At 45.8% G+C, this 72,089-nt stretch overlaps 2 protein-coding genes and 1 long non-coding RNA gene across 3 annotated transcripts; 1 reads left to right on the forward strand and 2 right to left on the reverse strand.

The window, feature by feature from the left end:
* Window positions 1-13,217: 13,217 nt before the first annotated feature.
* On the forward strand, window positions 13,218-14,939 carry LOC146425443 (uncharacterized). The gene is made up of 2 exons (XR_014846469.1): window positions 13,218-13,377; window positions 14,503-14,939. It is a non-coding gene; the product is annotated as an uncharacterized LOC146425443 (long non-coding RNA).
* Window positions 14,940-25,987: 11,048 nt separating this feature from the next.
* LOC146425444 (uncharacterized) lies at window positions 25,988-33,420 on the reverse strand. The gene is made up of 2 exons (XM_085041729.1): window positions 32,257-33,420; window positions 25,988-26,034 (listed from the first exon to the last, which is right to left on the reverse strand). Exon 1 carries the CDS (start codon window positions 33,397-33,399, stop codon window positions 32,293-32,295), a length of 1,107 nt encoding a protein of 368 aa, XP_084897855.1. The 5' UTR covers window positions 33,400-33,420; the 3' UTR covers window positions 25,988-26,034; window positions 32,257-32,292.
* Window positions 33,421-61,640: 28,220 nt separating this feature from the next.
* On the reverse strand, window positions 61,641-63,933 carry LOC146425445 (uncharacterized). Its single transcript, XM_085041462.1, has one exon. It carries the CDS (start codon window positions 62,958-62,960, stop codon window positions 61,641-61,643), a length of 1,320 nt encoding a protein of 439 aa, XP_084897588.1. The 5' UTR covers window positions 62,961-63,933.
* Window positions 63,934-72,089: the final 8,156 nt, after the last annotated feature.

Genomic DNA, 72,089 nt, shown 5'->3' on the forward strand with positions numbered 1-72,089 from the left:
GTTTAGGTCAGAGTCCCCCTTTAAAATATTAAAAAGCGGGGAAAGTTGTGCATTGGTCAGTCCCAAATATGGACGTAACCAGTTGATGATGCCTAGCAACTTTTGGGCATCATTTAGAGTCTTAATAGTGTCTGAGAACTGCACCTCTTGATGCTGTATGGTTCGATCCAAAATTTTGACTCCCAAATATTTCCAAGGAGGCTGTTGTTGAACCTTTTCCGGAGCAACTTGCAACCCATAGGAGTGCAAGGCATCGAGCAGTCGAGGCTGTAACCTCCGCAACTCATCCTGGGTGGCTGCTGCCACCAGGATATCATCCATATAATGGTAGCAGAGTGCCTCAGGAAACTGCTCACGGATTCCGGACAAGGCCTGCGCGACATACCATTGACAGATAGTCGGGCTATTTTTCATGCCCTGAGGTAACACTTTCCATTGAAATTGCTTTACAGGCTCCGCATTGTTAATTGCAAGCACAGTAAAGGCAAATTTTGGTCTGTCATTGGGGTGCAAAGGGATTGTAAAAAAGCAATCCTTCAAATCAATGATCAAGATTTCCCACTCTGTGGGAATCATTGTGGGTGAAGGCATGCCAGGCTGTAAACTCCCCATACTTTCCATCACTGCATTGACTTTTCGGAGATCTTACAACAGTCTCCATTTCCCCGATTTTTTCTTAATCACGAAAACTGGGGTATTCCAGGGACTGGTAGAAGGCTCAATGTGTCCCTGTTTCAGTTGCCCCTGAACCAGCTGACAAAGGGCGACTAATTTGTCTTTTGGATGGGGCCACTGTGGTTCCCATATCGGTGTTTTCGTCAGCCATCGTAAAGACAGCGTGGAATATGGTGCGCCCTTGCACACAGTGACCCCTATCAAAAATTTGTCTTGATCCACACCCCCCAAGCTGCCAACACATCCCGTCCCCAGAGTTTAATTGAAACTGAAGTAACAAAAGGCCGAATGGAGGCCGTGTGTCCCTCTGGATCCTTCACCAACACAGGTCGCTTACTCAATCGACTCTGTGTTGTTCCCCCCAACCCCGCGATATTCAGTCCCACTGGGCACAAAGGCCACGTGGGAGGCCACGAAGCAGCAGAAAGGATCGTCGCATCAGCACCTGTATCGATCAAACCTCGGAATCGAACTCGATGTGGACGTGCTTTCGGCATGATGAGGGTACATGTCATCTGTGGTGACTCATTGGAGATAGATGCAGCCCAGTAGACCTGTGGAAGTCCTGGCAGTTCAGTGCCGTCACCTCCGCCAGCTTGCTGGTCTACCCTGGGAACAGAAGACTTACAAGGCAACAAGTGAGCAAGATGAGTGTGCGCAGGAATGGTGACAGGAGGATCAGGAGTGGAAACTGTAGCATGAAGTTGGCCCTCAAAACCAGCATTTATGAACTCTGGAAGAACCAGGATTCCTTGGCTAGTGGCCTCAGGCCCTGCCATAAGCAGTGCACCGGTCCCCTGATCCAGGGAACCCTCCACCTCCAAGGGAACCCTGTGGGCATCGTCAGATTCTAAGACGACTGTTGCTGCGGTGTAGGCGTTGACTCGCGCTGAGCCTTTGGTGCCTCCTCCACATTGACCAGGTAAGCCTGGGCCATCACCCTGTTCTGGGGGAACTGATGTGATGGGGGGCAAATCCCCGTTTTTGCACACCTCTTCACGTTTCCCGACAGGGGTCGACCATCTACATGGTACTGTGACCTGCAGCAGTCTGAAGTGTGACCTGGCCTACCACACCTCTTGCACTGAGGAGTCTCGGTCCCTGAATTTCCCTTCTTCTCGGAATTATCTTTCTGTTTAGATTTGACCCGTTTCCGTTTGTTCCCAGATTTGGGCTGTTTTTTATCCTGATCAGTGGGTCCCTGATCTGAGGACAAAAACGCAGCCAAGGTGACTTTTCCCTGATTTTCTGACTGCACCCTGGTGCAAGCTCGCATCATCTCCTGCACAGAAGGATCCCCCGGTAGGGCATTGATGATCCTTCTACATTTGTCATTGGCATTGTCTCTTGCCAAATGTTTCATCAGGATCTGTCTCGTGGACGAATCATCAACCTGCTTTTCCAAAGCTGCTGCCAGCTTCTCAAGAAATGACATGTAAAGTTCAGATTGCCCCTGCCGTATCTGCATATACCGTGTTTGCGGGGCTACTACCTCAATAGTTTTCAAAATGGCTCCCATACCGAGCTGTTGGGCTTGCTCCAAGATCCGAGGATCCCAGGCAGCCTGAATGTTGGGGTTAGTATAAGGTCCCTTACCCATGAGGACATCAGCCCCAACCATGCGCCTAGGGTCCTCGGCAGGCAAGGACACATTTTTCCTCACCTGATCCTCAACCATCGCTTTCCAATTTTCCTCAAAGGCGCTGTATTGCATGGGGTGAAACAGCACCTGAGCCAGGTACATGATATCAAAAGGAGCAAGCAAATCACTATTTATCACTCTAAGAACTTGCATCATCACGGGAGAAGACAAGCTAAATGTTGCCAGTTTGGTTGCCAAGTCGTTTGTGACGCGCCATGCGATGGTGGAGTGGCTGTTCCTTGTGTCCATGGCATCTGGGCCAGGCACATACACAGGAAAAGCCTGAACGCCCCCTTGTGGGAAGCCATCACCATCCGAACCTGCCACAGCAGATTCGCACCCCTCCCTCTGTTTGGGCAACCCAATCTTTCCTATAAGTTCCCAGTCCCCCGCCTCCAGCGCACCCTGCTTGACTGTTTCCCAGAACTGCATGGAGTCACGCGGGCGAAAAATCCCCATGCCATTGCGGCGTCTCCAAGGATTAGCCAGGACCCAATGCCCTTTCTTTTCGTCACCCGCGCGAGCCTCCGCCCAGGAGGAAGAATGCCATCCTCATCACTGTCTGAGTCATCCGAGCAGGGCTTGCAACCAGCACTCCCCATCACAAAGGATGGAGACTGGCCAGAGGCAGCGTCTGCGCTAAGAAACTGCGCGGCGATCGGGATGGGGGAGGGGCAGGAAGACGGCGGCGACACCAGCGCTCCGCTAGGCGTGCTTGCCAAGCCCGCCGGCACAGCGCCAGCACGCTGCGCCAGGGCTTCAGTTGTCACAGAACCCGGCAGAGGAACCGGCATCTGCCCAGGGCCAAAGCGTCCCCGCGCCGCTTGCACCAGACTGGCCGCCGGGCCGCCAGGAAGTCCAGACCCCATCCGGGGACCCTGGGGATGGACTCCCGGGCCAGCCCCACACGGACCGTGGGGCTTGCAGGAGCAGACCTCCATCCGCTGCCGAATTTCAGCCACTTCGGCCAGTAAATCATGGAAAAACGAGAGCGGAGGAAAGATCGCTGCGTCCGCTGAGCCGCAGGGGAGCCGGGCTTGCCCCGCACCCGCGGGAACGCCAATCAAAGCCTCCGCAGCGGAAACACTGCCCGCCGGCAGCTTCCCGTCCGGCCCCACGACCGCCCCGGGGAGCGACCCCGACCGCGAGACACCAGCCGCAGCCAGCTGCTGAGCCGGCGCCCGCTCGCACGGCCCCGACGTCACGGAATCAGCCGCACCTGCGGCCACCACAACCTGGGGCCGTGCCGGCGCCGTGCTGGCCGTACTCGGCAAAACGCCGGCTTCTCCCGAGCCAGCCGCCGCCTGCGCGGAAACCCCTGCACCGGTCGAAACCACTGGCAGATCCGGAACCGGAACCTCCGCAGCCGCAAGCGGCTGGCAGGCAGCCAGAGCGAGCAGCTGTGACTCCCGGCCCTCCGCAGCACTCCCCACCCCCACCCCGCCAGCCCCCGCCGCGCACCCCGGCTGCCCATGGGGGAGGGGCAGCCCAGCGCCATTCCGCAGGGGAGGGGGGGTTCTGAGGCTGCGCACTCCGCGGCGGCAGAGGCGGGGGGACCTGCGCGGCGTCCGCGTCAGAGCCGACCCGCGGCCCTCCATTCCTCAACAACCCGGCTAGCTGCTCTGTCGGGTGGACATAAGTGCGCTTAGGTAGATCAGCTGGAGAAACATACTGAGGCCTCGTGGTTACATCCACCACCAGGGACGGGACATCAGAATCCGTCTGGGTCGGCGTGTCCTTCACGCTCTGCCCCACGGCCGAGAGCAAGGGTCCCACGTCAGTAGAAGCCCATAGCTGCGAGTCACAGAACGCCTGCCCTTCCAAAGCGTCCCAAATGTCTCTCCAAACCCCATGGAAGCGGACCGTAGACCTGTCTCCCCGCATCCACTCCATGGCCAGAGCGCGGCCGACCACAAACCAAAACTCACAGTCCAGCGCCACATCCCAAACAGCCCGGGACACGTGGCCCGCGACCCAGTCCAACAAAGCCCGAGCGACCCGTGGCGACTGATCGGACGCAGGGCCATCCTCAGAGACCTCCAGAAAGGCCCGCAAGAGCCCATCCGCAGGAACAGGGGGGTCCATGTCTGTATCAGAATCAACCATGCCTCAGGGCAGGCAGAAGGGGGATCCGGGCCCGGGGGCAAGACTGCTGCGTACCTGCAACTGCGCGCAGTACACGTCGGTGGTCACCAGATGTTGCTGTTGAGCCGCTAGCAGAGTAAAGAGCACCCCAGTTAGTGTAGCAAGAAAAAAAAACTTTATTATTTTGATTTATATATATATATAGACTTTTCAGAGGTTGCCCAGATTGGTCAGTCAGAACCCTCCCCCTAGGCCTAATTGGCCAGGCCTGAACTGTCCAAGTCTCGAGACACTGTTTGAAAAACATCCAGACTTTATCTTTGTTTATAAAACACAGCAAAATGTTCTCACGAGAAAGACCTGTGCTAGCCACACTGCTGGGCTGGTCCTCCTTGAAAGCACATTAATAATGGTTTTAAAACCATTTTTTTTCAGAGGTACATATTTGAATTTAAGAAATGTTCAATACAAAGCAATTTTCACTGACTCAGCTGCTCAGCACTTTTGAAAACCAGGCTGCTAAATAAGGACATAAGAACCTATCTTTGAGCATCCATTTTTAAATAAGTTGGGCAGCATTTGGCCAATGAAGAGCAATGTTGAATCATAATATTTTTCCATGCATGAGCACAGATGCACAAATAATGCAATGTACCAATACAGTACTATAGGTCTGATCACATTCAATAAGGATTTGAACCAGATTCATGAATAGTACAGTTTATTGAAGCAACAGGAAAGCAGGTTCAGGATTGCTGGTGATAAATGCACTAACTACAGAGTGTTAATATGTGTCATAACAGAAAGTATAGTACAAGAGATCTAATAGCTATATATATATATATTAGAATATTCTCAGGTATGCTCCAATGCAGTTGAAGGCATAAAAGTCACCAAAAGTCATCCTTTCAGGAGAGGAGAGACACAGTTCATCAGCCAATTCAGAGCAGGCAGATGTGTTTTCTCCCTCTAGCCCTTTCTGACCTGAAGCCCCCATTTTGTACTATACATTTTGCCCCTTCCTAATGGGATTTGGTGACTTAGGTAATACAAGCATTATATGCCTGTCATGGTTTGACCCTGGCCAAATGCAAGGCACCTATGACATCTGCTCTCTCCACTCTCCCCTGTCACAGCTGAGCAGAGGAGAGGAAAAAGTTAACACACAAAGGGTTCATGAGTTGAGATAAGGAACCCAGAGAAGACACACTGAGGGCAAAACAAGGTGAAACTTAAGTTGCAAAGTGATTTATTGCTAACACAGAGTCAGAGGAGGGTAATGAGAAGTAAAATAGGCCCTTTAAGACCGTTTCTCCGCTCACCCCCCTTCTTCCTTCCCACCAGCAGCACAGGGGAACAGGGTATGGGGGTTTGGTCAGTCCATCATCAAGATCTTCTTCTGCTGCTCAGGGTGAGGAGTTGTCCTCTGCGTTGCCGTGGGGTCCCTCCCACAGGAGACAGTTCCCTGCGAACTCTTCCAACATGGTTCCAAATCTCACGAGCAGCAGTCCGCTCAAACCTGCTGCAACGTGAGCATCCTTCCATGGACAGACAGTCCTCCCAAACTGCCGTGGCATGGGCTCCCTTGTCCATGGGGTGCAGACATCTGAGGCGAGGCTGTTCCATCTTGGGAGCAGGGCCTCTCTCTCCACTGGGACTCCCACTGGACCACAGCCTCCTCCAGGCATCCACCTGCTCCAGTGCGGACACCTCCCCATGGGCTGCGAGTGGATCTCTGCATCCCCTATGGGCCCCATGGGCTGCAGGGGGACAGCCTGCTTCCCCATGGTCCTCACCATGGCCAGCAGAGGATTCTCGGCTCTGGCGCCTGGAGCACCTCCTCCCCCTTCTTCTCCACTGATCTTGGTGTCTCCATGTTTTTTTCCCTCACATATTCTTACCTCCTCCCCCTCCTCTGGCTAAAAAGAAGTGCATGCTCACATTGTTTTGATTTCTTCTTCAATATGTTATCACAGAGGCATAACCAACATCTCTAATTGGCCCAGGCTTGGCCAGCAGCATGTCCATCATCTTCAGAGCCATCAGGAATTGGCTCTGCTGGACATGGTGAAAACTTCCAGGACCGCCACACAGAACACACAGGAGCCATCTTTGTGCCAACCCCCCCCCAAGAACTGGTATCTATATCTATATCATCTATATCTATATCTATATCTAAAAGTAAAAAACTGTTATTCCTTTTCATATATTTTTTTGCCTGGAAGCCCTGTATTTTCAAGGTTACAATCATTTGGAGGGAGGGTTTGTCTTTCCATTCCATGAAAGTTCCTACCTTCCTTGGCTGACTTTTGTCTTTTAAACCAAGACATTTACCTACACTGTTCACTCTGGGCCTGATCCAAAACTCACTAAAGTTAATTGGCATATTGCCATTGATGTCACTGGACTTTGGATCAGAACCAAGGCTATTTCGGTCTTTACTTAGATCTTGCTCTGGCAAAACTCCCATTGACTTTGATTAAGGAAGCAGGATCTCACTGTGATCTTTCCTATATGAAAGCTGCTGTCATGCTCATGATGACACATGAACAAACCATGAATGGTATGTCTGCTTGTAAAGACTGCAGTATTGAGTGCAAGTAATACTGAAGAGAAAGAGGAAAAGACTTGTCAGTACTATTTCAAGACATACAGCAACATGAATTTTTAAATAACATTTGATCTTATAAAAACATTCTATCATCTTTCTATTGTGCATTCTCACAGCCATGTAAAAATCTGCAGTAAAATTATTGTTGGCAGTTTCTTTGAGTAAAAACTCAATATTTGTGGTTTAGAATAGCTTTATAATTTGCTGTGAAAAAGAAAGATAATGTAAGATCTCTTTCAGAACAATCATTTATTATGTATAATTTGGCCTTTCCAGATAGGTGGATTGGAACACGTCCTAAATTACAAAAGGTTTAAAATTTCTTATACATCCTTAAAAAGTTCATTTTCTATAGATTTGTAATAAAATCTTGGATTTTATTTAGAATTAAGACATATATCTCTGATGGTCTTCATGCATATAAACATCTCCACACTTATAATTTATTAGTTTTAAAGGGTAAACTCAGGTAGTAGAATTCCATTAATTTCTCTTCTGTCTGTGTGTCTTAGGTTACATGGAAGGTGTAACCAAAAAGTATGTATTCTATCACCATCTTCATAAACTGTTAAGAACAGGTGGGGAAATGTTCTTTATCTTCAGCATGACTCAGCCCTGATAACACCCTCGGGGGGGCTATCTCCGCTAATGAGCCATAAAGGTCTCTGGGAATGACTCATAAGATTACATCATCCCGTTGTGAGATGCCCCATCCAGAGAGAAGGAACTGAACATCCCTACCTGTGTATAAGTTGAGGCTTTGGAACACTGGATGACTTCCTCCACTGGATTCCCAGAGGAGAAGATCTCGAGAACCACCACTGGACCTCCAGGGATAGACTAGACCTTTCTTCAGGATCGCCACTTCAACAAGACCACATCCATCACTCTAACAGGACCACAGTCACCATTTAACTGGACTGCTACCACCACCATGACCAACAAGGTGGCAAGTTGTATTCTGACTTTGTCAGTTTAAGCCGTTGTTTCTGTATTATTGCCTTTATTTTAATTTTCCCTATTAAATTGTAGTTCTGACTTGAAATCTTTTGCAACATATTTGTGTGGGGGTAATTTCCTCCACTGGTTTGCTTCCAAACTAGCACACTGTGATGTGCTCTGAGAAAACTATAGAGTCCTTTCTCTTCCATCCAATCACCACCAAGGCATCATGGTTAACAAGGTACCTATGGCTAATGGGCTAAAACAATAAAGCACATCAGCACACTACAACACCAAGCCCCTGGACAGATGTCATGAACAGCAACACCTTTGCCAGTTTAAGTCTTTGTAACAAGAACCCTCTTTTTGTTTGTGTTTGTACAGCAAGGGGCACTGAATGACTGGGATTTTATGGTAGTATATTAAAATAGAATATAATATTAATAATAAAAATAATACTAACGCTAATTAAAGACAGATGGTGCAGACATTATACAGCACACATAAGCATTCTAAAATATGTTCTCATTCCTAATACTGCATGCTTCCCTACTCTGTTCTGGAGAAACAGTATTAATTCCTCCAGCATGAATACATGGGACTCTCTAGTAAGGAGATGATTTTGCAAAAATGGTAGGATTGTATAATCATCTCTGTGGTGACATAAAGTGAGAACATAGCTTCAAGGCATTCAGAATAATAATGGGCCTAGGCAAGCGCATATTTTGAAATGTATTGATTCTGTATGAAAATATTCTAGGAAACTACTGTCAGTCAGGAGACACATTCAACCATAAACTACTTCACAACAGGCAGCTACTCAGTCTGAAAATTAATATATTCAGGGAAATATGCATCAGATTAGTCTTTAAGAAAAAGGAAATACTGCAGTGAGCCTTGTCTTCTTTGAGTATTGCATATGCTACTATACAGACTGACTTATTCACAAATCTTAAGACATGATACCATCAAGAAATATTAAAATAGAATCATACAACAGAATCATAGAATCTTTTATGTTGGAAAAGACCCATAAATCCAACTGTGAATATAACACTGCCAAATCCACCACTAAATCATGTTCCTAAGAGCCACATCTGTGTCTTTTAAATACATCCAGGGATGGTGACTCAACCACTTCCCTGAGCAGCCTGTTCCAATGCTTGACAACCCTTTTGGGGTGAAGAATTTTTTCCTAATATCCAAAATATATCATATAAGAAAGACATAAAGATAGAGATTATCCAAAGGAGGGCCACGAAAATGGTGAAGGGGCTAGAGGGAAAGACATATGAGGAGTGACTGATGTCATTTGGTCTGTTAAGCTTGGAGAAGAGGAGATTGATGGGAGACCTCATCACAGTCTACAACTTCCTTGCGATGGGAAGCAGAGGGGCAGGAACCTATCTCTTCTCTCCAGTGACCAGTGACAGGACTCAAGTGAGTTGGAGGAAGCTGTGTCAGGGAAGGTTCAGACTGGATATCAGAAAAAGGTTCTTCACCCAGAGGGTGGTTGGGCACTGGAACAGACTCCCCAGGGAATTGATCATAGCATCAAGCCTGCGAGAATTCAAGTGTTTGCACAATACTATCAGACACATGGTGTGATTTCTGGGGCTGTCCTGCGCAGGGCCAGGATTTGGACTCGCTGATCCTTGTGGGTCCCTTCCAGCTCAGGATATTCTATGATTCTAAACCTCCCCATGCCCAACAAAAGATTTATACACTCACTTACGTTGACTATTGCTATGCTTTTTTCTTTAACTTGGTATGTTTTAGCTCAAATTTCTACATATTTGACTGCAATGAATGAGTCACAGACCTCCCTTTAGCAGGTGCAAATAGAAATTGCTTTATTGCGAAAACCAGGGGGTTTTAAGCTATAAGCCTGTTATTAGTTTACATTCTTTTGAAGCACAACAAATGTTTCAACCTACCACCATAAACCACAAGGTGAACACATGCTGGTTATATAACTTGTTTTCTTGGGTTATATAACTAGTTTTTTCCTTTATATTAGCTGAATCATTCCCAGAGTGCTTTTCTGGTAAGCCAAAGTAACAGGAGTGAGCAAGGATTTTACAGGGGTGACAAGGCCCTCATTTTGTAAGGTTTTTCTTATCCACAACATCTGCCCCTTCTTTGTTTTTTGTGCAAAGGGTTCACATACCCTAATGCCAAAAAATCTGCGCCTGTAAAGCCATTATCTTATCAAGACTATTACTGATCATCTGCTGGACACAGGATAAGATACATGGAATACAGATCACAATCAATAAAGACCCATCAAAAACTGCCATGCCACTGACAAAGAGACCCACAGTATGGGAAACCAAAAGGATGGTGTCCAATGTCCCCAGGAAGAAAGCTGCTTCTTCTGCACTTGGAAATAAATGGCTACTTTTCCAGAGCTCATATGGCCAGAGCTCGGGGGTCGTGCTGTTTAGGCAGGAGGGAGTCCATTAGCTGGAAATGCTGACTTTGACATTACTGAATATCTTTCTGGAAGCATGGGGCAGGGAATAACTGAAGAAGGTCAGCAGGGACACAACAATATGATGGTGGGTGCAGTGGGACACAAGGTCTCTGTTGGCAGGCTGCCTCCGTAAGCTTCCAGGCACAGCCATGTTCCTGTCAGCCCTACCCTTGCTCCTGCCTTGGCTAGGAGGGCTGGATCGTGATTAGGTAATTTTTCCTCTCACTGGGCCTCATCTCCTCAGAGGCGATCGATGTTTGTCCAGATGAGTCGCAAAATTCTTATGGTACTATTGCTAGCTAGGTAGGCCAGGAAGGTGTTCTCTGGGGCTGGTGCCACTCTTGCACTGTGCATCAGGATGTCAGTTCTTTGTTGTAGTTGCTTCAACATCCCTCATGTTATCTCTGGGTTCACCTGTGTGCTGATGGCTGGTGTTGTGTGGTGCCTCTTTGCCGCTATTGAGAGTCTCTTTAGTTGGGGTATTGGGTCGTTGGACTCCTCTTTCCAACTCATGGTATGGTTCTACCAGATGAGCAGGCATCCGCTTTGGCATGCTGACAATAGAACACATGCATACCCTCTTCCCCAGGTCAATAAATAATCTGGGCCTTGCCATTGCACACCCAATTGTGTATCCTTACATAAAACTTGGAAATTGGTTCTGCACACGCAAACCTTCAGAGAAGTATCACTCTGTCTGGGATCAAGATTGATGATCTGTATTCAAGAAATTTAGTGTAAATATTGCATTATCTAATTGTTCTTGAGGAGCCATTGATGCCTGATGGGTTTTTTGTCCTTTTTCATTATACTTTTATACCCTTTTTATATCCTTTTTACCCTTTCCCATTCCTGTACTTTTTACTCCCTGTATTTTAGCCCCACATGTTTATAACCCTTGTACTCTAGCCTTGTTCAGAATTCTTTGGAGAAGACTAAACAATCTCCACAATCTCAAGAACATGAGGCACCAACCTTGAAAGAGCCCCATCACTGGGACATGTTTTTGTAAACTAAGTTGTAACCTTTTTGGGGGGAGGTAATTTGAATAAGGGGGCAATTACTTCATTTGTTAGGCTTCTCATTGGGGAATTTTAGATAGATATGCTAATCGATGAAGTCCATAAATTGTATACGCGTGATATCATCGGTCTCTTTTCGTCGTGGTGCACCTGGGATCCTATTAAACCAAGGTAATACCCTTTTTCCTATACTGCGGTGTCTGCATCTTAATTTTTACCAGCATTTTAGGCATCACCATACTCCCCCTTTTTGTTTTTGGCAACATGCACTTCTCTCAGTATGAACATGAAAACAACACAAAAGTAAAAAATACATGGAATAAAACAAAAAGCTCACTACATGCTCAGCTCTAGTAATGAACAAAATTAAGCAAGATAATCCATGCAAGCATTGGTACATGAAAGAAAGGATAATGATTTAGGAAGATAGATTATCAATTGCCTAAACATTCTACTACCACCCAGAGTCTGCAACCACTGGGGAGCCCCATTTCACAGGCAGGACCTGGAGAACCTTTTCCAGGCAAGGTCTCCAAGTTTACCCCGAAAGGGGATCCAGCTTTCACAAACCCAAATCAGCAAGTCAAAGTGACTGGATCACATTTTTAGTGCAGAAACATCTGGGTCTGATGGCATACTTCCCATCCAGCCAGGGTCAGGGCTTGGCCAGAGCCTAGGCCTTGACTGGGAGGGTTTCCCTAAAACTTCCTACAAACAAGGCTCTATTAATATTGTCACTGAATCTGCGGGAAAAACAAAAACCCTCCAACAAAATTTTTAATGTTAGAGAGTCAAGGCATTACTTTATTATCTGGCCAGGATGTTGTTCTGGCCAGGATGTACCACAGAAATCATCTAATCCACACATAGCCCTGGTGTGCAGGGAGAATCATTCCATGATACATGGCTTTTACTAGATTTTTCAGATATTTTATCAGTAAAAATACATAGGAAAGTATTGGGTCAGTGTTCATTGGTTTAAAGTTGAGCAAACCCCCAGTATTCAGTTTCCCATTGGATCTGAATCTCCTTGCCTCTGATGTTAATTAGATTTTTCATTCTTCAGTTTTTCTTATCAGTCCTTTCTGGGCCAGGATGTCTTCATTCTTGCTGGAGGTGTTCTGGGATTTTAGATAGCCACTGATGTCCTGCTGATGGTCTGCTGATTGCCTTTATCTTTGGGTTACTCCCAGTCTGTTGATATGCTGAGTCTACCAGACCTCCCCTGGTAGAACAATACCCTGGAAGAAACCTAAAATTCCTTTTTTCCGGGGTAAAGATAAGCAGAACTTTTTGACTAAAGTTATACAAAATTTTTACACTGGTATCTTTTCTGACAATATCAATTGGGAAAGTTTATTAAAATGATACATTTATTGCAGATAACTACGTAAGATTATGTGAAAGATTCTAAAGCAGCCACCTTTGTCATTGTCTTGGGGATATCTTTTTATCCCATCCCATCCCATCCCATCCCATCCCATCCCATCCCATCCCATCCCATCTTTGGGGTTTTTTTGTTCTTTTTGTTTTATGTCTGATATGGTTGCACACCCCCTTCCCCTGCCCCGGCTCCAGAATCTCGTGATACTTGGGAGCCAGCCCAGCATTTCCTGCGAGAGTTGGTGGGCAGAGAGGGAGAGCTTTGCCTTTTCTGGCCACGCGGGCGATTCGGGCAGCCAGGCAGCAGGGACTCTCCGAGCAGAGATACTGTTGCACATCGAGTTTGCCCTTTTATTTTGTTTTTGTTTCTTTCTCCTTCAGCACTGTGACTGGGCTTGCTGGCTCTTTTTCTTTGCCTCTCTGCTGTTTGGGAATCCAGAGCCAGTGCGTATCGCGCGGGGAGCCGGGACCAGCGTACCCCGTCCCCTGCCGGGAGCTGCAGCGCCTCTGCACAGCCTAATCTAGGGACCAGACGCTGCCGGTGATCTACCCAGGGAAGAGATTCCTCGCTCAACCCCGCCGTTTTTCTGCTACTGCTCCGGGTTTTTTGCTACATTGTAACCCAATGCCCCATGCCTGCTGGGAGGCCTGCGGCTCCTGCTAAAGCTGCGGAGTTCCTGCTACCTCTTGCTTGCTACCCCGGGGGAGCCAGCCCTGCTGTTCCAGCTTGCTGCTCTGAGGTCCCTGCTACAGCCCGCCTCGTCATCCAGCCCGTCTGCCATTCTTTGCTTGAGGGAGATGGCTGAGCTCACGCCACAGCGTCCCCTGCAGCCACGGGGAATCATCACACCTGCCCTGCCTGGCCGGGAGCCAACAGCGCCCCCGTCGGCTGTGATCGTAACTACACCAAAGGGGAGGACGTGACAGCCCAGGGAAGGCTATTACTGGGTTTCTGGTTTGTCGTTACTTGTTTGCCTTGTTATAAATACTAATAAAGAACTGTTATTCCTTTTCCCATATCTTTGCCTGAAAGCCCCTTAATTTCAAAATTACAATAATTCAGAGGGAAAGGAAATCATATTCTCTATTCCAAGGGAAGTTCCCTCCTTCCTTGGTAGAAACCTGTCTTTCAAACCAAAACAGTCATTCATTTTTAGCTAAGTAATCAATGGTACCATGAACAAACTGCAAACAATCAAAGGAATGCATATGTGTAACATAAAATAATATCTCATGGCTGATTTGCTTTATAAAAGCTCTGTGTATTCACGTTATGACATTAACAACATAATCCGAATCGTTGATCCAGCAAGAGTAACTGTTCTAAAAAACCTGAGATTATATTTTTCCACACATCTATGCATATATGAAAATAAAGCAAAATAAAAGCAAGGAAGAAAGCACTAAGCATCTTACATTTAATAATATCCATAATTTGGAATTGTTACTCATTCTTTTGTGCTACCTATAGAAGATGAAACTGCAAAGATTGTTATGAATAGTTATGTTAATTAACCAGTGTAGAACATTTATACTCATAGAATTTGTGAGGAAACTATGGATCCAATAAACAGCATCTTCACATATGTTTACGCGATTTATTATCTTATGTTTTCAAGCAGTTGTTTACCAATTCTCTATCATAATTGTCTTAATTGTGTCCTAGGTTGCAATATAGATGTATTTATTATTCTATTACCACAAGCTGTGTGGCACTGGTTGTCATCTCCCGCTATGACTCACCCCTGATAACAGGTGATGGGCCATCAAGAACCCACCGCATGACTCATCGAATTATCTCATCCTATTGTGACATGCTCCGCCCAGGAGGGAGGAGCCAAGCATTCCCACCTGGATATAACCTGGGCTCTTGAATGGCACAAGGCAGCCCTGTCTACTGGATTCCCAGAGGACAAGAGCTAACACTGGACCTTCAGGAGGAGACCACACCTTCCACAGGGTCACTGCTTCAACCTAACTACTTCACTTTGACTGCTACCACCACCCTGACTAACAGGGTGTCAGGTTGTATCTGACTCTGTCAGTGTTTTTTCTTGTATTATTGCACTTATTTTTAATTTTCCTATTAAATTATAATGCTGACTTGCGATCTCCCACTGGTTTGTTTTTGAACTAATACAATTGATTCTATCTTATCTCTATAAAAAATAACTTTATATTTTTTAATTTAAATGAGGATATTTGGACAGAACTTAAACTTCACTTAAATTCAACATCACTTAAATTTAACAGAAATTAAACCTAACAGAACTGAAAATTAACAGGACTTTAAATTAATAAACCTTAAAATAAACAACACTTAAATTTAACAAAATGTCCTAGGTTGCAATATAGATGTAGTTAAGTATTCTATTACCACCAGCTGTGGGCCGTTAGCTGCTATCACCTGCTAATGACCCACTCCGGATGACAGGCAATGGGCCATCAGGGACCCACCGTGTGACTCATGGACTTATCTCATCCCATTGTGGGATGCTCTGCCCAGGAGGGAGGAGCCAGGTGTTCCCACCTGGATATAACCTGGCCTTGGAACTGCCTGAGCTAGCCCTGTCTACTGGGTTCCCAGAGGACCAGAGCTACCACTGGATCTTCAGCTGGAGACTAGACCTTCACAGGATCACCGCTTCAACTGGACTACTTCAGTTGGACTGCTACTACCACCCTAACAGGGTGTTAGGTTGTATCTGACTTTGTCAGTGCTTTTTTCCTTGTATTATTTCACTTATTTTTAATTTCAATCTTGACTTGTGATCTCCCACTGGTTTGTTTTCAAACCAATACATATTTTGGCGCCCAACGTGGGGCACGACCTGGGGAAACTCAGAAATCCTATCACCATGATGCTCAGCTTATCTATATGGGTACTGTATCTCGCTCTCTATATTTTTCCTCAAATGGGAAACTATCTGCCCGTCGTATTGCTCCTGTTACGATCAGGGCATGGCATGAAAATTGCTCTATTGGTTTATTATGCCTATTGCATGGTAACCTGTGAGGCAATGAATGCCACTCATTATATATACTCGACTTTGTCTGCCTGGCCTAACCTGAGCTGCTACGTCTGGGACCTCCTCAGCAATCGCACCCACCCTCTGGGGCTAGGAGGGGAGAGCGGTTTCTTCCAGCATTTCAGGCCAGGCACAGCCGTCTTTGACAATATTGAGTTCTCTCTGGATGCTAAAGATGGCATAATCTTCCTGTCAGTTCTGTTTTCTTTTTTCTCTGCGACCAGCACCGTGTACCTCATGCTGAAGAACAGAACAATACTTTGTCTTCTTGAGGAGGAGAAACGAAGCAAATCAGCAGGCAAGAGGAAAAGAACCAAAGGAGCAGTCGACGTCTCAACACAGACCATCGCCAAATCAGAACAGTTGAAGCCTGTAGCAGTTGCCCCCGTCCAGAAAAAGAAATCAAAGAGCAAATCAGTCCGCATTGCGACTGATGAGGATGCGGCAGGACCATCTCACCAAGCAGAAGAGACAGAGCCGGAGATCATCACTCGCTCTCTATCCCTGGGGGAGCTGCGTGACCTACGGAGGGAATTCACCCGGCAGGCGAACGAGTCCATCTTGACCTGGCTGCTCCGCATCTGGGATGCTGCCGCTAATGACACCATTCTGGACGGAAGTGAGGCCAGGCAACTGGGATCCCTGTCCCAGGATGTGGTTATTGACCAGGGGATTGGGAAAACCCAGGAAACTCTCAGCCTCTGGCGGAGATTGCTGGCGAGTGTACGGGACAGATACCTGTGCAAAGAAGACCTCCAGATGCACCAAAGAAAATGGAACACAATAGAACAAGGTATCCGATGCCTGAGGGAATTGGCCGTGCTAGAGATCATTTTCTCGGACAACGAGAGATTCCCCAAGAGCCCAGATAATGTCCGGTGCACTTCACAAATGTGGCTAAGATTCGCATGGCTCGGACCAGAGATATACTCTCGTTACCTGGCCACACTGCAGTGGAGGGAAGGCAAAGACAACGTGGGCGTGTTAACAAACAAACTGAGAATTTACGAGGACACTGTCACCGCTCCACTACGCACCAAGGTCTCATCAGTGGAAACAAACCTGGCCGAGCAAGTCCGGAGCTTGATTGAAGAGACCCTCCAGAAACTAAGGAAAGAGTTCAAAGAAGGATTTTTCCATGTCACACCGAAACCAACCAGAGTCTCTGCCATCAGGAGCAGACGTCCCCCAGCCAAGGAAAGAAGACAAACTCCGCGACGTGACCTCTGGTTTTTCCTGCAGGAGCATGGGGAAGACATGAGAAAGTGGGATAGGAAACCCACCTCCTCCTTAGCAGCCCGGGTACGTGAATTGAAAAAAGAAACATCCACTTCAGGAAGCTCATCTAGGTACAACACTGCCCCAGTCTCTTGTGGACAGAACTCCAGACAGAATGGAAGTGATAATATGACTGATCCTCTTGAAGGAACCTCAGGAACACATTTACAGGAGAAGAACACCATGCACCAAAAACAGGATTAGAGGAGCCCTGCCTCTAGCCAGGTAGAGGAAAGGGACAATCGGATCTATTGGACTGTGTGGATCCGATGGCCTGGCACGTCTGACCCACAAAGATACACGGCTTTGGTTGATACCGGCGCTCAGTGCACCCTGATGCCATCCAGGTATGTGGGGACCGAATCCATTTCTATTTCTGGGGTGACAGGAGGATCCCAGCAGCTGACTGTACTGGAAGCTGAAGTGAGTTTAACTGGGAATGAGTGGCAGAAACCCCCCATTGTGACTGGTCCAGACGCCCCATGCATCCTCGGCATAGATTATCTCAGGAGTGGATATTTCAAGGACCCGAAGGGACATCGCTGGGCTTTTGGGATAGCAGCCGTAGAGACAGAAGACATAAGACAACTGAATAGCCTGCCTGGTCTCTCAGATAACCCGTCTGCTGTAGGACTACTGAGAATTGAAGAACAGCGGGTACCAATTGCTACAGAAACAGTGCACCGCCGGCAATACCGCACTGACAGAGACTCTGTGGCCCCCATCCATAAGATGATTCGGGAACTGGAGAGCCAAGGGGTGGTCAGCAAGGCTCACTCACCGTTTAACAGCCCTATATGGCCGGTGCGTAAGTCCAGTGAAGAATGGAGACTGACAGTGGATTACCGTGGCCTGAATGAAGTCACACCACCACTGAGTGCTGCTGTACCGGACATGTTGGAACTTCAGTATGAGCTGGAATCCAAGGCAGCAAAGTGGTATGCGACCATTGATATTGCCAATGCCTTTTTCTCCATTCCTCTGGCCGCAGAGTGCAGGCCTCAGTTTGCTTTCACCTGGAGAGGTGTGCAGTACACGTGGAACCGACTGCCCCAGGGGTGGAAGCACAGTCCCACCATCTGCCATGGACTGATCCAGGCTGCACTGGAAAAGGATGAGGCTCCAGAACATCTGCAGTATATTGATGACATCATTGTGTGGGGGGACACAGCAACGGAAGTATTTGGGAAAGGAGAGAAAATCATCGGAATTCTCCTGGAAGCCGGTTTCGCCATCAAGAAGAGCAAAGTCAAGGGACCTGCCCGAGAGATCCAGTTCCTGGGAGTAAAGTGGCAAGACGGACGGCGTCAGATTCCTTCTGAGGTCATCAATAAGATCATCGCGATGTCTCCACCAACCAACAAGAAGGAGACACAAGCCTTCCTAGGCGCCATAGGCTTTTGGTGAATGCACATCCCTGAGTACAGCCAGATCGTGAGTCCTCTCTACCTCATAACCCGCAAGAAGAACGATTTCCACTGGGGCCCTGAACAGCAGCAAGCCTTCACCCAGATCAAACAGGAGATTGCTCATGCGGTAGCCCTTGGCCCAGTCAGGACAGGACCAGAGGTAAAGAATGTGCTTTACTCTGCAGCCGGGAGCCATGGTCTGTCCTGGAGCCTTTAGCAGAAGGTGCCTGGTGAGACCCGAGGTCGACCACTGGGATTCTGGAGTCGAAGTTACAGAGGGTCTGAAGTCAACTACACTCCCACCGAGAAAGAAATCTTGGCAGCTTACGAAGGAGTCCAAGCCGCCTCAGAGGTGATCGGCACAGAAGCACAACTTCTCCTTGCACCCCGACTGCCAGTGCTGGGGTGGATGTTCAAGGGAAGGGTTCCCTCTACCCACCATGCCACTGATGCCACGTGGAGCAAATGGATTGCCCTCATCACACAGCGCGCCCGTATTGGAAACCCGAATCGCCCTGGGATTCTGGAAATCATAACAAACTGGCCTGAAGGTGAGACTTTTAAATTATCTTCAGAAGAAGCAGAGGAGCAAGTAGCACGTGCCGAGGAAGCACCCCCATATAACGAGCTGCCGGAGAGTGAAAGACGCTATGCCCTCTTCACCGATGGGTCCTGCCGAATTGTAGGCGCAGATCAGAAATGGAAAGCTGCAGTATGGAGCCCCACACGACAAGCTGTACAGGCTACCGAGGGACAAGGTGGATCGAGTCAGGTCGCAGAGCTTAAAGCCATCCAACTGGCTTTGGATATTGCCGAACGAGAGAAATGGCCAAGGCTCTACACTGACTCCTGGATGGTAGCCAACGCGCTATGGGGATGGTTAGATCGCTGGAGAAAGGCTAACTGGCAGCGCAGAGGAAAACCCATCTGGGCCGCTGAGATTTGGCAGGACATCGCCGCCTGGGCAGAAAAGCTGACCGTGAAAGTTCGACACGTGGATGCACATGTACCTAAGAGTCGGGCTAATGAAGAGCATCATAACAACGAGCAGGTGGACCGAGCTGCCAAGGTGGAAGTGTCACAGGTGGATCTGGACTGGCAGCACAAAGGAGAATTATTTCTAGCTCGTTGGGCCCATGATGCCTCTGGTCATCAAGGGAGAGATGCGACATACAGGTGGGCTCGTGCCCGAGGGGTGGACTTGACCATGGACAACATCTCACAGGTCATCCACAGCTGTGAGACTTGCGCTGCAATCAAACAGGCCAAGCGGGTGAAGCCTCTGTGGTATGGTGGACGATGGTCAAAGTACAGGTATGGGAACTATGGCAAGTTGAATACATCACACTTCCCCAAACCCGCCAAGGAAAGCGCTACGTGTTGACCATGGCGGAAGCAACCACGGGATGGTTAGAGACCTACCCTGTGCCTCATGCTACTGCCCAGAACACCATCTTGGGTCTGGAAAAGCAAGTCCTGTGGAGACATGGTACCCCTGAGAGAATCGAGTCTGACAATGGAACCCATTTCAAGAATGGCCTCATAAGCACCTGGGCTAGAGAACACGGAATTGAATGGATATACCACATCCCCTATCATGCACCAGCTGCCGGGAAAGTTGAACGGTGCAACGGACTACTTAAGACAACTTTGAAGGCACTTGGCAGGGGAACCTTCAAAAATTGGGAACTGAACTTAGCAAAGGCCACCTGGATGGTTAACACAAGAGGTTCTATCAATCGAGCCGGTCCTGCCGAGTCCGAACCTTTACACAGAGTGGAGATAAAGTCCCTGTGGTACACGTAAGAGGTGTTTTAGGAAAGACTGTTTGGATTAGTCCCACCTCAGGCAAAGGCAAACCCATCCGTGGAGTGGTTTTTGCCCAAGGACCTGGTTATACTTGGTGGGTGATGAAGGCAGATGGGGAAACCCGTTGTGTACCACAAGGAGACCTTATCTTAAGTGAGAACTCTGTAGATGGTAATAGAATAAGGGGTGGATAATGTCCTAGGTTGCAATATAGATGTAGTTAAGTATTCTATTACCACCAGCTGTGGGCCGTTAGCTGCTATCACCTGCTAATGACCCACTCCGGATGACAGGCAATGGGCCATCCGTTAGCTGTTACCAGCTGCTAATGACCCACCCTGCATGACATGCAATGGGCCATCAGGGACCCACCGTGTGACTCATGGACTTATCCCATTGTGGGATGCTCTGCCCAGGAGGGAGGAACCAGGTGTTCCCACCTGGATATAACCTGGCCTTGGAACTGCCTGAGCTAGCCCTGTCTACTGGGTTCCCAGAGGACGAGAGCTACCACTGGATCTTCAGCTGGAGACTAGACCTTCACAGGATCACCGCTTCAACTGGACTACTTCAGTTGGACTGCTACTACCACCCTAACAGGGTGTTAGGTTGTATCTGACTTTGTCAGTGCTTTTTCCTTGTATTATTTAACTTATTTTTAATTTCAATCTTGACTTGTGATCTCCCACTGGTTTGTTTTCAAACCAACACACAAAACTATATTCAAAGTTTAGAGTGTATCTTTAAAAGTTTCAGATAGAACAGAATTTAACTCATTTTGACTCCATCGTTACAAGAAAGCTACTGAAAATTTGCTAACAACAGTTAAACATCGATGAACAATATGCAAGCAAATAACTGAGTCATAAATGAAATAGCAGCAACACGGATGTCTAGAGGGTTGAATTTCTGCAGGATTTACTGCAAAGATTATAAAGGTGTGGCAAATACATCACGATTGTACATAAAACAGTTTTGAGAATAACCTATGGTAACTATAAACATTATTGAAAATGCCTGTTTTACAGTCAATAGTTTTCTAATATAAGCATAAGTTTGCCAGGATTTTTCAAAATGCAGCCTTACTCAAAAAATTATAACATTGTATGTCTTGACAAATTACCTTTAAAACCTGCTCAGTTTAGAGATGGTAAGACATCTTCTGATTATCATTACAATAGATTTGAAATAGAAATGCTTAGGAACAAAACATCAGGGACATAATCATATAATACTGCCATGATTTTAGCACATGTAACTTTGTGAGTTCAGTGGGTAGATAAGACTGAGGCATGTATATAAGCAGCCACACAGGCACAGTTACAGCTAATTTCGAAGGAGTGTGCTACTGTTTACGGCATTGTTTTCATTCTGCCATAAGAATAAGGAATGGTAGAAACTCAGTTACTGAGCGGAGAACACAATATTCACTGGGCAAGTCTATTTTATGAGATGGTGTCACTTTTCTGGCCCATCACTGTATTGAAACTGATTTTATATCAAGCTCAATTTCAATCTTTAAGTGTTAAGGAAGAACAAATACACTGGAAGCACTGAACAGCTGGACCCGTTTGAAATGCTGGCACACGATTCTTCGTAGGAAAACATTCAGATTTGAATTGTCTGATTAAAGCTGTACAAACAAAGTAGTAATGCTGGCACTATTCTGTCTCTTTTTTACAGTAGAGAATTATGAGCTAATTATATATAATTCCCGAATAGATTCTGCAGATAGCAATGGGTGGCTAAACCTAGCATAGGCCTCATCAAACTAATTACTCCCAGTAACTTTTGTAAATCATTGAACATTTTGACATCAGGCTTTAAAATTAAGTGCTGTGACTTTACATTTTGTTGAGTCAATATTCACCCTAAACATTCCAAGGAGGGATCTACTGAATTTTATCAAAGGCCACCTGCAACCCATGCTGAGTAAGATTAAGACACTGAGTAGGATAATGATAAACCATGCTCTGAGGAGATAGCCTGAAAATCATGCGATAAATGCTACTTTGCTGATTCCTTATGAAATCACAAAAAATAGGTGTATTCCAGGGACTAATAGAAGGAATTATGTGTGCTGCCTGCAATTATTTTTGTACTATTTGGTTCGTCTTAAGTAGCTTAGGCATCTCAAGGTCACACAGCTGGAGTCTCAGCCATCCTCTAAATATTTTGTTGGATGGGTGCCAACATGCTCAGCTCTTTAAATTAACTCTGCTACATACAGAAAACAGAAATTGTACCTATTTGTAGGCTTGCGACTCCAATGATGCTAGTAATCTGCACGCAGAGAAAAAAAATCATTAATTCTGGGACAGCCTTAGAAAAAATATGGTTCCTGTAAAAGATAGTCATTCAATTTTAAGTTATATAGTGGGTTTTCCCTTCAGACATCTGGATTAAAAAGTATTGTAATCTGTAACCTCATAGAAGAGACAGAGCATACAAAATATAGGCTCTCTAGGAGAAATATACTGTCCGAGTGAAATTCAGCAAGAATGGAAAGCCTGTGGAACCACTTAGGGGAGACAGCAATAGTGAGAAGAGTATAAGGGGAAAGGGAGCTGAGGTTTGTCCACAATAAAAGCTTTAAATAAGGTAGATTGTTGTTGCCATGTATATACCAATTCTGTATGTTTGATATAAAATACATTGGAAAAGCTCAAACTGACTTACAATGCCCAACATAAGCAGTCTTTGTGGAAATGAGTATCAGAGGCATACTTAATATAAAACACTTGCAAAACTACTCAACAACATAAGCAATAAACATTTTGTTTTGAGTTTTTAGCCCACTACTGTTTCTCTACTTCTCCAATGTAACCAAATTACAGACAGCCCAACAATTCTTACCAAGGGAATTTCACCCAAGTTAATGAAGGATGTGCTGTTGCTTTAAGCACAGATAGTAATTCATTCGGTTCCCCTGCTCAACTTTCTTAGTAACCAATTAGTTATTACTATTGTCATCACTCTTTTATCCTACTGCAATGGGTTCTGTTTGGGAAAACTGGAAACAAATTTAAAATACAACTCAGTTGCACCAATTAAGAAGGTACTTTGAAAAGACATTCACTATAGAGCCGTGAAGTCCTGGAGGGGTGTTGTGATAAAAGCTGCAGTTTCCCCACCCATTCCTTCCTTAATGTGTTTACCCATGGCCTATTGTCCTACTTCCCCCACCCATTTCTTCCTTAATGTGTAGCCTTCTGCCATTGTTCTGCCTTTCCCCACCCCACGTGGTCCTGGCCACTCCCTTGGGTTTTCCCTATTGGTTCCTGTACCCTAACTCCGCCCCTGTACTGCCCCTGTGCCCAGAGATCATTGGCTATGTACTTTCCTCACCTCCTCTTTCCCTAGAAAACTCTTCACCCTCTGCCATGTTGTTGTCTATGCATGTGGGCGTCTATGCACGTCTATGCACCACATGTGTCTGTGCATGTGAGGTCTTCGCCCATGAGGCATCTGTGCCTCTGGGAGGTCTTTGGCCTCTGGTGCAGCCATGTGAATAAAATCTTCCATGGACACTCTGCACAGACCCTCCTCGCCTCCTTTACCATCGCTGCGTTGTGGAACAGCAGACGAAACCAGAGCTAGCCTTATGGCTCCCCAGCCAGTGAGAGTGCAGTGACCAAGAGAATTTGGTGCACTGAGGCGCTGAACCGGGCTGGGCAGAGATGCTCTCGGATAAGGTCTGCTGCTATAATATTCTTCTAAACCGCAACAGAGGGGGCACCCCCGGGGGCAGGTGTCCAAGTCTGTTGGCCCCAAGCAGCTGGCAGGACCTGCCCACCCATGCCGTTACTGCCTTCCGCAGCTCGGTGATACACAGTGAGAACAAAGCAGCAGGGGAAGGGGTGGGGGGTGGGGGGGGTGGCGTGGGAGCAGGAGGGGGGAGAAAGTGGGGGGGAAGAGGCGGTGCTGCTGCTGCTGTACCCGGGCGGTGCTCCTTCTGGGCAGCTTTTCCTGCCTTCCTGGGGAGTAACATCCCGGGCAGCAGCTCTGCTGGAGTTTAGCACAGATGGGATGACTCTGTCCGTGCTGCAGAACACGCGGGGCGCTGGGAGTCGCACCCAGTGCACTGATGCAGACAGTGAGTGCTGAGCTCGGGAGGGGCCCTGGGCTCTTGCCGCTCCCTGGATGTGTTTAATTTCAACGCTGCACCACTGTTTGTTTTAAGGGAGTTCAAGCTTGGGGAGGAAGGGGGGGTGGGGGGGGAAGTGGTGGTGCCGGTGTAACCCAGTGCCATTGAAGAGCCCTGACCCACCAAGCAGCCCCCGGGAGGAGGGATCTTAACATCAAGGCTTCTCTCATTGTGAAAATAGTTAAAAGGTTCTCTAACCAATAATAAATTTGCTCCAATGTGAAGAGTCTGTTGCAGTACTTTTAAACTGCACTGACACCTCCGGGACACCTCCCGGTCCCATGATACTCACAGTCTGACCTAATCTTACAGGCTGAGCCAGCAAGTTAAACTCCGCCAGACTGTGGTTTGCCAAAATGATCCCCTGTCGTCGTCGTGGTCTGAGGGTCCTCTATGCTGTCCTACTGCTCACCAGGCATCCGATTTAAAAGTCCCATTAGGAGGGAAATCTTCTACATGCATGGACAAGGCAATCAGCCTAGCAGTTGAAATACCTCTATCCTGTCGATGCAAAAACCACTGTTTGGGCTTTCCTCCCATTATGCTCCCCACTGCTCACCTTAAGGTGATGTGTGCGCACGTTTTGAGTCCTTTAGTTGAAGTTGGTGGTCGATCCACTCCCTGGTCCAGCGGGGCTCCGTTACCAGTCGCAGACCTCCTTTTCACTGCTATCTGATATCCCTAAGATCGGGCGCCATTTGTAACAAATGAGGCACAGACCTTCCTTTAGCAGGTGCAAATAGAAATTGCTTTATTGCAAAAACCAGGGGGTTTTAAGCTATAAGCCTGTTATTAGTTTACATTCTTGTGAAGGACAACAAATATGTTTCAACCAACCACCATAAACCACGAGGTGAACATGCACTGGTTATATAACTTGTTTTCTTGGGTTATATAACTAGTTTTTTTCCTTTATATTAGCCGAGTCATTCTTAGAGCGCTTTTCTGGTAAGCCAAAGTAACAGGAGTGAGCAAGGATTTTACAGGGGTGACAAGGCCCTCATTTTGTAAGGTTTTTCTTATCTGCAACATTTTACTTCTAATGCACACTCAAAAATTAATATAAAAAATATTTAAAACTTTAATATGCTTTTTGTTATGTAAGACATTTTCTATATTTCAGATAGCTTGGATGATATCACTTCTCATAAACCAACAAAATACTCTTGATTTAGTCTTCATACTCCTGCAGAGAAATATTCAAATCCTTCCAAAAGATTGTGTACATTAACATCAGAGAGGACGGAAAACAAATGACAACATTGGTATTTATGTTATGAGCCATATACTGCCAGAACCACTGAAATCAGTGGCAACATTTGCATTGTATGCTAGTATTTATAAATCTATTTCTAAAGCAGACCTAATTTGGAAACTTTGAAATAATTTGTTAGTTCCCTATTATTTTGACTTCCATCTATCCAAGTACTTCTTGAATGAGGAGATTGTTGTGTAATAGCTGTTGGATATATATATATATGTGGCAAGCACAGACCTTTCCCGTGAGAAATTTTTCTCTCTTCTTCCTGTGTTTTATAAACAAAGATAAAGTTTGCATGTTGTTGGAACAGTGTCTCAAGATATGAATGATTCAAGCCTGGCGAATTGGCCTGGGGGGAGGTTTTGAACCGACCAATCTGAGTGACCTTTGAAAGTCTATATAAGTTGAAATTAATTAATAAAAACAGACATTTTCTGCCACACTGAAGACTGGTCTCCTTCTCTCTGCTAGCGGTTCAACAGCGACATCTGGTGACCACTGACGTGTACTGTGCGCGGCGACAGGTACGCGGTTTGCCCGGGCCCAACCCCCCCTGCCTGCCCTCAGGCATGGCTGATTCAGATGTGGACGAGGGACCCCCCCCTTCCTGCGGATGAACTCTTACGGGCTTTTCTGGAGGACTCTGGGGATGACCTTGCGGCCGATCAGACGCCGCGGTGAGACTCTGAGCTTTTGCCCCCTTCCACCAGCACAGGCGCCTGTCTGTAGCCTCCGGGGCTGAAGGCTGAACTCTTAATTCAAATTCAAATTATAGGTAACAGCTCTGGCCTGATGGCTTATCAGCTAAGCATGCATTTGAAACCAGCACAGAAACCGCTGAATCATCCCATGAAGGACTGTCACCTTGGAGGAGGCTTTGGGGGTCTCCAAAGACCACCAGGATATACGGAGCATGCGTTGTGCACATGCTAATGATATTAATGACTTCCGAGAAATGATTTGTATAACCACTCCTATCCTGAAGAATGTAATTAATATTCATGATTTTACCTATAACACTGTGTCTTTGGGGTACTGAGGTGTGTGTGTTTGGTGGAAATAATTCCCCACACATCCGGTGCACCGAATAAAGCAAATACCCACTTCTCTGACTTGGTCTCTGAAGTGTCTCTGAGCTCGATTGGGGCGAATCAAACTGGCACCCCAGATGGGACCCTGACTCTGCTCGGCTGCCGGATCCAGGGGTAAGCAGACCTCCCAGTCGCGACCCTGAATTTTCAGGGGGAGCTCAGCTGTCCACTGGCTCACGGCGGGAGTAGACTAAGGACCATCTGCACCAAATTAAGGTATTTGCTACTTTTAAAATAAATGCCTGCAGGGCCGGGGTGCTAGTCCCCGAGGGTGGGTTGAGACTGGGTCTCCCGAAATTAGTCCCGGGCAAGGGGTTGGACCCCCGGGGTTGGACCCCGCTGTCAAGAAAAGGTACTTTTAAAGGGTTGGACCCCGGGGTTGGACCCCGCTATAGTTAAAGGTGCCTTTAAGGGGTTGGACCTCACTGTATTACACCATACTGAGATTTTTGTTCTGTCTGTTGTTATTCTGTTACTGTGTTACTGTGTCATTATTTTGTTACTGTGTGAGTGTGAATGAATGAGACGTGTCTCCGACACTGAGCGAGAATGGAGCTTTATCTATGTTTCCGTTCTCTGGCGACAGAAACGGCCAGAGAAAAGCGAAGAGACTGGCAAAGAGTGAACGAGTGTGGGTCACATATAAACCGTTGGTTTGGAGTGTCTGGAAGGGGGCAGATTATATTGTTGAATGGAGGGATTTTGGCTGCTGAGTTGAGAACGCTCGGACCCCAACACCTTTCTAGTATTGCTCTATTTGATTTTGCGATGAAAATTCTGTGTTTTGTGTGTAGAAACCGTTGTGAAACTTAAACTCAGTGCGCGTGTATTAATTGTGAGAGGAAGTGATGTTGTCTATTTGCTCGGGTGCTTCTGAAATTTTTTAATGTGTGTGCATGTACTGTGTGTGCAAAATTTTACCTGTGTTAATTAGTATTTTTGCCGGCATATAAATTTATGCGGGGACGCCCGCAAGATAAAAATAACTAATTGAATCTACTAAGTACCTCTTTAGAGCTCCTGTGTGTAGCTGCTGAAATATGGTTGTATAGAATGTTGTAGTAGATGGAGCTTGCAATTAAATAAGAGTAAGGGGAAAGGAAAAAGAAGGAAGAGAGGTGTTGCGGGATCCTCCCCCATCTTGCCTAAAATTTTAACAGCTAACCCAGGGCGAGCTGCAGTTCCCTGTACCCTCCCCTTTCGGCGTGGCAGTGGCGAGCTCGGAGGTGGGGGGCTGGATGCGCAGGCTGAGGGCCTGTGGGGAGGTGCGGAGCCGAGCTGGAGCTGTGGGACAGCTGTGGGCTCAGCACCAAACAGTCCCTGACCCTGCCAGCCCCTGGGGCAGGGCGGCTGTGGGACACACCGATCACCTGTGGTGCTGCTGGCCTTGCCTGCTGAGAGCCTAGGAGGGGGAAGGGCTGCGTTTGGATACAGCAGAGGGAATGTTTAGAAATGTGAATTGTCTGTTAAGAGTTCTGTCTAGGTCACCAGAATGACTTTGTGAGACAATGAGCACCCCCAGGGAGTAGTGCGAGTGGGGGCTGGAGAAGGGCTGAATAAGCCCTGAAGAAACTGGTTAGAAAGATACTGCAAATGTATGTAAGAAAAGATAAAAGAAGGCAGGAGCAAAAGTAATGCCAAAGAGACACTGTAAGCAAAAATGTCTGTAGAAAAGATATACCAAATTTTGTAATTAACTATTTCAAAGTTAAAATCTCCTGCCTGGGTTACTCTGAGTTGCTGCTTTGGTTTTTTTGAACAAAAGTTTGCTCGACCCTTCAAGCAGCCAGCCAAATTGCCTTAGAGAAAATGCAAATTAACTGCTGCAGAGGAAAAATTTTAGAACTGCTGAGGAGAAGGTAGAGACAAGGTGTGTCTCTGAGCCACTGTCCGGGGCTGTTCAAGCAGCCAAGAACGTGACAATGTGTACTTAATTCATGTCCCCGAGAGGGTTCAGTCCTTTCTGTACGGTTGGTTGTCATGGCAAGTAACTTTTGCAAAAAAGTGTTCTTCCCCATGCTTTGAGAATTTGACAGCCACTTTTGGAGAACACGGTAGAGTGATGCTAATTTTATAAGTTACCAAATCCAGTGGCTGGCAGCTATTGATTGTCTCAGACTGTAGCCAGAGGCTGGCCACACTGTCTGCAAAAGCTGTGCAGCCAAAGCTCTGATAGTAAATGAAGCCCGAAGGCTGACAATAAGAATATACCTCATAAGTTTCACACCAAGCTAAAGATTTATTAACTCAAAAAAAAAAAAACATCTGAGTAGATGACCAGCGCAGTTATTGTACTGTGAATCTTGTCTAGTAAAACAAGAGTATTTAAGAAAAAAAAAAAGAAAAAACCCAAAAACAAGGGGTTTGACTCAGCCTCCTTGAAGAAATTAGAAAAAAAAAAAAAAAAAAAAGTATTTAGTAGTAAGTCTTCAAAAGTACTAAAAGAGTAACAATTTGAAAAATACACTATCGTTAACGAAAGGAAGTTAAGTGAAACATTGCCTCTTACATAGTCAGCTCAAGCAGCAGAGCTGTAAGTGCTTATAAAATCCTGCGAAGTATATAAAGACAAAATAGTGAATATTTTTACTAATTCTAAATATGCATATAGAGTAATACATGCATTTAAGAAATTATAAGAAAATAGGGAAGTTTATTAAATTTTAATTTCTCACTTATTAAAAAATTTCCAATGAGGAGTTAAATGAGGCAAGAATTCATCATTCTCCCACTCTAACGTGTTATCACTGTGCAAGTTTGTTTTAACATCTTTCAGTGTATCCTCATCAGACAAAAAAGCTGTGTGAGACAAGGAACCACTCAAGCCACAGAAGCAAAAGAACTGCTAACTTCCCTCACGGCTGTGAGTTCTACAGCCAGAGACTCCTCTCCAGTGTGAAACCAAAATGAAACACATTAAATGGTTTTGTTTTTTTTTATTACCAGAACAGTGTTATCCACAGTCAGCTATCCTAGCAAAACCTTGTAATAATTGTAATAGCAAGTATGGCTTCAGATGCAAAGGGGTAAGTAAGCCAGGAAAAAAAAAAAAAAAGAGAAAGCTATGTGAGCTTGAATCTAAATTTGTGAAATTGATATATAACAATAACAAAATAATTTCATTTTTAAAATGAAAAGGTTTCAAAAGGATGGCTGGCTATTTTACTAAGTATTTATAACTGTTGCTGTTTAATGCATATTTGTTTGTCCAGTGTTTAAGAATGCTAAGCCCCACAAAAGAAAATACTGCCTTTGAAAAATCGCTAAAAGTCATAGACTAATCTGCCAGGCTTTGGGCTCTGCAATTTAAAAGTTAATTTAAAATAGCAGTTAAAAGTGCCATTCTTCAGTAGCACATTTGAAGTCCTAAAAAAGCTCGCAAAATCGTATAAAAGATCCTGAACATCTGTTGATTTTGTGAGTGGCTAATATTTGTGAGCATATTTTTTTATAAATTGAAAGATAATCTAGATTTACGAAGAGTAAAACAAAAGACTGAAAAAGTGAAAAAAGATAGCCTAATAAATTACAAGCAAAAACTAACAGCATGAGAATCTTAGTCAGTTATCCTTTATGCTTTCCTCTTTCCTTTCTGCTCTGTTTGCTAGAAATTCTGCCAAGGTGAGGAAGAAAAGTACCCCATTTTACAAGCAAGAAAAGCTATCAGTGGTCCTGATCACTGTCTGGAGCCATGATGTGAGCTGCCAAAACTGAAAAATTTAATGTCTCTGCAACACTTCAAAATGCCTGTGTGTATGGTGTGTGGGAAAGGGACAGGTCAGGCCTTGCCCTGGTGAGACAGTGAACTGCTCCTTACCTCACCCCCAGAGCATCCCAGCCCTGCAGTGAGGTCCAGTCATGGACACAGCAGAGGCAGTGCTGCACAGAGCTCCAAGCCCAGCCCTATAGTGGGGCCAGTCATGGACACAGCAGAGGACAGTGCTCCAATCTCCCCATCCCTGACTCCAAAGAAACCTGCTAGGGGATGGAAGGCCCAAGAAAGCCAAAAGAATTAACATTCCTCTTAGAATTTCTATAGATTCTGTCTTTCTTCTTTTTCTTCAAAATAACTGCTCAACCAATATCTCTCCACATTAGTGTTGTTACTCCGAATATATAAACCCACCAATTTTCAGTTTTGCCAAGTAGTTTATACCCTAGCCTGAAGTAAGTAAACTAAAGAAGAACCTTTCTACCATTGTAGAAGCCATAATGAATGCCACTGCAGATGCCATAAAAGCACAGCAAATCAAGATAAAGAGCATCTTACAATTAACTATAGATTTGCTGTATGCCAAAAGAGAAAGAGTATGTACAGTTATAAATACAAGCTGTTGCAATTATGTTAATCCTAACTTAAACAAATGTATGTAATAGTTTTTTGTGTTATTGCATTGTTATTTACTGTCTGCAATAGTAGTTATTGTTATATAATATTATGTACTTAGAACTGTGATGTTTATATCCAATAGCAAAAGTATAAACTTAGATATGAAATAGAAAAAGGTATTTACTTTCATAGCATACAAGATTTGTAAAGAATTACAAATTACAAAAGAAAAGGGGGGAATTGAGACTCTGAGCTTTTTGCCCCTTCCACCAGCACAGGCGCCTGTCTGTAGCCTCCGGGGCTGAAGGCTGAACTCTTAATTCAAATTCAAATTGTAGGTAACAGCTCTGGCCTGATGGCTTATCAGCTAAGCATGCATTTGAAACCAGCGCAGAAACCACTGAATCATCCCATAAAGGACTGTCACCTTGGAGGAGGCTTTGGGGGTCTCCAAAGACCACCAGGACATACGGAGCATGCGTTGTGCACATGCTAATGATATTAATGACTTCCGAGAAATAATTTGTATAACCACTCCTATCCTGAAGAATGTAATTAATATTCATGATTTTACCTATAACACTGTGTCTTTGGGGTACTGAGGGGTGTGTGTTTGGTGGAAATAATTCCCCACACATCCGGTGCACCGAATAAAGCAAATACCCACTTCTCTGACTTGGTCTCTGAAGTGTCTCTGAGCTCGATTGGGGCGAATCAGCGGGTCGCTCGGGCCTTGTTGCAATGGGTCGAGGGCCACGTGGCCCGGGACGTTTGGGACGTGGCACTGAGCTGTGATTTTTGGTTCACTGTCAGTTGCACCCTGGCCACGGAGATGATGCTTGGAGACAAGACTATAATCCGCTTCCATGGGGTTTGGAGAGACATTTGGGACGCTTTGAAGGGGCAGGCATTTTATGAGTCGCAGCTCGCGGGTTGCACAGGCCTGGAACCCCTGCTCTCGGTCGTGGGGCGATGCGTGAAGGACGCGCCGACCCAGATAGATGCTGAAGTCCCATCCCTGGCAGCAGATGCAGCCGCGAAACTTCTGTATGTTTCTCCAACTGACCTCCCGAGGCGCTCTTATGTCCATCCGACAGAACAGCTAGTCGAGATGATGAAGAAAGGGGGACCGCTGACTGGCTCTGACATGGCCACCGCTAAGGTTCCTCCCCCTCTGTCTCCGTGGCATGCGCAGCCTCAGAAACCTCCCCCTCCCCCGCAGAATGGCGCCGGAGTGCCTGTCCCCCGTGGGCAGCTGGGGTGCGTGGCGGGGGCTGGCGGGGCGGATGTGGTGGGTGCTGCCGCGGACCGTGCCAGCAGCTTGTGGCTGCGGGGGTTCCGGTTCTGGATCTGCCGGTGGTTTCGGCTGCCGCGGGGGTTCCCGTGCACGCGGCGGCTGGTTCGCGGGACCCGAGCATTTTCCCGAGCCCGGACGGCGCAGCGGCGGTGCAGCCCTGAGCTGCGGCAGCCGCAGAGGCGGCCGATCCCCTCGCAGGGCGGCTTCCGGGACCTGCCGCCATTCTGGCTGCACAGGGACCGGAAGAGGTGCCTCCGACAGGGCAGCTTGGCCCCCTGTTTGACCCCGGGGCGGCGGCGGCTGGTTTACAGCAGGCTGCAGCCAGCGCAGGCAGGGCCGGTGTGGCGCCCGGGCCGTATGAGCAGGCGCCGGCTCAGCCGCCGGCTGCGGCTGGTGCCTGGAAGTCAGGGCGGCTTCCCAGGGTGGTCGCGGGGCCGCTTCCGGACCTGGCTGCCATTCTGGTGGCGTGGGGCTGGGAAGAGAAGCCGCTGGTGGGCGGTGCGGGAGCTTTGATTGGCATTCCCGCGGGAGCGGGGCCGATCCGACTCCCCCATGGCTCAGCGGACACGGCATCCGTGCCTGGTACGGCGGAATCTCCTCCGCTTGCAGTTCTTCATGATTTACTGGTCGAGGTGGCTGGAATCCAGCAGCGGATGGAGGTCCTTTCGTGTAGGCCCTCCTGTCCGTGTGTGGCTGGGCCGGAAGTCCATCTCCCGGGACCCCGGATGGGGTCTGGACTTCCCGGTGGCCCAGCAGCCGGCTTGGTCCCGGCGGCACGGGGGCATTTCGGCCCCGGGCAGATGCCGGTTCCCCTGCCGGGTTCTGTGGTGAATGCAGCCCTGGCGCAGCATACTGGCGCTGTGCTGGCAGGCTTGGCAAACGCACCTGGCGGTGGGCTGGTGACGCCGCCATCTCCCTGCCCCTCCCCCATCCCAGTCACCGCACAATTTCTTAGTGCAGACACTGCCTCCGGCCAGCCGCCGTCCTTTGTGATGGGGAGTGCTGGTTGCAAGCCTTGCTCAGACGACTCAGACAGTGATGAGGAAGGTATTCTTCCTCCAGGGCGGAGGCTCGTGCGGGCGACGAAAAGAAATGGCATTAGGCTCTGACTAATCCTTGGAGACGCCGCAATGGCATGGGGATTTTTCGCCCGCGTGACTCCCTGCAGTTCTGGGAATCTGTCAAGCAGGGTGCGCTGGAGGCAGGGGACTGGGAACTTCTAGAGAAGATTGGATTGCCCAAACAGAGGGAGGGGTGCGAATCTGCTGTGGCAGGTTTGGATGGTGGTGGCTTCCCACAAGGGGGCGTTCAGGCTTTTCCTGTGTATGTGCCTGGCCCAGATGCCATGGACACAAGGAACAGCCACTCCACCATTGCATGGCGCGTCACAAATGATTTGGCAACCAAGGTAGCAACATTTGGTTTGTCTTCTCCGGTCATGATGCAAATTCTTAGAGTGATAAATAGTGATTTGCTTGCTCCATTTGATATGATGTATCTGGCTCAGGTGCTGTTTCACCCCATGCAGTACAGCGCCTTTGAGGACAATTGGAAAGTGCTGGTTGAGGATCAGCTGAAGAAAAATGTGTCCTTGCCTGCCGAGGACCCTAGGCGCATGGTTGGGCTGATGTCCTCATGGGTAAGGGACCTTTCACTAACCCCGACATTCAGGCTGCCTGGGATCCTCGGATCTTGGAGCAAGCCCAACAGCTCGGTATGGGAGCCATTTTGAAAACTATTGAGATAGTTGCCCCACAAACACGGTATACACAGATACGGCAGGGGCAATCTGAGCTTTACCTGACATTTCTTGAGAAGCTGGCAGCAGCTTTGGAAAAGCAGGTTGATGATTCGTCCACGAGACAGATCCTGATGAAACATTTGGCAAGAGACAATGCCAATGACGAGTGTAGAAGGATCATCAATGCCCTACCAGGGGATCCTTCTGTCGGAGATATGATGCAAGCTTGTGCCAGGGTGCAATCAGAAACTCAGGGGAAATCTGCTTTGGCTGCATTTCTGTCCTCAGAGCAGGGACCCACTGCTCAGGGACAAAAACAGCCCAAAGCTGGGAACAAACGGAAAAGAGTCAAATAAAAACAGAAAGAAAATTCAGGAAAGAAGGGAGATTCAGGGACCAAGACTCCTCAATGTAAGAGGTGTGGTAGGCCAGGTCACACTTCAGACTACTGCAGGTCACAGTACCATGCAGATGGTCAACCCCTGTCGGGAAACGTGAAGAGGGGTGCAAAAAGGGGGATTTGCCCTCCATCACATCAGTTCCCCCAGAACAAGGTGATGACCAAGGCTTACCCGGTCAATGTGGAAGAGGCACCAAAGGCTCAGACCGAGTCAATGCCTACACTGCAGCAACAGTCGTCTTAGAATCTGACGATGCCCACAGGGTTCCCTTGGAGGTGGACGGTTCCCTGGATCAGGGGACCGGTGCACTGCTCATGGCAGGGCCTGAGACCACTAGCCAAGGGATCCTTGTTCTTCCTGAGTTCATAAATGCTGATTTCAAGGGCCAACTTCATGCTACAGTTTCCACACCTGACCCCCCTGTCACCATTCCTGCAAACACTTGCCTTGCTCACTTGTTTCCTTGTGAGTCTTCTGTTCCCAGGGTAGACCAGCAAGCTGGCAGAGGTGACAGCACTGAACTGTCAGGACTTCCGCAGGTCTACTGGGCTGCATCTATCTCCAATGAGTCACCACAGATGACATGTACCCTCATCATGCCGAAAGCACATCCGCATCGAGTTCGATTCCGAGGTTTGATCGATACAGGTGCTGATGCAATGATCCTTTCCGCTGCTTCGTGGCCTCCTACGTGGCTGTTGTGCCCGGTGGGACTGAATATCATGGGGTTGGGAGGAACAACACAGAGTGGATTGAGTAAGCGACCTGTGTTGGTGAAGGATCCAGAGGGACACACGGCCTCCATTCGGCCTTATGTCACTCCAGCTCCTGTGAACCTCTGGGGACGGGACGTGTTGACAGCTTGGGGGGTGCAAATCACGACAAATTTTTAATAGAGGTCAGTGTGTGCAAGGGCGCACCATATTCCACGCTGTCTTTACGATGGCTGACGAAAACACCGATATGGGAACCACAGTGGCCCCATCCAAAAGACAAATTAGTTGCCCTTTGTCAGCTGGTTCAGGAGCAACTGAAACAGGAACATATAGAACCTTCTACCAGTCCCTGCAACACCCCGGCTTTCGTGATTAAGGAAAAATCAGGGAAATGGAGACTGTTGCAAGATCTCCGAAAAGTTAACGCAGTGATGGAAAGTATGGGGAGTTTACAGCCTGGCATGCCTTCACCCACGATGATTCCCACAGAGTGGGAAATCTTGATTGTTGATTTGAAGGATTGTTTTTTTACAATCCCTTTGCACCCCAATGACAGGCCGAAATTTGCCTTTACTGTGCCTGCAATTAACAATGCGGAGCCTGTAAAGCGATTTCAATGGAAAGTGTTACCTCAGGGCATGAAGAATAGCCCGACTATCTGTCAATGGTATGTCACGCAGGCCTTGTCCGGAATCCGTGAGCAGTTTCCTGAGGCACTCTGCTACCATTATATGGATGATATCCTGGTGGCAGCAGCCACCCAGGATGAGTTGCGGAGGTTACAGCCTCGACTGCTCGATGCCTTGCATTCCTATGGGTTGCAAGTGGCTCCAGAAAAGGTTCAACAACAGCCTCCTTGGAAATATTTGGGAGCCAAAATTTTGGATCAAACCATACAGCATCAAGAGGTGCAGTTCTCAGACACTATTAAGACTCTAAATGATGCCCAAAAGTTGCTAGGCATCATCAACTGGTTACGTCCATATTTGGGACTGACCAATGCACAACTTTCCCCGCTTTTTAATATTTTAAAGGGGGACTCTGACCTAAACTCACCTTGACAATTGACTCCCGAGGCACGATGGGTGCTGAATGAAGTGCAGCAAGCTGTTTCTGCTCATCAGGTTTATCGAGTAGATCCCTCTACTGATATCACTGTTTTCATTACTGCTCCAGACCTCTATCCTACAGGTATCATTGGCCAGTGGAACAAACAATGGGATGATCCTTTGCACATCCTGGAATGGGTCTTTTTGCCCCATCAGCCAAAAAAGACAGCACCCACATTGTTTGAATTGATAGCCTGCCTGATAACTAAATGCCGTTATCGGTGTTTACAATTGATGGCAGCTGATCCTGCAATGATTGTTGTTCCGGTATCACAGGACAATTTTGAATGGAGTCTTGCTAATAGCACTCCTTTGCAAAGTGTACTGGAAAATTTCTCAGGGCAGATTGCTTATCATCTGCCCAGTCATAAATTGCTGCAGCTGGCAAATTCAGTCAATCTTACATTGCGGCCAAAGAACAGTCGGGTGCCAGTTCACGGACCCACCGTCTTCATGGATGGTTCTGGGAAAACAGGAAAGGCCATTGTTACCTGGAAGGAAGGATCTGAGTGGCAGGTGCTGAAAGGCCACGAGACAGGCTCTGCTCAACTGGTTGAATTGAAGGCAGTTGCCATGGCTTTTCAGCGGTTCTCTCAGGTGCCTTTGAATTTGGTCACTGACTGCTTATGTAGCAGACCTAACCAAACATTTGGATTGTTCACTTCTAAAAGACGTCAATAATGTGGCTCTGTTTTCACTATTGCGAACCCTGTGGAAGGCGATTCAGGCTCGAGTGCATCCATATTATATTTTGCACATTTGAAGCCACACCAATCTACCAGGCTTTTTAACAGAAGGCAATGCCAGGGCTGACATGTTAGCCAACCCTGCATGGGTGGCACCTCAGCCTGACAAAATTGCACAAGCTAAGGCATCGCACAATTTCTTTCATCAGAGTGCACATACCCTGCAGAAGCAGTTTCAATTGATGCCAACTGAGGCTCGTGACATTGTCAGTGCTTGTGCTGACTGCCACGGACTCGCTGCACCTCTGCCACCAGGGGTAAACCCCAGAGGTCTAAATGCCTTACAGTTGTGGCAGACGGATGTGACACACATTCCTGAATTTGGCCAAGTATGTGCATGTGTCTATTGTCACTTTCTCCTCAGCTATGTGGGCGACTGCTCACACTGGAGAAAAAAGTCGTGATGCCATTGCCCATTGGAAATTGGCCTTCTCGGTCCTGGGTGTGCCAGGCACTGTGAAAACCGACAATGGTCCTGCCTATGCCTCACAGAAGACGCGGAAGTTCTTACATCTATGGGGTGTAGACCACACATTCGGTATTCTGCATTCTCCTACTGGCCAAGCCATTGTTGAACGTGATCATGGAACTCTGAAGTGTGTTTTGGAAAGGCAAAAAGGGGGAATGCATGGGGAAACACCACAGAGTCGATTGGAAAAAGCTTTATATATAATCAATCACCTTACAGTGCCACCGAATTCAAATAATCCTGTGATTTTGAACCACTTTCTCTCATTGCAGTTGTCAGGCGAGTTGCGTTTGCCCCGGGCGAAGGTATGGGTACGGAACCTATTTACTAACACCTGGGAAGGCCCACATGAGCTTATTGCTTGGGGTCGAGGGTATGCTTGCGTCTCCACAGATACTGGGGTACGATGGTGATGCCTAAAATGCTGGTAAAAATTTGAGACGCAGACGCAGTATAGGAAAAGGGTATTACCTTGGTTTAATAGGATCTCAGGTGCACCACGACAACCAAGAGAGCAACGATATCGCCTATATACAATTTATGGACTTCATAGATTAGCATACCTATCTAAAATTCCCCAATGAGAAGCCTAACAAATGAAATAATTGCCCCCTTATTCAAATTACCTCCCCCCAAAAAGGTTACAACTTAGTTTACAAAAACATGTCTCAGTGATGGGGCTCTTTCAAGGTTGGTGCCTCATGTTCTTGAGATTGTGGAGATTGTTTCGTCTTCTCCAAAGAATTTTGAGCAGGGCAAGAGTGCAAGAGTTATAAACATGTGGGGCTAGATACAGGGAGTAAAAAGTACAGGAATGGGAAAGGGTAAAAAGGATATAAAAAGAGTATAAAAGTATAATGAAAAAGGACAAAAACCCATCTTGCATCAATGGCTGCCTGCAAAATGCGTCCACTCTGACCTGTGGCTCCCGAGACAGAACCAGCAACCTCAAAATGACAATCACAATGCAGAACACCAACCAAGTGATCCTTCTGATGATGGCCAAAAAGCCGGTCCATCCACAAGCAGGGACTGAAATTTATTTTATGGAGTCAGAAAGCAAGGACTTTGAATGCATGTTTTGTTGAATTATAGGTTTATGTGTAGAATTAGGTTTTATATATGCTTTATCTAGGGTATTGAATGGAGTCTCTTTGACCATCTTAATCAGCATCTGGTTTGGGCTCTGTTCGGTGGCTGGCCACTGCCGGACAGATCCCTTCTTGAGTTTCAACCAGGCTCTGCTTGGTAACTGGCCATTACCAAGCAGATCCTTCATGCTGATCCACTGAGGCTCACAAGCAATGCCTTCTGTTCTTAAATAAAAAGGGGGAACTGTGGCGAGCACAGACCTTTCCCGTGAGAAATTTTTCTCTCTTCTTCCTGTGTTTTATAAACAAAGATAAAGTTTGGATGTTGTTGGAACAGTGTCTCAAGATATGAATGATTCAAGCCTGGCCAATCGGCCTGGGGGGAGGTTTTGAACTGACCAATCTGAGTCACCTTTGAAAGTCTATATAAGTTGAAATTAATTAATAAAAACAGACATTTTCTGCCACACTGAAGACTGGTCTCCTTCTCTCTGCTAGCGGTTCAACAGCGACATATATATATATATGTGGTAGATTCACTGGAAGGAGTTAAGAGAATAATTTTATTCAGTTTCCCTCATGTCCTTCCTTACTTCTTCGCCATAATGCTTCACCATGATGCTTAGCCCTACATCCTGATTCTTCCTGATTTCACTGAGAAAATTGCTCATAAACGGACTATATGATCTGACCTGTTAAACATGAATTTGTTTCTTGTTAACAGAGAGGGACTCACGAGTGGGGATTGGTAGCCATCTTGGCAAAAGTGACCACAAAGCAACTGAATTGAAAATCTCTGGTGACAGAAGGAAAAGTGCCAGCGAAATATCAACCCTAGACATGAGAAGAACAGACTTAAGGCTGATCAGGGAACTAGTTAGCAAGGACCCCTGGGAAAATGATCTTGAAGGTGCTCTGATCCATCATTACTTGTCACTTTTTAAGCACCACCTCCTAAGAGCACAGGAGCAGACAATTCCAAAATGACAGAAGTCAAGCAGACAAGGTGGAAGGCTGGCTTGGCTGAGCCGGATCTTCTTCTGAGGCTAAGGCAAAAAAAAGGAAGTGTCTGCCCAGTGGAAGCAAGGTTGGGTGACATGGTAGGACTACAGAGATGCTGCTCACCACTGTAGAGAGAAAACCCATGCAGCCAAAGCCCAATTGGAGTTGAAGCTGGACAGAAATGTGGGGGATAATAAAAAGAGGGTGTTTTAATACATTAATAATACATTAAATACATTTTAATACATTAAAATAAAAATGTCATCTGGTCACAGGATGAGGATGGTCACCTCACAAACAGGCATGGAGACAGGACAGAGGTATTTAATGATTTCTTTGCCTCTGTCTTCAACAGCAATGATGGACCAAGGGGGTCTTAGTGCCCTGAGCTGGAGGACCATGACTGCTAGAATGATCAACTCCCAGTCAACCCTGAAATTGTGTGCGATCTGCTGCTTCAGCTATGAGGCCTGATGGGATTCATCTGAGAATACTCAAAGAGCTCACTGATGCCATCACAAGGCATCTCTCAATGATTTTTGAACAGTCTTCAAAATCTGGAGAGGTCCCAGTTGACTGGAAGCTAGCAAATGTTGTCCTAAATTTCAAGCTCAAGAAGGATGACCCTGGAAACTACAGGTCTGTCAGCCTCACTTCAGTGCCTGGTAAAATTATGGAGAAGATTATTCTGGGAGTCATTGAAAAACACCTGAAGGACAAGACATTCATTGGTCACAGCCAGCACAGCTTCATGAGAAGAAAGTCCTGCTTATCAAACCTGATTTCCTTTTATGACAAGGTAACCCACCTAGTTGATCAAGGGAAGCCAGTTGATGGAATCTTTTTGGATTTCACTAAAGCTTTTGGTACTCTCAGGATTCTTCTAGACAAAATGTCCAGTACACATGTGGATAAGCACATCATGTTATGGGTGAGCAACTGGCTCATAGGTCAGGCACCGATGGTTATAGTAAATGGGGTGACATCAGGCTGGTGACTGGTCACCAGTGGGGTTCTGCAGGGCTCCATATTAGGTCCATTTCTTTTCAACATCTTTCAACCTAGATGCAGGACTCGAAGGTATACTAAGTAAGATTTCTGACTGCACTAAATTGGGAGGAGCTGTCAGCTCTCTTGAGGGCAGAGAGGCCCTGCAGAGATACCTTGACAAATCAGAGGGCTGGGCAATCACCAACCAGATGAAGTTTAACAAAGGCAAGTGCTGGATTCTACACCTGGGACGGGACAACCCTGGATGTATGGACAGACTGGGGAACAAGAGGTTGGAGAGCAGCATTGTGGAAAGGGATCTATGGGTACTGGATGATGGAAAGTTGAATATATGTCAAGTGTGCCCTGGCAGTCAGCAGGGCCAAACATATCCTGGGGGGCATCAGGCACAGCATCGTCAGCCGGTCAAGGGAGGAGATTGTCCCGCTCTACTCTGCACTGGTGCAGCCTCACCTTGAGTACTGTGTGCAGTTTTGGGCACTGTGATATAAAAATGATATAAAGCCATTAGAAAGGAGGGCAACAAAGATGGTGAAGGGCCTTGAGGGGAAGCCATATGAGCTGCAGCTAAGTTCACTTGATCTGTTCAGTCTGGAGAAGAGACTGAGGGGAGACCTCATTGTGGTCTTCAACTTCTTTATGAGGGGAAGCAGAGGGGCAGGCACTGATTTCTCTCTGGTGATCAGTGACAGGACTCAAGGGAACAGCATTAAGCTGAGTCAGGGGAGGTTTAGGTTACATATTAGTAAAGGTCCTTCACCCAGAGGGTGATTGGGCACTGGAACAGGCTCCCCAGGAAAGTGGTCACAGCACCAAGCCTGCCACAGTTCATTAAGTGTTTGGGCAACACTCTCGGGCACATAGTGTGATTCTTGGGGTTGTCCTGAGCAGAGTCAGGAGTTGGACTTGATGATCCTTGTGGGTCCCTTCCAACTCAGCATATTATATGATTCTATGCTTCTTTGATTCTAAAATTTCTTGTTTCCTTAGACAGTATAAGCACCTATGGAAGAGAAAGGGGATTCATAAGACAGTTAAAAAAGAAAAAAGCCTCAATAAAAAATATTTCTTAAAATCAATTTTCAAGAATCCATGTGCAGGGAAAAAGACAAAAATAATCTAAAATGGACACTTTTTATCATTGTGCATTTTTTTGTGTCATGGAGCATACGACATCTACTCTGCTGTGGCTAGCACAGGTTTTTCCCATGAGAAGTTTTCTTGTGTTTTGTAAATAAAGATAAAGTTTGGATGTTGTTGGAACAGTGTCTCAGAACTTGGACAGTGCAGGCCTGGCCAATCAGGCCTGGGGGAAGGCTTCTGACTGACCAATCTGGGTGACTTTTGAGAACTCTATATATGTGATGAAATCAAAACAATAAAGGTCATTCCTTCTTGCCACTGAGAACTGGTGCCTTCATTACTCTGCTAGCTGCTCAACAGCGACACTCTCTCTGCTCTCCCCGCCACAGCTGTACAGAAGAGAGGAAAAAATTAACACACACACACCGGACTCATGAGGTGAGATAAGGAACTGGTGGGAGGACGCACGGAGAAAGGGCCAAACAGACTGAAAACTTAAAGTTGCAAAGTGATTTATTAACCTAACAGAGTCGGAGGATAAATGAGAAGTAAAAATAAGTTCTTAAGACACTGTTTCTCCACTCACTCCCCCCTTCCTCCTTCCAACCAACAGCTCGGGGGGGGGGGGGCAGGGTGTGGGTTTTTACTTAGTCAATCCATCACCACAATTCTTCTGCTACAAACACTGTTTCTTTGCTCACCCCTTTCCCTCTTAAGACACCGTTTCTCTGCTCCTGCCCCTCCCTCCTTCTAACCAACAGCAGGGAGGGGCAGGGTAAGAGGGTTTTTCATTGGTCAGTCCATCACATCAGGGAGAGTGTGGCCACACAGGCCCTTTCTTGAGAACCTTTTCTTTCCCATGCAAAATATGAAAACAGTAAGATGGGTTTGTAAATAGTATTTAAACACCTGCTGTTTTTCCAGATCTGTTTTGATTCAAGACAGTGTGTTCGAAATTGAGTATTGTAGGACCTCAGCCAATCACCCCGGGGGGTGAGTTACCACTGTCCAATCACCTATGAGTTTTTACCATATATGAAAAAATTACAACAATAAACTTCTTCTACTGCTTTAACAAAACTGAATTCGTGTACTACATTCCGAGTACAACAGAGACAAGAGAGAAATCCTCTACTTAGCCATGGGGTTCCTCCCACAGGAGACAGTCCTCTGTGAACTTCTTTGGCATGGGTCCAATCTCACGAGCAGCAGCCTGCCCGAATCTGCTCTCTCATGAGTCTTTGTCCATGGGCTGCAGACCTAGCTGAGGCAAGGCTGTTTCCATCTTGGAAGCAAGGCCTCTCTCTCCACTGGGACTCCCACTGGATCACAGCTTCTTCCAGGCATCCACCCACTCCTCCGGTATGGGCGCCTCCCCACGGGCTGTGGGTGGATCTCTGCACTCCCTGTGGACTCCATGGGCTGCAGGGGGACCTCCTGCTCCCCCATGGTCTTCACCATGGCTGGCAGAGGGTTTTCAGCTCTGGCGCCTGAAGCACCTCCTCCCTCACCTTCTCCACTGATCTTGGTGTCTCCATGTTGTTTTCCCCTCACATATTTTCTCCTCCTCATCCTCCTCCTCTAGCTAAAAAGAAGTACGTGCTCACATTGTTTTAATTTCTTCTTCAATATGTTATCACAGAGGTGTAACTAACATCTCTAATTGGCCCAGGCTTGGCCAGCAGCATGTCCATCATCTTTAGAGCCATCGGAGATTGGCTCTGCTGGACATGGTGAAAACTTCCAGAACATTCCCACAGAACACACTGGAGCCATCTTTGTACCCCTACCCACCCGCTAGCAAAACCGGACTAAACAAAACTAACTCATGAACACAGGGGTAAGTTTTCTCCTAACCCTTCAGCCACTTATTCAGGCCTACCATAACAGCTTTTGAAGGGTTTAAATTTCTCTTAGATGCTAAAGATACCTTCCTGATGTTCTGGGCTAAGCAAAACCAACATACGCTGGAAGCAACTTCATGAAGAATGATAAGCGAAGAACAGGCTATGCAGTGACCACTATAGATGAAGTAATTGAGTCAAAAGCCTTGCCTTCAGATATATCATCACAGAAAGCTGAACTTATTGCACTGATGAGAGCTCTAAAACTGAGTGAGGGAAAGAAGGTGCATACATGGACTGATTCCAAATATATCTTTAGTGTTATTCATGCCCACAGAGCTATTTGGAAGGAACGTGGCCTGCTAACTGCTCAAGGTAATGAAATTAAGCATGCTGAACAGATCCTTGCACTCCTGCAAAGTATTTGGAAGTCTACATAAGTAACTATCATGCATTACAGAGCTCATCAAAAAGGGAAAACAACTCCCAAACTGGGAAATTGCTTTGCTGACGAAATAGCAAGAGAGGTTGCAGAAAAAGTCATTCTTGCAGTAGTACCACAGAAAGAAATTTGTCAGAGTTTACCCCAAAATACAATCAGAGGGACCACAAATTAATTAAATATCTTAAGGCTGAGATTAAAGAAGATGGGTGAACTGTTACCCCGGTAGGACAGGTTGTAGTTCCACCCCTGCTCCTTCAAGAAATAGCACAATGGGAACATGAGAGTACCCACTGAGGAACAGAAAATCTTTTAAAACATCTGAGGAAAGTAGTGATAAGGAGAGGGATGACTGATATTGTACAATCTATAACAAGCAAGTGTGAAACCTGTTGTAGAAACAACCCTAACACGAGCAAGAGAGCTGTGTTAGGGGTAACAAAAGCAGAAGATCTCCCGGGAGATTATTGGCAAATAGATTTTGCTGAGATGCCACATAAGGAGGGATACAAATGTGTACTGGTATTGGTTGATACCTTCAGTGGATGGCCCGAAGCTTATCCCTGTCACACCAATGCAGCAAAGGAGGTGGTGAAAGCTTTGCTCAACCACATAATTCCAAATTTTGGGGTTCCTTTGGGAACATCATCTGATGGGGACAACATTTTGTTGCAACCATGGTCAGGGAAGTTAGCAGGATTCTGGGATTTACTTGGGACCTGCATACACCATACAGGCCCCAAGCAAGTGGCAAAGTTGAATGTATGAATGGAACCCTTAAAACCCAGATTAGTAAAATCTGTCAAGAAACATCCATGACATGGATAAAGGCCTTGCCCATAGCCTTACTGAGAGTCTGCATACAACCAAGGTGGAGGTGAAACATAAGTCCCTATGAAATCTTATATGGCAGACCATATCAGGTTCCACATATCCTGGGAGAAATTCACATGAAGAGTAAAAATTATTTCCAAAAATACTTAATGGCTTTAAATTCTACTTTGCAAATTCTCCAGAGATTTGTCATGTTATCCAAACCCATAGGATTGGACATACCTGCTCATCTGTTCCAGTCTGGTGATTGGGTCTACATCACGTGGTGGGACAGTGACCCTTTGCAAGCTAAGTGAAAGGGACCGTTCCAAATTTTGCTGACCACCCTTACTGCGGTCAAGGTTGCTGGCAAGGGACTGTGGATCCACTACTCCAGACTTAAGAAGGCTTCTGTTCTGGAAACCATTGAGAAAGCAGAGACTGATGCAAATCAGAGTAATATGGTTTAAATTGTTCTTTACATGACTGTTGTCTGCCCAATTGGTAACCATGACTCAGGGTTCACCCCATGACTTGCATAAAAATGTAATCCAAAATGTATCCAATGCTACCCACTTACTCCATGTAGTGCTCATTGTGTGATGTGTTGAGGGGATGTTTCTTTTGAACATCCAGTGTAGGATGCGCAATTGCGGTGCCAAGAGGAGATGCTTCTGTCCAAACAACTTCTGAGCAGCTTGAACCCTTTCATAGGCTGCTAATATCTCTTTTTCAGTTGGAGTATAGTGGGCTTCTGAGCCTCGATAACTCTAGCTGCAAAACCCGAATGGTCGACCTTGGGTTTCCCCTGAGGTCCTTTGCCAGAGGCTCCAGATGATACCCTGCTCCCCATCTGCAGGGTAGAGTATATTTTGCATGGCTGGTCCTGTCCAAACAGACAAGACCTATGGCAAGAGCTATTTCTTGTTTGATCTGCTCAAAGGCCTGTTGTTGCTCAAGGCCCCACTCGAAATTGTTTTTTTCTGGGTCACTCAAAAGAGGGGGCCCACAAGCTGACTATAACCTGGAATATGCATTCTCCAGAACCCCACAAGGCCTACAAAAGCTTGTGTTTCCTTCTTGTTAGGTGGTGGAGACATAGTTGCTATTTTGTTAACCACCTCCATAGGCACATGATGGCATCCGTCCTGCCATTTTGTTCCCAAGAATTGGATCTCCTGTGCAGGTCCCTTTACCTTACTTTGTTTTATGGCAAGACCAGCTTTCAGAAGAATTTGGATTATTTTCTTCCCTTTCTTAAAAACTTCTGCTGTATTGCCCCACACAATGATATCATCAATATATTGCAGGTGTTCTGGAACTCCACCCTGTTCCAGTGCAGTCTGGATCAGTCCATGGCAGATGGTCAGGCTGTGTTTCCACCCCTGGAGCAGTTGGTTCCAGGTGTACAGGACACCTCTCCAAGTGAAAGCAAATTCTGGCCTGCACTCTGCCACCAGAGGGAATGAGAAAAATGCATCAGTAATATCAGTTGTGACACCACTTGACTGCCTTTAACTCCAGCTCATATTGGAATTCCAACATGTCTGGTACAGCAACACTCAAAGGGGGTGGGACTTCATTCAGGCCCCGATAGTCTACTGTCAGACTCCATTCTCCATTGGACTTTCGCACTGGCCATATGGGGCTGTTGAAGGGTGAGCGGGTTCTGCTGATCACTCCTGATGGAATTGACGGAGACCGAAAGCATTATCCACCCCAGCGGAGCCTTCAGTTATAATTAAGCTAGAAAAAGATGATGTTGAATTTTTAGTTGATACGGGAGCAACATATTCTGTGTTAAATACTTTAAAAGAGAAACAGTGTCAAAATACTGTAGATGTAATTAGTGCCACGGGGGTAAGTGAAACAAAGCCTTTCTTTCAACCTTTAAGATTTAAACTGGAGAAACATTAAGTGACTCATCAATTTTTATATATGCCAAATTCTCCAAAACCATTGTTGAGCAGAAATTTATTAGAAAAATTGAAAGCAGAAATTAAATTTTCCAAAGAAGAGAGAGTGAAAGTTATAATTCCTGAATCTAAATTTGTCAAAGCAGCTACTATTCTTATCCAGAAATGTTGTAGAGAAATTCCTAAAGAAGTTGAAGATGCAGTAATTCCAATAATATGAGCCAGTAATTTTCCCGAGAGATCCAAAAAAGCTGAACCTGTGAATATTGCACTCAAAACGAGAGCAACACCGGTAAAGCAAAAACAATACCCTCTGAAATTAGAAAGTCGTAAGGAACTAGCACCTGTAATTGAGAAATTTCTCAAATTCAGATTGCTAGTGGAATGTGAGTCCAAATACAACACACCCATCCTGCCAGTAAAAAAAGCTGATGGTAAAAGTTACAAGCTAGTGCAAAATTTGAAGGCAATCAACAAAATTACAGAAGACATACATTCAGTTGTACCAAATCCCTACACCTTTCTGACCACATTAACAAATGAATTAAGATAGTTCTCAGTCTTAAATCTCAAAGATGCCTTTTTCTCTATTCCAATCCACAAAAATAGCCAAGAGCTTTTTGCTTTTGAGTGAAAAAATCCTGAGACAGAAAGAAAGACTCAACTAACTTAAACAGTGCTACCCCAAGGATTCAAAAACAGCCCAACAATATTTAGACACCAGCTATCAAAAGAACTAAAAGACTAAAAAAAACAAGAACCAAAAAAAGAAATCCTTCAATATGTAAATGACATCCTGATCGCAGCAAAAACACGAGATGACTGCATCCAAATCACTGTAAATCTTTTAAATTTCTTGAGCATGGGCAGATACCGAGTCTCAAAAGAAAAAGCACAAGTTGCCAAAGAAACTGTAGTATACCTGAAGCTAAAAATCTTCTGTGGTCATTGACAACTTAGCAGAGAACAGAAAGAAACTATCTGTCGACTTCCAGAGCCCCACACGGTAAGAGAGATGCAAGCTTTCCTCGGCATAGTAAGTTAGTGTCGACTTTGGGTAGCAAAGTATAGAATACTGGTAAAGCCTCTGTATGAAACCTTAAAAACAGCTGAAAAGGGAACCATTAACTAGACAAAGAAGGCAAAAGCTGCCTTTAAACAATTAAAACATTCCTTAATGTCTGCTCCAGCTTTACGGCTGCCAGATTTAACAAAGCCCTTCGAACTATTCACATATGAGCAGCAGAATGTAACTCTTGGGGTGCTAGCACAATATCTTGGGAATCAGCGAAGAGCTGTGGCCTATTTTTCAAAACAGCTAGACAATGTTAGCCAAGGGTGGCCAGGGTGTCTGAAAACCGTGGCAGCAACTGTCATCCTAATCCAAGAAACTCAGAAATTCACCCTTGAGCAGCACATTGTCGTGTATGTACCCCACGCTGTGATTTCTGTGCTGGAGCAAAAGGGAAGACACTAGTTATCCCCTAGCAGAATGCTTAAATACCAGGCTGTATTGTTAGAATAGGACGATGTCACTCTAAAAACAACATCTGTTGTAAATCCCGCAATGTTTTTGTCATCCACACTGCTCGATAACGTACCTGAGCATGACTGTTTGCAAACAATAGAAGAAACCTATTCCAGTAGACCAGACCTGAAAGATGTGCCTCTAGAGAATCCAGATTAGGAACTTTTCACTGATGGAAGCAGTTTCATACAGAACAGTAAGCGTATGACAGACTACACAGTGACCACCACAGATGAAATAATTGAGGCAAAAGCCTTGCCTTCAGATGTATCATCACAGAAAGCTGAACTGATTGCACTGACCAGAGCTCTAGAACTGAGCAAGAGAAAGAAGGTAAATATATGGACTGATTCCAAATATGCATTCAGTGTTGTTCATGCCCATAAAGCTATTTAGAAAGAATGTAGCCTGCTGACTGCTCAAAGTAATAGCATTAAACATGCCAAACAAATCTTAGCACTCCTGCAGAGCATCTGAAAACCTACAAAAGTAGCTGTCATGCACTGCAAAAGTCATCAAAAGAGAAAAACAACTCCTGAAGTGAGAAATCGCTTTGCTGATGAAATAGCAAGAGAGATAGCAGAAAAAGGCATTTTTGCAATAGTGCCACAAAAAGAAGTAGATCTGACAGGGTTTGCTCCAAAATATGATCAAAGTGACCAACAGTTAATGAAATCTTTTAAAACTGAAATTAAAGAGGGTGAGTAAGCTGTTACACCTGTAAGCCAGGTTGTAATCCCACCCCCGATCCTTCGAGAAATAGCGCAAAGAAAACATAAAAGTACACACTGGAGAACAAAAAACCTTTTAAAACATCTGAAGAAAGTAGTAATAGAGAAAAGAATAACTGACATTGTGCAGTCTGTAACAAGCAAGTGTGAAACATGCTGCAAAAACAACCCTGACACAACTAAAAGAGTAGTGTTAGGAGTGACCAAAACAGGACATCTCCCGGGAGATTACTAGCAAATAAATTTTGCTGAAATGCCACGGAGAGAAGGATACAAATATGTATTGGTATTGGTTGATACATTCAGTAGATAGCCTGAAGCTTATCCCTGTCGCACCAATGCAGCAAAAGAAATAGTAAAAACTTTGCTCAATCATATAATTCCAAGATTTAGAGTTCCCTTGGAAATGTCATCAGATAGAGGACCACATTTTATTGCAACAGTGGTCGAGAAAGTTAGTAAGATCCTAGGACTTACTTGGGACCTGCATAAACCATACAGGCCCCAAGCAAGTGGCAAAGTTAAACGTATAAATAGAACCCTCAAAACCCAGATTGAAAAAATTTATCAAGAAAAATCTATGACATAGATTCAAGCTTTGCCTATAGCCATACTGAGAGTCCGCATACAACCAAGGCGAAAAGACAACATAAGTCCCTATGAAATTCTATATAGCAGACCATATCAAGTTCCACACATTCCAGGTAAAATTCACATGAGGAGAAAAATTGATTTGCAAAAATACTTAATGGCTTTGAGTTCCACTTTGCAGAAGCTCCAGAAATTCGTTGTCCTGTCCAAGCCTATAAGATTAGACACCCCTGCCCACCCGTTTCAGCCTGGAAACTAGGTCTACATCAAGTGGTGAGACAGTGACCCCTTGCAACCCAAGTAAAAGAAACCATTCCAAGTGTTGCTGACCACCCTCACTGCTGTCAAAGTTTCTGAGAAAAGACCGTAAATCCACTATTCCAGAGTGAAGAAAGCTTCTGCTCCTGAAACTACCGAGAAAACAGAGACTGATACAAATCAAGATGATGGTTAAATTGTTCCTTACATGTATGCTGTTTTTCCAATTAGTAACCATGACTCAAGACTCAGCCCAAAAATTGCACAATACTGTGATGCAAAATGTATCCAAAGCTCTTAATATGAGCAATTGCTAGATCTGTACTCAATTACCACCTCTAAATAAGAAAGAAAAATTGTCATTAATTGGTATTGCAATAGAAGAAGAACATACAGAAAAGTGGCAACAGATTGAGCCCAACACCACCTTGCTGCCTCCTATACCCCTGAGCGGCCTGATGGAACGTGGGACCTATACAGTTCGCTGCGTGCTCATGAATGCTACTAGAAAGGCCGTTCTTCCACCATATTGTCATAAGACCAACTTTAGAAAAATACTTAACCCAAAATCTGTAACAAAAATAAAGTTGCTGAGATAGAGATTAGCTCTGCCTTTTGAAACGAGAGTGTATTGGATATGTGATGATAAGACTGTGGCTAGCACAGGTTTTTCCCATGAAAAGTTTTCTTGTGTTTTGTAAATAAAGATAAAGTTTGGATGTTGTTGGAACAGTGTCCCAGAACTTGGGCAGTGCAGGCCTGGCCAATCAGGCCTGGGGGAAGGCTTCTGACTGACCAATCTGGGTGACTTTTGAGAACTCTATATATGTGATGAAATCAAAACAATAAAGGTCATTCCTTCTTGCCACTGAGAACTGGTGCCTTCATTACTCTGCTAGCTGCTCAACAGCGACATGAGACCTGAAAAATTCTACCTGTAGATAGAGACCAGGCCTGTGCCCTCGGAGCTGTAATTCCAAATATAACAATATTTGACCAAATTAAAAAACCACGTAAGAAAGAAAAAAGAACTCTTAATCCCCTCATTGAATGTCCCACAGTTTTCCATAGTATAGTGAGAGCCCTCCTTCCCTCTTATGAGATAGTTAAATTAAAAAAGGCAATCGTGAATATATCGAGTGTTATTGAAAATATTGAAAAACATACTGCTGATGCAATTATAGCTTTGCAAGAAGAAGTCCATGGCCTGTCAAGAGCAATGACGCAGTACAAGATAGCTCTCAAATTCTTGCTCGGCGCTCATGAAGGAGTATGCGATATTATCAATGGCAGCTGTTATTCCTTTGTAAACCAAGATGAGAAAATCAAAAAAGATTTAGAAAAAATTTGGAAAAGAACTCAAATTCTACATGAAGTGAGTTCAAAAAATTACACCTTGAAATTTGACCAAATTTTCCATGCCCTCACTTCATAGTTGCCAGACTAGGCCTGGGTGAAAAAAACAGTTATAATTATTGTAATTGTAGTTATTATTTTTGCCATAGCTAATTGTATAAACCGATGTTGTAGATAGAGTAGTTTAAAGTAGTTTAAAGACTAAACAAGGTAAAAGCTTGTTAGTCTCCAAAAAGGGGAGAAATGATGCCTGATGGGTTTTTGTATTTTTTATTTTACTTTTATACTCTCTTTATATATATCCTTTATATATAACCTTTTACCCTTCCCTGTTCCTGTACTTTTTACTCCCTGTATCTTAATCCTACATGTCTATCACCCTAGTACCCCTTGCCCTGCTCAGAATCCTTTGGGAAGACGAAACAAACCCACAATCTCAAAAGCATGACGCACAACCTTGAACAGAGCCCCCATCACTGAGACATGTTTTTTGTAAGCTAAGTAGCAATCTTTTGGGGGGAAGCAATTTTAATAAGGGGGCAATTACTTCATTTGTTAGACTTCTTATTGGAGACTTTTAGATAGGTATTCTAATCTAGGCTGTCCATAAATTGTATACGGGAGATATCGTCGAGGCTTTTGAGCTTTTTGCTGGCCTTTGAGGCTTGTTTGTTCGTTGGTGCGCATCTGAGATCCTATTAAACCAAGGTAAAACCCCTTTCCTATACTGTGTGTCTGCGTCTTAAAATTTTTCTAGCAATTTAAGGCATCACCTGGAGCACCTCCTGCCCCACCTTCTCCACTGACCTTGGTGTCTCCATGTTGTTTCCCTCACATGTTCTCACCTCCTCCTTCTGTCTGGCTAGAAAAAACTCTGCTCCCTCTTTGTTTTGATTTTCTTCTCAAATATGTTATCACAGAGGCGTAACCAACATCTCTAATTGGCCCAGCCTTGGCCAGCAGCATGTCCATCTTCAGAACCATCCAGGATTGGTTCTGCTGGACATGTTGGAAGCTTGTAGCAGCTTCTCACAGAAGCCATCTCTGTGGCCCCCCAGCTACCCAAAACCAGGCCAAGCAAAACCAACACAGCAAGGCACCTTTCTATCAGTTGATGGGTCAGTTTTTCAGGGTTGATTACCTGTTCAGGTATAAAGTCCCAGGTAATGGGAGGTGATAAGCACCCTAAAAACCTGCCCAAATCCTTCTACACACCCTGCCACCTAGGAACTAGACACCTCAGGGCAGATTTCAATATCTCCTCATCTAAAGTTTGTTTTCTCTTACACCAGGATGACACCAGATTCCATGAACTCCATAGTGAACCAACAGTCATAGCTAACAGTATTAAGAGTATTAAACAGCTTACAGAAGGATGAACAATGACCATAGAAGCCTGCATTATAAAAGGGTTCACATCAATTTGACCATGGCTGGTTGGCCCACCTTTAGGTTGTCCTGAAAAACCTCAATTTTATCATTTGGAGCTGTTTCAAAAGACATTGGGCTCAAGAAAGCTCATGAAACACAACTACCCAGTGGTCCATATCAGTAATTTATCTGATATAACACAGAGGGTAAGTTTTTATCTCATTCAGATTAATGTGGCCTACGGTAGCACTTTTGTTACCAAAAATTCAGTAAAAATAAAAAAAACTCCTTAATGCAAATGTAGCATTAAGAAGCAGGCATTCTTTATTCAGGTGGATGCATGAGGGGATAGCTCCTCCAAAATTTCATGCATGCTGAGTAGAGGAAAGTTTGTGTTTATATACTGTATTTTACATACATATTCATCGATTGTCCCAGAATAAGCATACATATGATAATCATTTTCCCAAAATAATTAAGATATTTTCCCTCTCCTTTATGCATGCATTCTTCTGTCCTGGGGGTCTCTTTGGTAGTTCCTAGTGGCCGGGGACCCCAAAGTTATAGCTGGCTGACTGTGAACTGCTAAAATTAGCAGAAACTGTGGCTGGTTACCTTCCAGTTCTCCTTCTTACACAATGGGCATTGTACAGTTCCAAAGGCCAGCAGGCTCTGAAGAGTAAGCATTGTGTTAGCTCACCAGGTGAAGACAATTTTTCATCTGGCAACACTTTGGCAAACCATTGGCATGCTCCACAATCCCATTTCTTTGGGAATAACAAGGTATATGAAAAATCCATTTAATACCTTCCTTTTTGGCCCAATCTTGTGTCATCACACTGGTGAAGTATGATCCATTGTCACTCTGTATAGAGTCTGGGACTGGAAGACTGGAAAACCAGTCACTGGGTCCTGAAATAGTAGCGTTGGCATCAGCATGTCTGCTTTTAGTGGCAACTAACAGTCAAGAGACCACTTCCAAACCTGTTAGTATGTACTTGTAACCATTAAGTGTCTTCAGAGGCCCAATATAATCTATTTGCCAAGTGGACCAGTGTGGCTAGCACAGGTCTTTCCCATGAGAATTCCTTTTGTGTTTTATAAATAAAGATAAAGTTTGGATGTTATTAAAAACAGTGTCCCAAGAATTGGACGGTGCAGGCCTGGCCAATCTGGCCTAGGGGGAGGTTTCTGACTGACCAATCTGGGTGACCTTTGAAAACTATATATATGATGAAATCAAAACAATAAAGGTCTTTTTCCTTCTTGCCACTGAGAACTGGGTCTTTTCTCTGCTAGCGGCTCAACAGCGACAGACCAGTGTTTTGTTACTTCTGATATGTAAATGCGGTGACAGGTCTGGATGATTTTATCCAAGTCTCAGTTGGCACTGGGGACACTGTGTGAGAATGCCTTTAAACATCTTACTGGTCAATGGCCAGCCTCTGCTTTGTGCTGCAAAAAATATAGCTTCTTGTCCAGTATGCCCTAATTTACAATGTAACCATTCACTTAATAGATACCAATGTTGAGGATCTTCCAATTGATCAATTTCTATCTTTCTTATTTTTGTCAGCTGATCTACCTTGTTATTCCAATAAGTCTGTAAGGCTTGGTCATTTGCATGAGGTTTGACCCATCCTATGTGGATTGGTCGGGATTGAGCCTGTAACAACAACCATTTCCAATCTTCTTTCTGTCAAACCTCTTTTCCATTCACTTGCCAATCGAATGCTTCCCACTGATACAATCACTGTGTGGCACCAGCCCAGACTGCATAAGAATCAGCATATATTGTCCTTGCTTGCTCCTTTACTGCAAACAATACAGCTTTTAACTCTCCCACCTGTCCACTTCCCATTCCTTCTTCTACTACTTCCATTCCTGTCTGAATGTTAAAAGCAACTGCTCTGTACTTTCATTTACCATCAATGCCTTTGGCTGAGGCATCAGTGAACCAAATATCTTCAGAGTCTGACGTGAATGCAGGAACATCCAGTAGAGGACTAGGTTTATATGGCTGTTGTAAAGCTAACATTTCTGGAGTCACGGCTATCTGTAATTCTGTAGGTTTTCTTGGCCCTTCAGTTGCATCCATTTGATCTGTGACCCCTGAGATATATGCACATCATTTGTGTACTGTCGGTCTTTGTGCAATTCCCTCTGGCAGAGCACTGCCCTTCTTAATACTGGCTAACATGGAAAAGTTCTTGGATTTACACAGGCTGATGCTGTTGAATTTTTTCTACTTGTTCAAAAGCTTGGGGCAGAGATAATAATCCCTTTTCCCAGTCAGTGTATCTCTTTTCAGGATCTTTTAATGCTGTGGAACTGAATCCCAATGGTTGTTTGGGTCCATGCAGGCCTTTCTGAAACATGTTACAGTAAGTTCCATGTTCAGCAAAACCCCATTCAGCTATTATAGGATCACTGGGATGAAGTGGCTCAAGTGATTGATATGTTTTGAATTCTTCTATCAGTGTTTGCAAAGCCTGTTTGTGACTATCAAGCCATTCCCAATTTTGGTTTTTCCTCAATAATGTGTACAAGGTTCTTGCTATTATAGAAAATCCAGGAACATGATTTCTCCAGTATCCCAAAGTACCCATGATCTTTTGATGTTCCTTTGTAGTACTAGGGGTAGATAAATAATCTAATTTTGTAATGGTTTCATGTGGAATTACAGCTTGGCCTGCTACCCACCAGGTTCCCAGGAATTTTACTTCTTTAGAGGGGCCTTGGCATTTTGCTGAGGGCATTTCTACACCCTCCTCATTTAATCTATTCCATATATATCCTGTGCTGTTGTTCTTATCACACTTTCCTCCTCACCTCCTACCAACACATCATCAATGTATTGATAGATTTGTACTTCTTCCTGAATTTTTATTTGTTGAAGGAGTTCAGCTAAAGCATTGTGTGCTATCCTGGGTAAGTGCTTATACCCTTGGGGCAGGTGATTGAAGGTGTATTGTGTTCCTTCCCAAATGAATGCAAATTTGGGTTTATCTTCTTCCTGAATTGGGACCATAAAAAACAAGTTCCTTTATATCCAGAACTGCCATCCATTTATGTGCAGATGCCTGCAGCATAGCAGTGAGGTTTGCAATATTTGGCACAGGTGCAGTGAGTGGTCCCGTGTTAGCATTAAGCCTTTGATAATCAATTGTTAAATGTCAGCTCCCATCTGCTTTTTTCACTGCCCAAACAGGAGAATTTTAAGCAGAATGCATCCTAAAGATAATGCCCCTTTGTTCTAAATATTTAATTATTTATACTTCTTTGGCTTCAGGAGGGATAGGGTATTGTTTGATATTAGTTATAGCAGAAGCAGGTAAAACTGGAGCCATTTTTAAGAGATTGATTTTCCTATCTTTCCCAGAAAGATTACTGTGGGGGTTTTTGTGGGTCCAAAGGACCAAACATCCCTGTTGGGTAATTGCCAAACTTTTCCTTTAAGGATATCATATCCTAAAATATTTTCTTCATGATCTACAATCGCAAATGTATGTGAAAACATTCACTTTTCCCCAGGTAGCCATAAATGGACTTTGGCAGTAAAACAAATAATACCTTTTTCTTTAAAACCAGTTGTCGTGGGTTTGAGACAGGACCCTTGCCAGGAGGACGCACGAAAAAGGGCAAACAGGCTTCAAGCTTAAAGTTGCAAAAAGTGTTTAATTACCTAACAGAGTTGGAGGATAAATGCAAGGCAAAAATATACTTTTCATACATTATTTTGTTCACTCCCCCCTCCCTCTTACGAACCTATAGTATTCACCCCCTTTCCTCCTCTACAATCCACAAGCCAGGTGGGGGGGGGCAGGGTGTGGGGTCTCTTTTCAGTCCACAGAGCAGATTCTCAAATTTACTCATCACCACAATTCTTCTACCACAAATACTCTTTATCTCTACTTGTTTCTCTCTCTCTTCAGACAGTTTTCTGCTCTCACCCCCACCCTCTTAAGAAGCAGTCTCTGCACTCACCCCCCCCCTTTTCCCTCTTTGCAAACTAGCAACACAGACAGGGGGCAGGTTGAGGGGTCTTCTGGTCAGTCCAATCAGGAAAAGAGGTTCTCTACTTAGCCAGGGGTCCTTCCCACGAGAGACAGTCCTCTAGGAACTTCTTTGGCGTGGGTCCAATCTCATGAGCAACATCCCGCCCGAATTCTGCTGCAACATGAGTCTTTTGTCCATAAGGTGCTGTGCAGACTCTCCCGAGCTGAGGCCAGGCTGCTTCCATGCCAGGAGCAAGGCCTATCTCTCTCAGTCAAGGCCTTTTGCAGTTTTAACTCTTAGATGAGACTCCCACTGGTTCACAGTCTTTTCCAGGCATCCACCTCCTCCTCTGGAGTGAGCTGTGGGTGGATTTCTGCATCCTTATCGACTCCATGGGCTGCAGGAGGAATTTCTGGCTCCCCCATAGCTTCCACCACAGCTAGCAGAAAGTTTCAGCTCTGGTGCCGGAAGCACCGGAGCACCTCTTTCTCCCCCCTTCTTCACTGACCTTGGCACTCTCCATGCTGTTCTCCCTCACATATTTTCACCTGCACCTCCTCCTCCTCCAACTACAAAGTGAAAGAAGTGCGTGCCTGCTTTGTTTTGACTTTTTCTTAAATATGTTTTCACAGAGGCATAACCAGCACCTCCAATTGGCCCAAACTTGGCCGGCAGCATGTCCATCACCTTCAGAGCCATCAGAGATTGGCTCTGCTGGACTTGATGTAAAAACTTCCAGAACTTGCACTCAGGACACACAGGAGCCATCTTTGTGCCACACCCCACCCCTCAGACACCTCCCTAGGCCTACTAGAACAGCTTCTGAGGGGCCCAAATTTCTCCTAGATGTTAAAAACACTTCGCTGATGTTTTGGGCCAATCAAAACCACCACACCAGTCAAACAAATCTTTTTCTTTTAAAAACTTAAATTTAGTTTTTTGGCATCCTTGGGGGTGAATTAAGAAATTTGAGCTCCCATATTAATTATGAACAGCAAAAGTTGCCTTTTCACTCTTATGACTAAATAGATATGGTAGCCCATGATGAACTCCAAACTTCGCTCAGCACCTAGGGGTTTTTTCCTTTTGTGTTGTAAAAGGACTGGATGCCTGCCTGTCCTGTTTTTCCTGTGGCTTTTTGTTTTTCACACCTCCCTGTTGCACTGCTATGATTAACTCTGCTATTACATTCTTAAGTTGTTTTCTTAAGACAGTTCTCCACAGCTCATTTCGCTGTTCTCAGAGGAAACCAGGTGGATTAGGTTTTTCTTTTCCCTCGGGTGGGTTATGTTTAATAGTCCTCACCTGTCTTTCAGGAGATTTCTGCATTTCAGTATTTGGGCTCCTTTTGTGATTTTCCCAGCCCATCTCTCTCACGTGGTTTATTATATCATGCAGGTGTTCTGCCCACATAGGGATAGGTCTCCTTGGGACTTGTGGATTTGTAAAGCTTCATTATGCATTACATCTCTTTTGATTTCTTCTTGTCTTCCCACCAAATAATTTTTAGCATAGTTGGAGCTCCCCTCAACAGAGGTCTTAACATATTAGGATCCACCTCTGTGGAGATTGGAATGTCTCCATCTGCATGCCTGTGCATTGACTGCAGGCAGGCTGCTTTAGTAACAGCAGCAGAGATGTCATTAACTGACCGCATGGAGATTGAGGTTGGTTCTCCTCTCTCCGTAATATTTATTCCTCCTGCCCAATATGCAATTCTGCTGGTTATTGAATGGGGTTGGTCAGGAGCCTCCAGTCCCAAATTTAGTAAAACGCCTGACCCCCAAAATCCAAGACTTTCTGTACCATCCAATAATATCAGTTCTCCCCCAGTGAGACAAACTCTCCACAAATATTCAGTTTCTGATTCCCCTGGTTTTCATCTATATTTTTCCTGTAGGTTTGCCAATTTCAGGGGAGCCCAAGGAGTAGTTTTGACCATGTTCCTCCTCTGACCTCCTGGGGTCCTTTGGAAAATTTGGTCTTAATTATGGGTCTCATTTTAAATTCTGGAACTTCTTCCTATTTAAGAAAGAGGGATTCTGTTGTTTTGTTGGAATCCCATTCAGTATTTTCATCACTAATTTCGTCAGGACTTTCCCAAATATCACCATCCCAATCTTCTGATGGCATTATAGATTTTCTTATTTTTTTTAACATCCATAGAATTGGGGGGTTTTTTATAATGTCAATTCTACTGTTTCTTCCAGGGTTTTTGTCTTTTCCTTGGATTCTTTTAACTGTTGTTTCAATCTGTCATTGTGGTATTGCAGAGACAGTTCTACATGTTTTCTTTCTTTTATTTAATTTCTCAGATTATTAGTTTCTTTTTTCATCTGTTCTCTCCATTGCCATGCAGCTTTTAAGCATAATCCCAGTGTGTGACAAATAATACAAAAATCCTTTTTTATCTCTCAGTGGTCCCCAGTTTTTTATCTATTTGCTCTTGTATTTTTCCCACTTATACCAGTTACCCACTGGCCAAGGATCATCAGTTTCAATATGAATACTATGCCTCCACAGGTAATCTGCTAAGCCTTTTGTCTGTTTCTCAAAATTGTTTGCTATCCTGTCAACTACGCCAATTGTTGCAGGTGGAGTGGGAGCTCCAGGCAAAGTTTACTAAAGAAGCCCTGCTGCTGAGTCACAAGGTACCGAGAAGACCCCCTTACTTTCTAAACTCCTCAGAGAGAGGAGTCCAGGGGTGGCTGGATCCAATCTTAGCCCCAGACTGTCAACAGTTTAAGTTTTGCAAAATTGTCCCACAAGTTTTAATGATGGCAAATCAGATAGATTTATAAAATATGAGTTATTTATTAAGACAAATGGACAGACAGAAGGTCTTAATAAGAATTACTTACTACACAGTATAGAAGCTAAAATCACTAGTAGTTGACTATAGTATAACATAAATGGCATAGTGCACTATATTAAAGCAATTAAAGCTAGCAAAAGAAACATTAAGTAGAGGTTGATGTATCTCACCACACTCCATTAGTGGGGTACTTCTTCCTCTTTCTCTCAATCCCTGGGAAGTAACCATGGAGAGGCACCCCAAACTCCATGGGAGAAACTTCACACACTTCAAGAAAAGGATGTGGAATAATCTAACTGTATGAAAGTAGACTGAACTTTTATAGTGTAAAGAAGTTGGCTGCCAGTCATATGCCTCCAGGTCAGTTTAGCAGCTTATCTTTTAAGTCTTACTTCAAAGGGACAGATGTGTATTTGAGCATGCTAAGTGAGGCCAGCCTTTTAGCATATTCAACACTAAAAATACCACTATTGCACTACCAGTAGCTCACCAAAGATAGTTTGCATTGTTTTTCTCCTGACCATATTCCAGGCCAAGCAGATAAGCTTTATCAGGGCAAAGCATCCTGCTACAATTCTTAACTAAACATGAAAACTTCAAATAGTTTGTAAAAGTAGAAGAAACAAATGCTCAAATGTTGGTGTTAAAAGCAAATTAAATAAACATTCAGATATGAGTTCACTTACATATTCTGCACTTCTCAAGAAGAACAAGCCAAAAGTTGGTTTTATTTTTCTATGATTTTTGCGATCTAGAGAAATTAGCTCCTTTGCATAAAAGCCCATAATGCAGGCTGAAATTATCTCCATCTTCTCTGGCTTATACACATCAAAGAAGACAGAAAAGCTCCACAAAGTTATTATATGTTTGAAGGTATTTGTTGCAGTGTGCTAATAGAATTTCTGTATATGGTTTATGTTCCAGAAATTTCTCCCTAGCAGGAGCCTGTACCCTCCCCTGCTGTAAGCTTATTGGTGTACCCTTAGCTCCTCCCCTTTGGCTTTCCCTGATTGGCTCTTCGCAGCTAACCACGCCCCTCTTCCCTCTCCTCTTAACCCTCTGCGAGAACCTCGCTTGGTGTTCACCATCTTGGATTTCCAGCCCCTTCACCCTCCCTTGCTCTCTGTCCCTCTTTGCCGTCCCCAGACCCTCACCTGTGGACCTTAATAAATTCCCTGGAAATCTCAGACCATGATCCTACACTTCTTTTATCACCGTGCCTCCACAGCAGCTTGCGTCCCCAGCAGCTCCACTGCTTGCCGCAGCCATGTGCCCGCCTGGTGTGTTTTGGCCCCGGGCGACCTTCCCCTTTATGCGGTGTGGGGTGGTCACCCGTGAACTGCGAGACTGCGCTGCTGCAGGTATCGATATAACACGGCTGATGTGGTACAGCACTGAGATGATATTTAATTTACCATTATGTACTAAGTAAATATGTGGAGAGATAGATTCATCTTTTATATTAAGTAGAAACATTTAATATTAAAGAGCTACCAGGGAATAAAACATCCCATGTATTTGTTCTATAGCACTGTGTTAAAGTTTGCAAAGCTGTACCCAGTATGATAGCTTTGGCCATTTATTTACCAGATCTTCACTTTGAGTATTACTGTTTGCTTTAGAATCTTTTTTTATGAACAGAGATTATTACATGTAAAAATCTTGATAGCTCTGAAGAGGTTAGTTAACGCGGAGGGAGAGGAGGGGTGGAACCAGGCCTCTGCGTTTACCGAAAGTGTCTCTATGGCTATCGAGAGATCACTCCAGCCAGCACCGCCTGGTGCTGTACAGAAAAGCCCTTCTCACACCCGTGCCGGTGTAAGGCACATATTCTCACTCACCCACGGAGTTGGATAACTCGTGCGTTACCAAAGACAAAGAATTCAGAGCGCTCAGTCAGCCGGAGGTTCCAGAGTTTATTCTGAAGGGTTCCAGGGTGAAAGAGGGCGAGACACCCCAGCCGTCTACATTTAAAGGGGCGGCTGGAGGGTCAGGGGAGAGGAGGCGGGGGGAACACCACAACCAATGGGAGGAGGAAGGCATGGAATCAGGGGTTAGGTTACAGCTGGGGGGATTTACATAATTTGGGGAGGAACCATCGTGTTCTCCAGAGGGGAGGACTAAGAAGGCTTCCACCAGTGGGGTTCTGCTGTATTGGAACCACTCAGCTCCTCAGCAGTTCCTGAGGTGGTATCACCCACCCCAACAACTCCCCCTTCCTTATTTAAAGGAAAGGCCTCCCCTACTTGCTTAGTTAAACACTTCTTGAGGCAACCGAACAAGCTTAGAACAAGGAAAATTATTAGGATCACCCACAGTCCAGTTTTGACTAAGGATGCTAGCCACCCCTGAAGTCCCCACTGTCCGAAAAGATCGCTAATCCAGTCTGCTTCTTTTTCTGTCTTCAGTTCTTTGATTTGATCCTTTATTTTCTGTATCGTCGCGTGGATGCTCTGGCTATGAGATGACAGGTTAAAGCAACACAGTCCCTCGAATTCCTCACAGCCATGTCCATGGGCCAATAAAAGAAAATCGATGGCTGCTCTGTTTTGCAGTGTTGCATGCCTGGTGGTTTCTTCATCTTCAAGAAGCTGAGAGAGGGCACTCGAGGTTAGGTTAGCATGCTTTCCGAGCCAGCACTCAAGGTGGCTAAGTTCACCTAAGGCTTTTGCTGCTGCTACTCCAGGCAGGAAAAACGATGCAGCAATCCTTTTAGACAATGACCAATTGATAATTTTGCTATCACAATTAGGATCTAATTGTTGTATATTTCTTTTTTGGCGGGCCAATCGAGTATGGTTTTTCCAATGCAGAATTTGGGTTTTGTTGGGTGCTAGTACAGAAAGCCTGCCAAGAGTGCACGGTCCCCCTTGGAGCTGGGATGGGACTCCAGACCACGCCTGATTCCCACAAATCAGGAACATACCTTTGGGCAGTGCTTTGGGGTGTACAGATGACTCTGTTGGGATGACCTTTTTATCCTGACACCAATTACTGACAGAGTAAACCTTTCCCTGGGGTGTTGCTTTTCTACTATGACTTAATTTCTGGTGTTCTGACCAGGATAATGCCATCCCTCTTTTCGGGCTGAAGACAAACTTGAGGCAAAGGGTAGCCTGGGAGGACCCCAATAGTAGTAATTCGTGGGGTTCCTCTGGTGCTGTTGCCAGCGTGCTTACCCATTTCTCCCAAGCTTCTTTCTGGGGGAGCACCTCGTTTGCAAAAGGCAGTTCATCTTTGTGGAGAGGGATCCCCACCAGGCATGATGAAAGTGGGTCACTGACGCTGCCCATAGACAGGCACATATGGTCTTGCTGGAGTGCTTTTGCCAATGTAACCCACATATTGGTCTTTGGCTGAGGGACAATCCATGCGACAACCTCTGGTGGTAACAGGATGCAGGAGGTCAGGAGAATGCAGAGGTAGGCAATTACAGGCATGGTGGTAAGAGAGGTATAGGTAGTCCTTTTTTCTGTGGGATTTCAAGCAAAAATCATTAAAAGATGGTTTTCTGTTACTTCTTTCTTCTTTCCCCCTCATCCCCCCTTTTTTTTATAAGACACAGGTAATAAGGTTGTGGGTTAGGGAAACACATGAGGGTAACAGATAAGGGATTTGTGGGTTTGGGGAACTGCTTGAAGGCGGCACAAATAGCTGTTCACGTGGCTGGAATCTTGCGCCGACATCTTCTCCAAGCGGCACTGGTTTCTTTGTCTGGAGTTTCTTTGTCAGTGTCTGGTGTGTCATCTTTTGCCTGCTCAGGAGCTGTCACTGACGGTCGGAGGTAGGGCTTTACATATTTTCCTGGTATCCACTTGGGTCCTGAAGGTGTGGAAACACAAGCATATCCCCTCCCCCATACAATTAGTGAAAAAGGGCCTGATATTTGATGGCTTTCTGGATCTTTGATTAACACTGGTGGTTGTTCTTTTAATTTGGCTTGGGTCGAATTGGTAAAATGCCGGAACACAGGGGGGTCAGGCTCTTCAAACGAACTGTTTAAGAAATTTATTGTAAAAAGGGCTTTGCAGAGTCTCATAATGGGAGAATTGAGTTCTGACCCTCCCCGCTGTTGGTCTAGGACCCTCTTAATTGTCTGGTGGGTCCTCTCAACTATGGATTGTCCTGTGGGGGAGTGGGGGATGCCTGTAATGTGTTTGATGCCCCATGAGCTAAAAAACTCTTGAAGTTTGTTAGAGATGTATGCTGGACCGTTGTCAGTTTTTATCTCAGCAGGAACGCCCAGGGTAGCAAAAGCAAGGAGAAAGTGCTGTATAACATCTCTTGCCTTTTCTCCTGCATGGGCAGATGCAAAAACAGCTCCAGAAAACGTGTCTACAGAAACGTGTACATATTTCAATCTGCCAAACTGGGGGACATGGGTCACATCTGTTTGCCAGACTTCACAGCTGCCTAGACCTCGGGGGTTAACTCCAGACCCTAATGATGGCACTTGGTAGCTCTGACAGCTAGGACAGGTTGCTACAATTGCCCTTGCCTGGTTTCGGGGTAATTTAAACATTCTCATGAGTGCTGGTACATTCTGATGGTAAAATTGATGGCTCAGCTTTGCCTGAGCAAAGGTGTCTGGAATGTTAGGAGCTTTCACCAGCATAGCTAGAGCGTCTGCCCTCCGATTCCCTTCAGCAACTGATCCAGGGAGATCGGTGTGTGACCTCACATGCATCACATGGAACGGCTGCTTTCTGTGGGAAAGCAGTAAAACAAGTTTTGAGAGCAGTTTATACAATTTAGGATTTGACACTTCTTTTAGCCAGGCATGTTCTGCTCTGGCGACTACCCCAGCTACATAAGCTGAATCTGTTACCAGATTAATAGGTTCTTCGAACATCTCAAAAGCTCTAACAGCAGCCGCAAGTTCCGCAATTTGCGGTGAGCCTTCGATTATTTGGATATCGTGCTCCCACACTTGCGTTTCGGGATGTTTCCAAGTCACGACTGACTTATGGGATTTCCCGGAGCCATCTGTAAAAACAGTTAGAGCCTTGAGAGGGGTTCGACTTTGGAGTTCTTTTGGGGCCAAATGAAAAGCCGAATTGAATAATTTGTGTTTTGGATGATGATTTGAAATCTTGCCTGGATAACTATCCAGAGCAACTTGAAGGTGTTCATTTGTTTGGAGTATGTTTGCTAAGGATTCACTTTCCAATGACGGATAGATGCAGGTGAAATCACACCCTACAAGGGTACGGAGGCGTGCTCGGCTCTCATAATTAGTTGGGTTACTTGTTCCTGTCGTGTTGTTATGGTTTTGAGCGGCTGATGTGGTAAGAAAATCCACTCTATTATAAGAAGTGGGTCTTTTTGTGCAGTGTCCCATTGAAAAATCAGTCCATACAGCCTAGGTGACTCACCCAGAACGATGAAATTAAAAGGCAACTCAGGACTTGTCCGATGGGCTTGGCGAGAAGACAGGGCAAGCTGTACCTTAGCGATGGATTCCCGGGCCTCCTCTGTGATGACTCGGGGCGAGTCCAGGTGGTCACAACCTTTCAGGAGGTTAAACAGCGGAGCAAGGTCTTGCGTAGTAATTCCCAGCAGAGGACGAATCCAGTTTATAGAACCACACAGTTGGTGCAAGTCCCGGAGTGTCTTTGGGTTGTCTTTAATGGTGAGCTGCTGGGGTACGATGGTCCGTTCGCTGATGCGGAGTCCCAGGTAGGTCCACGGGCAGGTACGCTGAATCTTTTCCTGCTGGATCTCAAACCCTGCTTTCTCAATGGCTTGAATAGTTTTTTCTAGAGTCAAGTTCAGGTATTTATCATTTGGTGCACAAATCAACACATCATCCATGTAGTGGAGAATGATAGAACGTGCAAACTCTTTGCGGATGGGGGACAGGACGCGAGCCACGTACCATTGGCAAATAGTTGGAGAATTTTTCATACCCTGGGGTAACACACACCAGTGGTATCTGCACTGGGGGGCTTCCTGGTTTAGGGATGGCACGGAGAAAGCAAACCGAGGAGCATCACTTGGGTGTAGGGGGATTGTGAAGAAACAGTCCTTAATGTCAATGACAGCAAGCTTCCAATCCCTAGGAAGCATTGAGGGAGAGGGCAGGCCAGGCTGTAGGGGTCCCATATCTTCAATGACTTCATTGATTTTCCTGAGGTCTTGGAGGAGCCTCCATTTGTCTTTTCCAGGTTTCCGTATGACAAAGACAGGGGAGTTCCAAGGGCTATTAGATGGTACAATATGACCTTTGGCGAGCTGTTCTTCTACTAGGGATTCTAAAGCGCTGAGCTTCTCTGTGCTTAGGGGCCACTGGGTCACCCACACGGGGTCGCTTGTCTTCCAGGTTAGGGGCGGGGTGAAGTGCACCCCAGTGGCCCCAACTAAAAATCCTGAGATGGAGGTGGGATTACCAGCTGAGTCCCCCACTGGGTAAGGAGATCTCTGCCCCAGAGGGTAAAACCAGAGTCAATTACGTACGGGCGGATGGTGGCTGTGTGTCCTTCAGGGCTTTCTATGATGATATTATTTGTACTCCTCTGGGAAGTTGCTGACCCTCCTATGCCTGTGATTCTGCCGCCTGCTGGTTTGGTCTTCCAGTCCTGGGGCCATTCTGCTCGAGAAATGATGGTTACATCGGCCCCTGTGTCTACCATCCCCGTCAGGTAAGCAGTGGATTTATCATTGTGTAGTTTACAATGCATCATGGGCTTGTCTGCGCCTACAACTTCTGCCCACCATATGGAAGGTGTTCTGTGGCACCTGGGGTGGTTTTCAGGTAGTATGATAGCTTGTGCTACCACCTGACCCTTTGATAGAAACCAGGGAGTGTTGTTACAGGAGACAGAAATTTGTACTTGTCCACTGGGGTCTATTTTGTGCACCTCGGGTAAAATAAAAAGTTCAGGTGGACCATGCTTAGTGTCCCCGACTACTAGAATGTCCACAGTCCTGTCAAAAGGTTTTTCAAAGCCCACATATATGTGTTGTTGATTTCCATTGCGGAAGTGGTGTGTATCAGTACTTACAAGACAGAGTCTCTTGTCCGTTCCGCTGTGTGGTGTGCTGTTATCATCCATGGCAGGGGTGGCAGGGCAGGGAGAGACGGCTGTAGAATTTGTGTCCTGGCGCGGAGCCGTGCTGCGGTTCAATGTTCGTTTCCCTGGTCCTTCTGATGGTGATGCTGGCAGGGACAGCCTGGGGGCACAGCTTCAGTATTATTGTTAGTATTTCTCTTAACACGCTTTGGTTTAGGGCAGTCTTTGGCAATGTGTTCAAAACTCCCACAATTATAACATCTCCGTGGAGATTTCTGAGAAGCTGCTAGTGCTTCTGCTATCCCTTTTGAAACTGCTTGGGCTATGGCTGCCTCAGGAGATGCTAATTTGGTGCAAGCCTCAATCATCTGATCGAGGGTAGGAGGTGGGTCTAGTGGGAGTGCCTGGAGGACTTTTTTACAACTCTCATTAGCATTCGCCATAGCTAATGCACGCAGCAGCTCCTTTTGGGCTTCTGGATTCCCAACTTGCTTTTCAACTGACTCTTTTAGTCTATCGAAGAATTTTATAAAGGACTCATCGATTGTTTTATGGTGGAGAAATTTAGAGAGGGAGTGGAATCCGAGGGGGTTGAGAGCAAAGCTCTGTCAGCCTCTCTTTTGATATCTTCTAAAATCAGTTCAGGCAATTGTCTCGCCTGATCCTGGGGTTTAACCAGGTTTCCTTCCCCGCAAAGATCATCCAGTGTTATGTGAGCCCTGTTGGGATCTCTGTGATATACCTGGAGGAGGTCTTTTAATTGTTTTCTCCAAGTTCTGTCCCACAGCATGTATTCTCCAGGTGACAGAAGGCATGCCATAAGATTTTTTATATCATGTGGGACCAGTACATTCGCAGCAAAGGTAGCTTGGAGTAGGTTCTTAAAGTAAGGGGAGTTACGCCCAAAATCTTTCCCTGCCTTGCACATCTCTTTTATCTGTGCATATGGGAGGGCATCCCAGCGGGGGTTTCCTCCAGCTCTATTATAATGGACTGGCGCAGCAGTGACAGAGATTTTGTTGGCTAATTCCCAGTGCCCCTCGTATGCAGCCTGCTTGCGTATTTCAAGCCAGGGATCCTCTTCAGAATCGCTGCTTTCCTCCTCCGAAGAAGGGCAGGCAGCCCGAGGCCGGTGCCGGCGGGGCTGGCTCTTCCTCTGTCGCTGGCCGGCTCCGTTGCCGTGGGAACCGGGGAGGAGCGGGGCCGCAGGAGTAGTGCCGCAGGGGAGGTGGGGGTGAACGAGGGAGGGACCCGCGCCGGGGTGGGAGCTCCCCGCGGGGGGCAGGGCCGACGCAGGGACGACACCCGACACCGCGGGGGGGGGGTGAACCCGGCGCAGGGATACCCGATGATGCAAGGGGCGGGGCCGATGCTAGCCCGGGAATTTTAAGCTGATAAGGATCAGGCATGCTAGCTTGTATCTCCACGTGGGCCGCGCCATATGGACCCGCGGGGGGGGGTAACGCGTGGTTTGTGCCGTCTCGTGAGAAACATGGAGTCAAGGTAGGGAGGTTTTGGGGAGCTGGGAAGAGGGTGAGGGACAGGCTCGAGCCGGGCTGGCCAGACCCGGCTGGAGCAGGGGATAGGGGAGAGAGCGCTCCTCCCCCCTGGGGTTCCGAGGGTTTGGGGACAGCGGGGGAGGGGACAGACACGGGGGAGGCAGCACGAGAGAGATCTGAATTTTTAGGCAGAACTGTTTGTCTTGGCGTTCTTAACAGACTTATAAATCACTACAAACAAAGGGAGAAAATTAGCAACCTTTCGATCCCCAGCCTGTGTGAGAACAGTCAGCTCGTGTCCTATTTTATCCCAGAAGCTAAGAGATTGAACAGCAGTTACAGAAACATTTGGAAAGATGTTAAAAATCCAGCGAACAAAACATTTCAAATTCCCCTTAGAGAACTGGGAATTATCTGACTTAAGAGTAGTTTTAAGGGAGGTATAAAGCTCTGATTGAGGACAGGTTAACTTCCCACCCATATTCCTCAAATAAATTCTTCCCAACACCGAAAGAAAAAAATTAGGAGAAAAACAAAAGAAGGATTCACCCCAGCAAAGCCTCACTTACCACCTCGAGGCTTCCGAGAGTGTAAAAAAAAAAAAAAACTTTCGGCGTGGTTCTCTGGTTTTAGCCGATTTCTCCTGTCCCAGACAAACGGAGATTTCTCGGCTGCCTCTTTAAACAGATCTAATAAAACTTAGACCTGTTTTCGAGGGAAGTAGCTGCTCCGATCGTGACATCTATGGCATAAAGCCTTCCGAGACACTTTCAGGGATTCTTTTCAGGTCCCTGTATCGAGCGCCACTTAACGCAGAGGGGGAGGAGGGGTGGAACCAGGCCTCTGCGTTTACTGAAAGTGTCTCTATGGCTATCGAGAGATCACTCCAGCCAGCACTGCCTGGTGCTGTACAGAAAAGCCCTTCTCACACCCGTGCCGGTGTAAGGCACATATTCTCACTCACCCACGGAGTTGGATAACTCGTGCGTTACCAAAGACAAAGAATTCAGAGCGCTCAGTCAGCCGGAGGTTCCAGAGTTTATTCTGAAGGGTTCCAGGGTGAAAGAGGGCGAGACACCCCAGCCGTCTACATTTAAAAGGGCGGCTGGAGGGTCAGGGGAGAGGAGGCGGGGGGAACACCACAACCAATGGGAGGAGGAAGGCATGGAATCAGGGGTTAGGTTACAGCTGGGGGGATTTACATAATTTGGGGAGGAACCATCGTGTTCTCCAGAGGGGAGGACTAAGAAGGCTTCCACCAGTGGGGTTCTGCTGTATTGGAACCACTCAGCTCCTCAGCAGTTCCTGAGGTGGTATCACCCACCCCAACAGTTAGTTGTCCTAGTAATGATTAATTACTGGCTAAAGTCAAACTCTTCCATCTGATACACCTGTACAACCCAAGATCCATGATATGTAACCTCATTGGTAATAGTTTCATAAAATTCCATTTTGTCTAATCCCAAAACCCAAAGAAACAAATGGCTACCATGTTAAATAAGCCTCTTGAAGTCAATAGCAGTCTGCAAATAAACTAACTAAAAAATTACCAGCTACTCCATATTGGCTTCATCCTTTCTCTGTAATATTGATGAGTGCAGTGACCCTGTGTCTTGGTTTGAGACAGGTGCCTGCTAAGAGAGGTGGAACCCTCCCTTAGGACAGAGAATGTGATCTCCCTTCCCTCCGAATTATTTTAATTTTGAAATCAAGGGCTTTCAGGCAAAGGTATGGGAAAAGGAATAACAGTTCTTTACTAGTGTCTATAAACAAGCAATAACAATAATAGCAACCACAAATAGAACCAGAAACCAATAGCAGATGACTTTTTGAGCTGCTGAGCACTTTCCTGTGTGGTGTAATCACGGTCGCAAGCAGCAGGGGTGCTGTTGAGCTCCCGGTCGGGCAGGGCAGGTGCGATGACTCTCGAGGGGCTGCAGGTGGCGCTGTGGTGCAGGGTCAGGTCAGCTTCACGCAGCTGGTAATGGTGGAAAAGGCTGAGAAGCAGCCAGGCAGCTTGGAGCGGCAAAGCGGGGTGGCAGGGGGCTGGGGCTGGCTCTCCCAGGCTTGCCAAGCAAGGTAGCAAGGATTCTGCAGTCACAGCAGACGCCGCAGTCTCGTGCAGCAGGGACAGCCAGACTCTCTGGCAGCTGCTGCGAGAAACGCAGCCAGGAAAACGTGCACTTCCCAGTGGGAAAGAGGTTGAATCAAAGCTCACCCAGCCAGGAGGAGAAGGCAGAGCACAGTTGGATCTCCTGCGGTCGCAGCCAGAAGCAAAGAGCAGTCCCTTTCCTCCCGGTGTCCAACAGACGAGTGCCAGTCCCAAACGGCCGGCTGCCTCCTTCCCCTGCCCCGCCCAGCACACCCTTTTGTCTCTTAAAAAAGACTTGATGGCTCTAATCACCCAGATATTTGTTGCTTAGTAACAGGGATGGAGAAACAATTCCAATGCCCCCCAACCTCCGACACCCTGAAAATAAAAGCATTTTTGATTCTGCTAATGTAATTTCTGTTTGTTTGGTTGGGGTTTTTTAGTATAGAACTAGTGGGAGCTAAGGCACCATAGCAGTAAAGTACTTGACCAGAAATTAGCATCCAAAGTAGGGCTATGGAGATGGTGAAGGGTCTGGAGGGGAAGCCAAACAAACTACAGCTAAGGTCACTTGGTTTGTTCACCCTAGAGGAGTCTGAGGGGAGACCTCATTGCAGTCTACAACTTCCTCACAAGGGGAAGCAGAGGGGCAGGGACCTATCTCTTTTTTCTGGTGATCAGTGACAGGACCCAAGGGAACAGCATGAAGCTGTGTTGGGGGGTTAGGTTGGCTATTAGGAAAAGTTTCTTCACCCAAAGGGTGGTTGGGCATGGGAACAGGCTCCCTAGAGACCTGGTCACAGCACCAAGCCTGACAGAGTTCAAGAAGTACTTGGACAATGCTCTCAGGCACATGGTATGATCCTTGGGGCTGTCCTGTGCAGGGATGGGAGTTGGATTCGATGATCCTTGTGGGTCCCTTCTGACTCAGTATATTCTATGGTTCTATGATTCCATGAAATCCTTGTGCCCACATGATGCATGACCTGCCCATGCAGAGCTTTGTGTAGAACTGGGGTTCAATTTAAAATCATATCCTCCTGATGAAGCACCTATATTCCCAGTTTTTAAGCTGGGATGGTTTGTTGATGTTTTTCCCCTAGTCTTTGGTACAGACAGTGCACAGTATCACATTCCTGATGTGACACATCATTAAACCACCAATTGTAACTTACATCTATCCTTCCAATGATTAATAAGTGAGGCAAATTACTGTTTTTTCATAAATTTGGTTTATGGTAACATATAGTTTCAGTCAGAGAGCTTAAAAGACTCAAAGAAATTAGACAGAGACAGTTCCAGCCAGCTCCAAGATGGATGTGCTGCTGGACAAAGCTGAGCTAATCAGCAACCCTGGTGGCACTTTTGTGATAACATATTTAAGAAGGGGTGAAAAAGCTACACGACAGCAGTGAGAGAGATGAGTGAGAATATGTGAGAGAAACAAGCCTTCAGATACCAAGGTCAGTGAAAAAGGAGGGGGAGGGCTGCTCCAGGCAGCAGAGCAGACAGTCCCCTGCAACCCATGGAGGTCCACGGCAGAGCAGGTGTCCATTTTGCAGTCCATGGAGGACCCTACACTGGAGTATGTGAATGTGCCCTGAAGGAAGCTGTGACCCCATGGAGAAGACGTGATGGAGCAGGCTCCTGACAGGAACTGTGGCTCATGGAGAGGAGTTCATGCAGGAAAAGGCTTTCTGGAAGGACCTGTGACCCCATGCTGCACCCATGCTGTAGCAATCTGTTCCTGAAGGACTGAAGCCCCCCATGAAAAGGACCCATGCTGGAGCAGTTCTTGAAGAACTGCAGTCCATAGACAGGACCCACATTGGATAAATATGTGAAGGACTGTCTCCCATGTGAGGAGGAAGGAGCAGCAGAGATGAAGGGTCATGAGTTGACCACAACCCCCATTCCCCATCCCTTCTGTGCTGGTTGGGGAGAGGAGGAAGAAGAGTCTTGAGT

This window comes from Lichenostomus cassidix, chromosome W, assembly GCF_008360975.1.
Source record: "Lichenostomus cassidix isolate B80296 chromosome W, HeHo_3.0, whole genome shotgun sequence".
In the NCBI taxonomy this organism is placed as follows: Eukaryota; Metazoa; Chordata; class Aves; order Passeriformes; family Meliphagidae; genus Lichenostomus; species Lichenostomus cassidix.

Coding starts and splice junctions, on each gene's coding strand:
- LOC146425444 (XM_085041729.1), bottom strand. CDS start 33,399: ATGGCGGCGTCACCAGCCCACCGCCAGGTGCGTTTGCCAAGCCTGCCA.
- LOC146425445 (XM_085041462.1), bottom strand. CDS start 62,960: ATGCCTGTAATTGCCTACCTCTGCATTCTCCTGACCTCCTGCATCCTG.